The following is a 68,681-nucleotide window of genomic DNA, read 5'->3' as shown; positions in this document are numbered from 1 at the left end:
TGTGAACTACAATCCCGATGCTGTGTTTTAACGTTTAGAAACGTCAATAATCATCGCTTGTGATACGGCTTTCGAAACATATGGCCCTTATCTTTCATCAGCGAGAAAGAATCCTTTAAATAAAAAAAGATAGGCCTACACTTACTGTAGCAGTTTTGCATATAACTCAAGTTTTCCACAGGCAAAATGGCTGGAAAACATGTTTTGAGATGTGTGCCACTAGTAGATCATTAATCCAGTGTGATGACTATTTCATACCATAAAATGCCCATATTAAAGCATAACATGCCCATATTATGCCAGTTAAAACATTGGAAAAATACTTCATTACTGTGTATTAAAATGAACTTTTAGGGAACCTAATTTAATTTTAACACAATAAAAATGGATGGTTAACTTTTTGTCAGCGAGTGCCACTAGTACATCAATAATGTATTATCATTAACGTTGCAAAGCATAACATGCCCATATTATGCCAGCTCCAAGATGGGAAAAATACTTGTTTTGTCCTGTTACAGTTAACTTTGAGGGAACATAATTACATTTGAACACAGTAAAAATGGATGGTAAACATTTTGTAACGGGTGCCACTAGTACATCAACAATTTATTATCATTAACATTACAAAGCATAACATGCCCATATTATGCCAGCTACCAGATTGGGAAAAAAATCGTTTACTGTACAGTCATGGTCAAAAGTTTTGAGAATGACACAAATACTAATTTTCACAAAGTCTGCTGCCTCAGTTTTGATGATGGCAACTTGCATATACTCCAGAATGTCATGAAGAGTGATCAGATGAATTGTAATTAATTGCAAAGTCCCTCTTTGCCATGAAAATGAACTTAATCCCCCAAAAAACATTTCCACTGTATTTCAGCCCTGCCACAAAAGGACCAGCTGACATCATGTCAGTGATTCTCTCGTTAACACAGGTGAGAGTGTTGATGAGGACAAGGCTGGAGATCACTCTGTCATGCTGATTGAGTTAGAATAACAGACTGGAAGCTTTAAAAGGAGGGTGGTGTTTGAAATCATTGTTATTCCTCTGTTAACCATGGTTACCTGCAAGGAAACATGTGCAGTCATCATTTCTTTGCACAAAAAGGGCTTCCCAGGCAAGGATTTGCTGCTAGTAAGATTGCACCTAAATCAACCATTTATCGGATCATCAACAACTTCAAGGAGAGAGGTTCAATTGTTGTGAAGAAGGTGTCAGGGCCCCCAAGAAAGTCCAGCAAGCGCCAGGACCGTCTCCTAAAGTTGATTCAGCTGCAGGATCTGGGCACCACCAGTGCAGAGCTTGCTCAGGAATGGCAGCAGGCAGGTGTGAGTGCATCTGCACGCACAGTGAGGCGAATACTTTTGGAGGATGGCCTGGTGTCAAGAAGGGCAGCAAAGAAGCCACTTCTCTCCAGGAAAAACATCAGGGACAGACTGATATTATGCAAACGGTACAGGGATTGGACTGCTGAGGACTTGGGTAAAGTCATTTTCTCTGATGAATAACCTTTCCGATTGTTTGGGGCATCCGGAAAACACCTTGTCCGGAGAAGACAAGGTGAGTGCTACCATCAGTCCTGTGTCATGCCAAGAGTAAAGCATCCTGAGACCATTCATGTGTGGGGTTGCTTCTCAGCCAAGGGAGTGGGCTCACTCACAATTTTGCCTAAGAACACAGCCATGAATAAAGAATGGTACCAACACATCCTCCGAGAGCAACTTCTCCCAACCATCCAAGAACAGTTTGGTGACGACCAATGCCTTTTCCAGCATGATGGAGCACCTTGCCATAAGGCAAAAGTGATATCTAAGTGGCTCGGGGAACAAAACATCGACATTTTGGGTCCATGGCCAGGAAACTCCCCAGACCTTAATCCCATTGAGAACTTGTGGTCGATCCTCAAGATGCGGGTGGACAAACAAAAACCCACACATTAAGACAAACTCCAAGCATTATGCAAGAATGGGCTGTCATCAGTCAGGATGTGGCCCAGAAGTTAATTGACAGCATGCCAGGGCGGATTGCAGCGGTCTTGAAAAAGAAGGGTCAACACTGCAAATATTGACTCTTTGCATAAACGTAATGTAATTGTCAATAAAAGCCTTTGACACTTATGGAATGTTTGTAATTATACTTCAGTATACCATAGTAACATCTGACAAACATATCTCATAACACTGAAGCAGCGAACTTTGTGAAGACCAATACTTGTGTCATTCTCAAAACTTTTGACCACGACTGTATATTACAGTGAACTTTGAGGGATTCTAATTACATTTTAACACTGTAAAATTACGTAAAACACAGTAAAGATTTGAATTTTAACACAGTAAAAATGAATGGTAAACATTTTGTCAGATGTGTGCCACTAGTAGATCAATAGCTTTCTGGGAATGCTATAAAGTCGAAAAGTTATGGGTGGAGTTAGAAAGTTGGCTGTCAGACGTATTACGTTAATTTACTTTTAATTTGTCTGTCTGCATATTTCAAGTCATGGCATATGGGGTGTAGTGAGATACCCAATGGGCTGGACGATTCTCTTCTCATCACTCATCTTGAAAAACGTATACTAAAAACTTGGAAATCAATCAATCCGCGATCATTAACACAATGGAAAAATCGAATGATTTATTATTTAAATAGCATGGGCAACAGAGAAACGAATTGGTACAATAGAAGGCCATGTGGTAAACAATAATACAGCCAGTAGGGATGGGGGTGTGAGCATGCGGGTCTGGGCAGATGAGATGTAATCGTTGTTTGTGTGCGTCTGTAAGTTGTTGTTCGTATGTGTATGTTTGTATCTGGTGTGGGAAAATAAAATAAACATATTATAAGGAAGACATTTACATAAGTATTTGCCACATTTATCCTATTACAGACACCTTAATGCATACTTATAATTATATAATGTGAGCTAAACACACAAAATATACAGAACCAGTCAAAAGTTTGGACACACCTAATCATTTAAGGGTTTTTCTTTATATTTACTATTTTCTACATTGTAGACACTATGAAATGACACATATGAAATCATGTAGTAACCAAAAAAGTGTTTAAAAAATCAAAACATATTTTATATTTGTGATTCTTCAAATAGCCACCCTTTGCCTTTATGACAGCTTTGCACACTCTTGGCATTCTCTCAACCAGCTTCACCTGGAATGCTTTTCCAACAGTCTTGAAGGAGTTCCCACATATGCTGAGCGCTTGTTGGCTGCTTTTCCTTCACTCTGCCGTCTGACTCATCCCAAACACTCTGAATTGGGTTGAGGTCGGGGGATTGTGGAGGCCAGATCATCTGATGCAGCACTCCATCACTCTCCTTCTTGGTAAAATAGCCCTTACACAGCCTGGAGGTGTGTTGGGTCATTGTCCTGTTGAAAAACAAATGATAGTCCCACTAAGCCCAAACCAAATGGGATGGCGTATCGCTGCAGAATGATGAGGGTGGGAACTTTAATGAACTTATCCTCTGCAGCAGAGGTAACTCTGGGTCTTCCATTCCTGTGGTGGTCCTCATGAGAGCCAGTTTGATGCGCTTGATGATTTTTGAGACTGCACTTGAAATGTTCCGTATTGACTGACCTTCATGTCTTAATGATGAACTGTTGTTTCTCTTTGCTTATTTTAGCTGTTCTTGCCATAATATGGACTTAGTCTTTTACCAAATAGGGCTATCCACCCCCCCCCCCCCCCCCCCCCATAATTCCCCAAATTGACTTTTAACAAGGCACACCTGTTGTATATGGCCAATATATCACGGCTAACGGCTGTATACAGGCACACCGTGTTGTGTCGTGCATAAGAACAGCCCTTAGATGTGGTATATTGGCCATATACCACAAACCCAGAGGTGCCTTATTCAGCCAATCAACATTCAGGGCTCGAACCACCCAGTTTATCAATATACAATGGGGAGAACAAGTATTTGATACACTGCCGATTTTGCAGGTTTTCCTACTTACAAAGCATGTAGAGGTCTGTAATTTTGATCCAGAAAATCACATTGTATGATTTTTAAGTAATTAATTTGCATTTTATTGCATGACATAAGTATTTGATCACCTACCAACCAGTAAGAATTCCGGCTCTCACAGACCTGTTAGTTTTTCTTTAAGAAGCCCTCCTGTTCTCCACTCATTACCTGTATTAACTGCACCTGTTTGAACTCGTTACCTGTATAAAAGACACCTGTCCACACACTCAATCAAAAAGACTCCAACCTCTCCACAATGGCCAAGAACAGAGAGCTGTGTAAGGACATCAGGGATAAAATTGTAGACCTGCACAAGGCTGGGATGGGCTACAGGACAATAGACAAGCAGCTTGGTGAGAAGGCAACAACTGTTGGCGCAATTATTAGAAAATGGAAGAAGTTCAAGATGACGGTCAATCACCCTCGGTCTGAGGCTCCATGCAAGATCTCACCTTGTGGGGCATCAATGATCATGAGGAAGGTGAGGGATCAGCCCAGAACTACATGGCAGGACCTGGTCAATGACCTGAAGAGAGCTGGGATCACAGTCTCAAAGAAAACCATTAGTAACACACTACGCCGTCATGGATTAAAATCCTGCAGCGCACGCAAGGTCCCCCTGCTCAAGCCAGCGCATGTCCAGGCCCGTCTGAAGTTTGCCAATGACCATCTGGATGATCCAGAGGAGGAATGGGAGAAGGTCATGTGGTCTGATGAGACAAAAATAGAGCTTTTTGGTCTAAACTCCACTTGCCGTGTTTGGAGGAAGAAGAAGGATGAGTACAACCCCAAGAACACCATCCCAACCGTGAAGCGTGGAGGTGGAAACATCATTCTTTGGGGATGCCTTTCTGCAAAGGGGACAGGACGACTGCACCGTATTGAGGGGAGGATGGATGGGGCCATGTATCGTGAGATCTTGGCCAACAACCTCCTTCCCTCAGTAAGAGCATTGAAGATGGGTTGTGGCTGGGTCTTCCGGCATGACAACGACCCGAAACACACAGCCAGGGTAACTAAGAAGTGGCCCCGTAAGAAGCATCTCAAGGTCCTGGAGTGGCCTAGCCAGTCTCCAGACCTGAACCCAATAGAACATTTTTGGAGGGAGCTGAAAGTCCGTATTGCCCAGCGACAGCCCCGAAACCTGAAGGATCTGGAGAAGGTCTGTATGGAGGAGTGGGCCAAAATCCCTGCTGCAGTGTGTGCAAACCTGGTCAAGACCTACAGGAAACGTATGATCTCTGTAATTGCAAACAAAGGTTTCTGTACCAAATATTAAGTTCTGCTTTTCTGATGTATCAAATACTTATGTCATGCAATAAAAAGCAAATTAATTACTTAAAAATCATACAATGTGATTTTCTGGATTTTTGTTTTAGATCCCGTCTCTCACAGTTGAAGTGTACCTATGATAAAAATTACAGACCTCTACATGCTTTGTAAGTAGGAAAACCTGCAAAATCGGCAGTGTATCAAATACTTGTTCTCCCCACTGTATATATACAAAACATTTCCTTAAAGTATAATCTTTAGAAAGTTCATATGATACTGTCCCCACTACAACAACAAAATACTTAAATACATGTAATTTTGTCCTTGAAACATTTTATTTAAATAACTGTAGAATTCCATTCATTCCTATGAGGACTGCTCCTTCTGGGGAGTTCCAACATAGCCGACCGGTGGCTTCAAAGCCTCTTGTTGGCCAATACATCGCATCAGCAATCCAGGGTTTATACACAGTTGAAGTCGGAAGTTTACATGCTCTTAGGTTGGAGTCATTAAAACTCGTTTTTCAACCACTCCACAAATTTCTTGTTAACAAACTATAGTTTTGTCAAGTCGGTTAGGACATCTACTTTGTGCATGACACAAGTAATTTTTCCAACAATTGTTTACAGACAGATTATTTCACTTATAATTCACTGTATCACAATCAGAATGGGTCAGAAGTTTACATACACTATGTTAACTGTGCCTTTAAACAGCTTGGAAAATTCCAGAAAATGATGTCATGGCTTTAGAAGCTTCTAATAGGCTAATTGACATAATTTGAGTCAATTGGAGGTGTACCTGTGGATGTATTTCAAGGCCTACCTTCAAACTCAGTGTCTCTTTGCGTGACATCATGGGAAAATCAAAAGAAATCAGCCAAGACCTCAGAAAAAATTTTGTAGACCTCCACAAGTCTGTTTCATCCTTGGGAACAATTTCCAAACGCCTGAAGGTACCACATTCATCTGTGCAAACAATAGTACTGTCACGGTCGTTGAAGGACGGGTCAGACCAAGGCGCAGCGTGAAATGCATCCATGTTTATTAACCCGAATAAACATACAAAACAACAACAGGCAACGAAACGTGACGTCGGAAGGCTACACACGCGCGCCAAACTCACCGAGCACAAAACAAGATCCCACAACACAAGCAGGAAAACTGTCTGCCTAAGTATGATCCCCAATCAGAGACAACGAGCGACAGCTGCCTCTGATTGGGAATCACACCCGGCCAAACATAGAAATAGAAACATAGAATCCCCACATAGAAAACCCACACATATATTCACACCCTGACCAAACCAACTAGAGTCTATAGGTCAGGGCGTGACAAGTACGCAAGTATAAACACCATGGGACCACACAGCCGTCATACCGCTCAGGAAGGAGACGCATTCTGTCTCCTAGAGATGAACGTACTTTGATGCGAAAAGTGCAAATCAATCCCAGAACAACAATAAAGGACCTTGTGAAGATGCTGGAGGAAACAGGTACAAAAGTATCTATATCCACAGTAAAACGAGTCCTATATCGACATAACCTGAAAGGCCGCTCAGCAAGGAAGAAGCCACTGCTCCAAAACCTCCATAAAAAAGCCAGACTACGGTTGCAACTGCACATGGGGACAAAGATCGTACTCTTTGGAGAAATGTCCTCTGGTCTGATGAAACAAAAATAGAACTGTTTGGCCATAATGACCATCGTTATGTTTGGAGGAAAAAGGGGGTCCTTGCAAACCGAAGAACACCATCCTAACCATGAAGCACGGGGGTGGCAGTATCATGCTGTGGGGGTGCTTTGCTGCAGGAGGGACTGGTGCACTTCACAAAATAGATGGCATCATGAGGAAGGAATATGTGGATATATTGAAGCAACATCTCAAGACATCAGTCAGGAAGTTAAAGCTTGGTCGCAAATGGGTCTTCTAAATGGACAATGACACCAAGCATACTTCCAAAGTTGTGGCAAAATGGCTTAAGCACAACAAAGTCAAGGTATTGGAGTGGCCATCACAAAGCCTTGACCTCAATCCTATAGAACATTTGTGGGCAGAACTGAAAAAGCGGGTGCGAGTAAGGAGGCCTACAAACCTGACTCAGTTACACCAGCTCTGTCAGGACGAATGGGCCAAAATTCACCCAACTTATTGTGGGAAGCTTGTGGAAGGCTAACCGAAACGTTTGACCCAAGTTAAACAATTTAAAGCCAATGCTACCAAATACTAATTGAGTGTATGTAAACTCCTGACCCACTGGGAATGTGATGAAAGAAATAAAAGCTGAAATAAATCATTCTCTCTACTATTATTCTGACATTTCACATTCTTAAAATAAAGTGGTGATCCTAACTGACCTAAGACAGGGAATTTTTACTAGGATTAAATGTCAGGAATTGTGAAAAACTGAGTTTAAATGTATTTGGCTAAGGTGTATGTAAACTTCCGACTTCAACTGTAGTACATAATTGCTGTAAACACATCTTGCTTTCACAATTTACCATTTGGTAAACAGCACCCCAGGTAGGCTACTGCAGCCTATTGCTCTACTCGTGATATCAAAGTAATTTTTTGATAAGGCCCGAAAATGAAATAAATGATTTGTTCTAATTTTCATTGTGGAAGATTGAATAAGTGTGCTTCAAACTGTTTGCTTGGTATGATTTGTCTCTATCTGTGCATCCGACTCAGCTTTCCTAACAGAAAACTCGCGATACCGTAAAGTGTTGTGTATTCGCGAAGAAAAGTTCAGGAGGCGACTGAAGCGCGGATGGCTTGGCAGCGTTTTGCGGCGTCGGCTCATTTAACAGCAGTCTAACACCCGGATCAAACAAGAACGATTCCATGGGCTACTGAAGAATGCCATTCACGTAGAATCTGTTGATTTTAAATTCCAAGAACAACAACAGGCCTACCTGCACCATCATCAATGCTTAATGCAGCCTACGCTTGGAAGCATTCGTCTTCCGGCTACAAAGACTAGTGAGCACGCGCGTGGCCCGCAACAGCGAACTGGTGCTGATGCTGAGGAGAAGGCGCGCGCATCACATGAGCGCATCGCATTACATCACTTTGGTACGAGGTGATTGGCTGAAGGTCAAGGCGTACTTAGCTCGCGGATCACGTCCTAGCCAAGCCAAATATCCCGACTCAAGACATATTATCGGTATCAAAACAAATTTAGTTATAACCTTTTAATTGATTGTAAATATATTTTCGTTTGGCGCCCGTTTTGAGGATGGCAGAGAGCGAAGCAGACACGCCAAGCACCCCGATAGAGTTTGAGAGCAAATACTTCGAGTTTGATGGAGTGCGACTTCCACCCTTCTGCAGAGGAAAGATGGAGGAGATCGCGAACTTCTCCCTCAGAAGTAGCGACATATGGATTGTCACGTATCCCAAGTCAGGTAAACAATATTGGCATGTGTTGTCGCTATGCAATACGTTAGTGCAGTACCCTCAGTACCCTGAGATGCAGTATGCTGTAGGCTTGAGGATGCACGTTCTTAGGTGTAGGTCTATAGTTGCTTTACATTTATTTCGTCTTATCGTGTCGTGTGTAATAAACGCAAACGTCTCCAGTTGAGTCGTTATGAGTTTATCCTTGCATGGTGTTCAGAGTTGCATCTAAACATTGTGAGATGCACTGGCCTGTAGGGAAGGGCGTCAATGTTTACCTCTCTCCAAACATAGCCTGCAGCAGGCTAAATACTGGGTGTATCAGGAACATTCACAAATAGATAACAGTCTGATTTCGTGACAGTCATGGCAGCTCATTGAAGGACTTTTAATTCTGAGTTATGTGCTGCTGAAATTAATAACTTATCATATGGGAACCTTCGAGTTGCGTTAAACGCCTGCGCACTTCGCATCCATTCGCTGTTGACATTTGTTTTCAGCGGATACACAATGTATTGTATTTTCAGGCCTCTGGTTAATGTTTACATCCGTCCCTTTCGGTCAGAACCAGCTTGCTTTGCGCAGTGCTGTGCTGCTGCGGACCGGGCTGACGCGCCGTGCTTGCGCGTGACGCACTTGTGTGTTGACAACCTGTGCTGGAGCAGAACTCTCGGCACGGGTGGGTCCTCCTGGTCACGTGACTCGGTGGGCGTAAATAGCCATCTTCCCTCAAGTTCATTGTGGGAGTCAAATCTTTCAGATACATACTGTATATAGCAATTATTCCTTTAATGTCTCTTCCTCTCTGTCCACACAGGATTCCAGCAGTGCCTATATATGCATCTGCACGAGTAAAGTATGATTGCAGGAGTGAGATTGGGAGGAGAGAAGAGGAGAGGTGGGAGCAGTATGGGTTGTTGTGCTCTCTAAGCCTGGAAACAGGTGCAGGCTGGCAGTCAGTGATCAGTGCTGTTGTTCCCTACAATATTATTACTGTAAGGGAGTGAATGTTATTTATAATAAGGGTTTTATGGATAAAATCAGACCTCTCTGAAATGCAAATGATTGGCCCTCCCTTCAGCTAAATATATTACCTATACCCTCCCTGAATGCTTGAAAAAAAAACAGGTGACCCTCCCCTATACCCAAAATAAGAATTAAAACGAAGTGGATAGCAGAGAACATGTCTACCGTTTACCCTCACTTCTTGGACAGACCAGAGTCTTAGATATGCAGTTTTAGAAATTGTTCTTCTTCTTGTAAGCATTACATGGCAACACAGGAATTTTGATAGAGCACAGGGCTGCGGGCCAGAAGGTTTTTGTATGGACCTCGCTTTGTTCACGAGGGCCCTCTCCAAACTGTTGCCTCAAAGTTGGAAGCACAGAATCGTCTAGAATGTCATTGTATGCTGTGGCGTTAAGATTTCACATCACTGGAACTAAGGGGCCTAACCCGAACCATGAAAAACAGCCCCAGACCATTATTCCTTCTCCATCAAACTTTACAGTTGGCACTATGCATTGGGGCAGGTAACGTTCTCCTGGCATCCGCCAAACCCAGATTTGTCCGTTGGACTGCCAGATGGTGAAGCGTGATTCATCACTCCAGAGAACGCGTTTCCACTGCTCCAGAGTCCAATGGAGGCGAGCTTTACACCACTCCAGCTGACGCTTGGCATTGCGCATGGTGATCTTAGGCTTGTGTGCGGCTGCTCGGCCATCGAAACCCATTTCATGAAGCTCCCGATTAACAGTTATTGTGCTGACGTTGCTTCCAGAGGCAGTTTGAAACTCAGTAGTGAGTGTTGCAACCGAGGACAGACGATTTGTACGCGCTACGCGCTTCAGCACTTGGCGGTCCTGTTCTGTGAGCTTGTGTGGCCTACCACTTCGCGGCTGAGCCGTTGTTGCTCCTAGACGTTTCCACTTCAAATAACAGCACTTACAGTTGACAGGGGCAGCTCTAGCAGGGCAGAAATTTGACTGAACTGACTTGTTGGAAAGGTGGCATCGTATGACTGTGCCGCGTTGAAAGTCACTGAGCTCTTCAGTAAGGCCATTCTACTGCCAATGTTTGTCTATGGAGATTGCATGGTGGTGTGCTTGATTTTAATAATAATAATAATATGCCATTTAGCAGACGCTTTTATCCAAAGCGACTTACAGTCATGCGTGCATACATTTTTGTGTATGGGTGGTCCCGGGGATCGAACCCACTACCTTGGCGTTACAAGCGCCGTGCTCTACCAGCTGAGCTACAGAGGACCACATACAGCAACAGGTGTGGCTGAAATAGCCGAATCCACTAATTTGAAGGGGTGTCCACATACTTTTGTATATATAGTGTATCTTAGAAATATAACTTTGCTCTATGCTTCTCTGAGCATGCACTTTGTAGCCTATAGGCTATGGATCATTTGATTGAGACCACACAAAATAGCCTATAGGAGCACTTGATGTTACCCTCCCTGCGGAGAATCAGAGATGAAGGGCGGCATTGGGCACACATCGATATATAGCCTAATAAGCAACTAATTCTAAAACACAGAAGTATTGAAATTTCATCAATTACAAATTACATGACCGTACCCTGGACTAGATTTTAAAAATACTAAACCCTCCCCTTGACTGAAATTGAAAAAGCATGACCCTGCCCCATTTTCCTCCAGGTAACCATTATGTAAATGTTGATCCATCCCTAACACGCCATTTACAGGGTTTGTAGAGTGGAACGTCAACTATAGGAAAGTTAAGACTAGACAGAGGCAGCATACAGGAGCAATGTAAAACGTGTCTTTATTCTCCAGAAGCAACCACCATCTCAATCAGCTCATGTGACAGACAGGAATTTATAGACAGGTCAGGCATTACTAATCAATGATGAACATCCAATCCTATCCTTACATACGTCCCCTCCCACTAAGAAACGTCCTAGTTTCTCTAACATAAAATACACTGTATGTACAGTAAGGGGAAAAAAGTATTTGATCCCCTGCTGATTTTGTACATTTGCCCACTGACAAAGAAATGATCAGTCTATAATTTTAATGGTAGGTTTATTTGAACAGTGAGAGACAGAATAACAACAAAAAAATCCAGGAAAACGCATGTCAAAAATGTTATAAATTGATTAGCATTTTAATGAGGGAAATAAGTATTTGACCCCTCTGCAAAACATGACTAAGTACTTGGTGGCAAAACCCTTGTTGGCAATCACAGAGGTCAGAATAATAATAAAATAATAATATGCCATTTAGCAGACGCTTTTATCCAAAGCGACTTACAGTCATTCGTGCATACATTTTTTTGTGTATGGGTGGTCCCGGGGATCGAACCCACTACCTTGGCGTTATAAGCGCCGTGCTCTACCAGCTGAGCTACAGAGGACCACAGATGTTTCTTGTAGTTGGCCACCAGGTTTGCACACATCTCAGGAGGGATTTTGTCCCACTCCTCTTTGCAGATCTTCTCCAAGTCATTAAGGTTTCGAGCCTGACGTTTTGGCAACTCGAACCTTCAGCTCCCTCCACAGATTTTCTATGGGATTAAGGTCTGGAGACTGGCTAGGCCACTCCAGGACCTTAATGTGCTTCTTCTTGAGCCACTCCTATGTTGCCTTGGCCATGTGTTTTGGGTCATTGTCGTGCTGGAATACCCATCCACAACCCATTTTCAATGCCCTGGCTGAGGGAAGGAGGTTCTCACCCAAGATTTGACGGTACATGGCCCCGTCCATCGTCCCTTTGATGCTGTGAAGTTGTCCTGTCCCCTTAGCAGAAAAACACCCCGAAAGCATAATGTTTCCACCTCCATGTTTGATGGTGGGGATGGTGTTCTTGGGGTCATAGGCAGCATTCCTCCTCCAAACACGGCGAGTTGAGTTGATGCCAAAGAGCTCGATTTAGGTCTCATCTGACCACAACACTTTCACCCAGTTCTCCTCTGAATCATTCAGATGTTCATTGGCAAACTTTAGACGGCCTGGTATATATGCTTACTTGAGCAGGGGGACCTTGCGGGCGCTGCAGGATTTCAGTCCTTCACGGCGTAGTGTGTTACCAATTGTTTTCTTGGTGACTATGGTCCCAGCTGCCTTGAGATCATTGACAAGATCCTCCCGTGTAGTTCTGGGCTGATTCCTCACCTTTCTAATGATAATTGCAACTCCACGAGGTGAGATCTTGCATGGAGCCCCAGGCCGAGGGAGATTGACAGTTATTTTGTGTTTCTTCCATTTGCGAATAATCGCACCAACTGTTGTCACCTTCTCACCAAGCTGCTTGGCGATGGTCTTGTAGCCCATTCCAGCCTTGTGTAGGTCTACAATCTTGTCCCTGACATCCTTGGAGAGCTCTTTGGTCTTGGCCATGGTGGAGAGTTTGGAATCTGATTGATTGATTGCTTCTGTGGACAGGTGTCTTTTATACAGGTAACAAGCTGAGATTAGGAGCACTCCCTTTAAGAGTGTGCTCCTAATCTCAGCTCGTTACCTGTATAAAAGACACCTGGGAGACAGAAATCTTTCTGATTGAGAAGGGGTCAAATATACTTCTCATTAAAATGCAAATCAATTTATAACATTTTTGACATGCGTTTTTCTGGATTTTGTTGTTGTTATTCTGTCTCTCACTGTTCAAATAAACCTACCATTAAAATTATAGACTGATCATTTCTTTGTCAGTGGGCAAACGTACAAAATCAGCAGGGGATCAAATACTTTTTTCCCTCACTGTAGGTATGGGCCTACTTATTTTAGAATTCAATACTTGAATAGTAGAATTGCAGAGATACATTTTATGCAAAACAAAAATCCTGGACACAGCTAACGTTACCTGAGTCTATCAAATATGCACGTTTTTAGTTTCTTCCTAGAACAAAATGCCATTAACAGAACATTCCAATGCAAAAACATTTAAAAGCAACATTCAGTCCACCTTTTCACATACATTCATTATTTCTATTTTTATGTTAACTGTTTCTTCAAACCACGGAAGTCCAAGAGGATGTTCTCGCAGTACCATGTGCGGTCCGCATGCACACAGCAGTCCCACGGTCGCTGCTGTATCCCCAAGGCCTCCTTCTGTTCCACTTTCATAGGGTCAAAGTCACTCACACAAACAGTAGCTGGGAAAGCTCTGCCTCTTAGAGTAGGCATCTCCATCCCAATGTGGTAAACCAAGGAGAGCACAGTCCTTCCACGTGCAAGCGCACCTAGCCACGAATCCTCCTCAATCATGTCCATGTTGCAACAGGTTCGGGCCCATCAAAGAGAATGGCGGGAGATGTGCAATTCCCCGATGTCCTCAAAGCTTTTGTTGTCAGATACATTTTCCAAGTCCTGGTAAAATATGGACAGTAGGCTTAGACAGTATACCGTATATGCCATATACCGGGGTATTTGGAATTAGCCACTGGGTGGTTTTTCAATACCGTCAACACCATCTAAACTATTTCTTCGAAGTTTTTCAATAAATGTTTATTAGCTACTTTTTAAGTAAATACCTGCAGTCAACTTGTGCAATACATTAGGAGATAAAGCAGATTGCATTCTTCATTTCACCTGTCACATTATTTTACATTATGAAGCTTATCATAGTTCCCCAGAATGGTTGAGCCAGTCACGTGTTTTTTTTTAGTGTTTTTTTTTAGGGGGCTTTAATATTTCAGATTGATTGTAACTTCCATCAATGTAATTGTCTGCATCACTTCCAATACCCCATATGTTTTTTTCTCTCGCAAATATATATATATATATATATATATATATACAGTGAGGGAAAATAGTATTTGATCCCCTGCTGATTTTGTACGTTTCCTGCTGTGAAAAATGACCCCTAAATGTAACTTGCTAGTTATCTAAGTAAGTTACTGAATTAATAAGGTGATGGGGCATCATATTGTGTAAGCTTTCTGGCATTTTTAAGAAGTCAAAGCCCTTTGGATGAGTTATCTGTACAGCGGCCACTGCTATTTTGATTTCCTTCCATTTTTTCTCCTCTGTGTTTTTTCTCCTCTGTTCTCGGTGTCTGCTCCTCCCCCATCTTCTCTGAGCAGAGCAGGCAGGCCCGTTGCCCTAGCGATTCCAGACAGACACAGCCTGTACACATGCTCCTTCAGAGCAGACAAGCATGCATCAAAACTTTGTTCATTTGCACAATGTCTCTTGTTCACAATCACTTGTAAATGTCCAAACTCACCAAAAATTACATTAGGTATCTCCTACCTATATATGTATAACTTTATGAGCTGGATTCCCTGTCTTTGCAATTTGTTTATTTTTGTTTGTGCTCATTAGCATATTTAGCTAGCAGCCTCCATGGAAATTCGCTTTTACTTGTGCTAATTTTGTTAGAATTCTGGTAACAGATGCCCAATGGTATTTTTTTAAACGTTTTTTGGCGCCCCATTGTGTACTAAACTGGTAATACCTTAAATCCTGGAATGACAGAAGGACGGTATGATGATATGAAAAATCAGGAAACCGCCCACAATACTCACTGTTCGCATGTCTGACAGCCAATTGTCCGTCAATTACTAAGGAAAACTGAGCAATCAGAAGAGATCAGATGATATTGGCTATTTTTCAAATTATGTCATTGCTCATTAAGTTAAGAATCTCATTCTGTATCTTAGGGCTAGTGTAATCATGGTTGCGCCTCTTCAACCAGCTCTGAAGAACTGTGTCATCTTCTGCCTTGTCTTTTTTCCATGTTCTTCCTCATGGCCTCTTAAGGCCTCAGCCTGTCTTGCTAAGTACTTCACTGAACCTACAATCTTCAGTAGACAATGTCTTGCTTCCTCTTCTTGTCTGGCTATAGCAGTAGATAATTGTGAGTCCACAGGGTTTGATTGTTGTGCAGTCTTTTAGCATGAGCTGAAAACTTCCAATTTCTAAAGCCTGTGCTGACAAATTCAGGGTCTGAGTGACCTCTTATTGAGAAAAACTTTGGTGCCATGGAAGCATAAAACCCCCTTTCAAAGCCTTTTTGGCTTTGTGCTGGTGCTGATGTCGATAACTTCTATTTGTTCTGTGGCTCTGTCTCTGTCATCTGTGCTCAACTGGTCCCTGACTTGTGGCTCAGTCCCCTACAACAAACATGACAACAAACACTGTCTTACTTTCTATTGCCAAAATAGAAGGCCTTTCAATTACCTAAATATGATTAAACCAGAGGTGGAAAAAGTACCCAATTGTCATACTTGAGTAAAAGTAAAGATACTTTAATAGAAAATGACTCAAGTAAAAGTGAAAGTCGCCCAGTAAAATTCTACTTGAGTAAAAGTCTAAAAGTATTTGGTTTTAAATATACTTAAGTATCAAAAGTAAATGTAATTGCTAAAATATACTTACAGTGCCTTCGGAAAGTATTCAGACCCCTTGACTTTTTCCACATTTTGTTACGTTACAGCCTTATTCTAAAATTGATTAAATTAAAAACAATCCTCAGCAATCTACACACAATACCCCATAATGACAAAGCGAAAACAGGTTTATAGAAATGTTTGCACATTTATGAAATATAAAATACTCATGTAAACTATCATGGTCCAAACACACCAAGACAGTCGTGAAGAGGGCACGACAAAGCCTATTTCCCCTCAAGAAACTGAAAAGATTTGGCATGGGTCCTCAGATCCTCAAAAAGTTCTACAGCTGCACAATCGAGAGCATCCTGACTGGTTGCATCACTGCCTGGTTTGGCAACTGCTCGGCCTCTGACCACAAGGCACTACAGAGGGTAGTGCGTACGGCCCAGTACATCACTGGGGCCAAGATTCCTGCCATCCAGGACCTCTATATCAGGCAGTGTCAGAGGAAGGCCCTAAAAATTGTCACTCCAGCCACCCTAATCATAGACTGTTCTCTCTGCTACCGCACGGCAAGCGGTACCGGAGCGCCAAGTCCAGGTCCAAAAGGCTTCTTAACAGCTTCTACCCCCAAGCCATAAGACTCCTGAACAGCTAATCATGGCTACCCAGACTATTTGCATTGTCAATTTACAGATAGCCAGGGGCACGCGCCAACCCTCAGACATAATTTACAAACAAAGCATGTGTTTAGTGAGTCCGCCAGATCACAGGCAATAGGGATGACCAGGGATGTTCTCTTGGTAAGTGTGTGAATTAGACAATTTTCCTGTCCTGCTAAGCATTCAAAATGTAAAAAGTACTTTTGGGTGTCAGGGAAAATGTATGGAGTAAAAAGTACATAATTTTCTTTAGGAATGTAGTGAAGTAAAAGTATAAAGTAGTCAAAAATATAAATAGTAAAGTAAAGTACAGATACCCAAAAAACTACTTAAGTATACTTTCAAGTATTTTTACTTAAGTACTTTACATTACTGGAATAAACATAAACAATAATACATCTACAAGGCATGCCTTATAGGACTACATTTAAATATTCAAATGTGTGTGTTCATCATTGTTTCCTCACCAGTACATTCCAATTAATCACCTGATGACCTGTTCATCCTCTCCCTGCCTCAACATGGGCGGTGCTATCTCTTCCTCTCTCCACTAAATGTCTCTGACCCCTGCCATGACAACCATAGGAAATCAGAACTACACAACAACTGTTTTGTTATAGCACTTGGGCTTAGTCAGCAAAGATGAGGAGTTGAACTGATAATTCCAATCTGTGTGCGATGTAAATTGCTGTGCAAAGTGCTTTACCAGACTGCCTTATAACTCAAATTCCAAATTCTCACCTGATGACCTGTTGGTCCTCTCCCTGCCTCAACATGGGTGGTGCTCTCTCTCTCACTCTCTATTGACTGTCTTTGAACCGTGCCATAATCATATGACCAAATACCATTATCATATGACAAAAATGGCTGACCTGAACAATGATGGGTTTAGCTTATTAATATTAATTCGATTCTGCTTTTATTAGCTAAATTATCGATTTATATGTATAGCTAACTAGCTGAGTACATACTACCAGTCTTATGAATTGTACAGTGTAGTTAGCTAGCTAGCTATTTAGCCATTCATTCATTTACAGTTCTCTGCAAAACAAATCTTATGTCTTGCACTTTTCTCCTATTTGGCGTTGGTACCTCCATTAAGATTACTAGCTACTTTTTCACCAGGTTTAACCCTGACTCACTGAGTGCTACTCATCTGAAACTGCAGTTGACAAGGACAAGGGAAAGATCCAGATACTGTGCTAGCTTTGGTGCTAGCTTAGCTAGCTACGTAGCTAAGTTTAGCCTAGCTAAAATGGCCAAACTAGCATTGCAGCATTCGGTATAAAATTATACTGCACAGAAATATAAACGCAACATGTTAAGTGTTGGTCCCTTGTTTCATGAGCTGAAATAAAATATCTCAGACATTTTCATATGCACAAAAAGCTTATTTCTCTCATTTTGCGCACAAATGTACATCCCTGTTAGTGAGCATTTATCCTTTGGCAAGATAATCCATCCACCTGACAGGGGTGGCATATCAAGAAGCTGAGTAAACAGCATGATCATTACACAGGTGCACCTTGTGCTGGGGACAATAAAAGGTCACTCTAAAATGTGCAGTTCTGTCACACAACACAATGCCACAGATGTCTCCAGTTTTGAGGGAGCGTGCAATTGGCATGCTGACTGCAGGAATGTCCACCAGAGCTGTTGCCAGATAATTTAATGTTAATTTCTCTACCATAAGCTGCCTCCAACGTCGTTTTAGAGAATTTGGCAGTACATCAAACCGGCCTCACAACCACAATTCCTGGAAGCTGAAAATGTCCCAGTTCATCAATGGCCTGCGTACTCACCAGACATGTCACCCATTGAGCATGTTTGGGATGCTCTAGATCGACGTGTACGACAGCGTGTTCTAGTTCCCGCCAATATCCAGCAACTTCACACAGCCATTGAAGAGGAGTGGGACAACATTCCACAGGCCACAATCAACAGCCTGATCAACTCTATGTGAAGATGTGTTGCGCTGCATGAGGCAAATGATGGTCACACACCAGATACTGACTGGTTTTCTGATCCATGCCCCTACTTTTTTTTTAAAGGTATCTGTGAGCAACAGATGCATATCTGTATTCCCATTTGTGAAATCCATAGAGTAGGGTCTAATTTATTTATTTCAATTGACAGATTTCCTTATATGAACTGTAACTCACTAACTTTTTGTTCAGTGTAGATCATTTGGGGTGTGATGTTGGTAAATGTTTGCTAAACATAGCAGTATAATGGTGTAGTTTGGGCCTCATTGGTGTAATTTTACATTTTGACAAACAACTACCCATTTACCCTTTCCTCTTGATTCTCTCTTTCTGCTTTCTACCTTTCTCTCCCCCTCCTCTATCCCTCTCCCAGGTACCAGTCTCCTTCAGGAGGTGGTGTATCTGGTGAGTCAGGGGGCAGACCCAGATGAGATTGGTCTTATGAACATTGATGAGCAGCTTCCTGTTCTGGAGTACCCTCAGCCTGGTCTAGAGATCATACAGGTAGGACTACAGCACTGAGTATTACTACTGTTCTGGAGTACCCTCAGTCTGGCCTAGAGATCATACAGGTAGGCCTACAGCACTGAGTATTACTACTCTTCTGGAGTACCCTCAGTCTGGCCTGAGATCATACAGGTAGGCCTACAGCACTGAGTATTACTACTTCCTGAACCTGAATCACTTTCTTGTAAAACAGACAAGTACAGTTAACCAAAACACTCAGCCCACCACATGCAGCACCATATGGATTAGGTGTTTTTCTGCTTCTTGTTTTATACCGTCTCTGTTCCCAATGTTGTGATGACGTTTCCTCTATGTTTTCCCAGGAATTGACGTCTCCTCGTCTGATCAAAAGCCACCTGCCCTACCGCTTCCTGCCTACAGCCATGCATAATGGAGAGTCCAAGGTTAGAGTACACTTCAATTAGTTTGTATAATGTTTGTATAATGTTTCCATCTATTCAATCCTAATTGTCCATGTGGTTCTATGTGGTTCTCCTGTAGGTGATCTACATGGCGAGGAACCCTAAAGATCTTGTGGTGTCTTACTACCAGTTCCACCGCTCCCTCAGAACCATGAGCTACCGCGGAACCTTCCAGGAGTTCTGCAGACGCTTCATGAATGACAAGCGTGAGTGTCAGAGTTCAGGGTTCACCCGCCCCGGTGTGCAGGGGGTGTCACTATTCAACATGTGTCCTCTGTCAACACTGGACTACCTTTCTTAATTGGGACTATGAGGAATGGGTGGCTAACAGGGAGGCCTGGCAGTATTTAGTCAATAAGTAATTGGTCAGGCAAGGTTGCGTGAAGAGGGAAGAGAAAGCCTAGTCACCTGGGGAAACTCACTAAACTCTCTCCACCTCTCTCTCTCTCTCTCTCTCTCTCTCCCCTCCCTTTTCTCTCTGTCTCATAGTGGGATATGGTTCCTGGTTTGAGCATGTGCAGGAATTCTGGGAGCATCGCATGGACTCAAACGTCCTCTTCCTGAAATATGAAGACATGTACAAGGTAAAAAACTGCTTTCCCTCCCTTCCTCCCCCTCTCTCTCTCCCTCCATCACCCATCTATATATAATGTCTACCATAGATCTAACTAACACCAAACCTTACCAGAACCTCCACCCTCTATCCTAGAGGTGCCCAAAAATGTGGGTATGGTGCAGTGAGTAGTGAGCTGCAAAAACCCACCATTATACATAAGATAATTCTGGAAGCCTCTAGCAGGCCAAGTTTGGCCCTACTTTGGGTGGTCCTGCTCTATCCTATCCCAAACCAATGTCACTCTAACTTTACCCATACCACCTAACCCCTATGATAATCGTACCACCCTCAGAGCTACGTGGTAACCAGAGTTCCGGTCTATGGAACATAACTGTAACTGTACTCTCACTAGGGCAGAATGAAGGACAAATCAATAGTGTTGTTTGCTGTTCCAAAGGTCCCTTCAGGGCTGCATTGCACAGAAACACACACTCACACACACACACACACACACACACACACACACACACACACACACACACACACACACACACACACGCAAGCTCTCATGCTTGCATACACACACACACAACACACGAACAGACACACAGCGTGTTCTTATTAGGGATCATTTGAAAACATTAACATTTATACAGTATATACACTAGCAAGCCTTCCAAGACGTGATCTTATTCACTGTTGGGGGCAAGTAGCTCATGAAGCCTACCTTTCTTGGAAAGTAAACAGGTTACAGTTTTTCTCAATCGCGTACAAGCATTTGTTTTGGAACAATGTTGTCGATTTCCAAAATAAAGTTCAAAAGAGAGAGAACTCTGTGGCCTTTTGCAAAACAGTAAATGCATTTTTTTCAAAATGTAGTTGCCTTCTCAAAGCATAAATACATACATCAAAATGATATTATACTGTAAACATTTCAGATTGATCAAAAGAACACGACTGCCTGCAAAATGATTAACGCAACCATACATATCTATTGAGTCCAAGCAGACAAAACAGAAAGTTAGTCTGTCTATTAAAAATCCAAGTAGATCAATACATTTTCTTTGCAGTCAATAAATCATGATGAAATTGGAAGTACAACTATCCAAAGGTGCCAAATTATGGGCTATTACTCTCCTCTTATGCATAGTACACCAAACAATGTCATATAGAAATATTAAAATAAAAAATAAAAAATAAGCACAGTGTGCTTCTAACGAAAACAATGTGTTATATTCTACGAACAAAACACTTAACAGTGACTTTTGTATTCGCTGATGACAAAAGTTGGTCTAAGATATGCAAGTCAGGTACTAAGGCAAGAAAATGACCAGAAGTTCTGTAAATGTATTTGAGCATTTGATCATTGCTGTTCTGCTGTAGATACGTTTCAACAGAGATTCAAAAATGGCTTGTACACGATTGAGAAAAACTGTAACATGTATGTCAAGGGTATTTGCTGAGCAAGTGTCTTATATAAGTGACAGACAACATCTGTTTCTATAGAAAGAAAAAGGAACTGGTCAAAGTTTATCCCCTTCCACATAGGCAGACATCAATTCAGCCTCTTTATTGCAAGTCAATGAAACTCCAATGTATAAACGCTAGATAACGCATAGAAGGATCTGTACACGTGTCTTAGATGACATAATCAGATGTTCTGAATCAGAGTTCAACCCCCACTCTGTCTGAGATGTACGGGAGAGTGGAGTAAGTTGAGCCACTTTTTACATTCAGCATTCACTCCGTCAAGGGAAATATAGTATTCTTTCTAACAAAGATTTCTACATAGATTTCAGGATTTTGTGTATCCCTGGATATAATCAGAATACATGTAAACATTACAGTTTTGAAAACATAGCTTGTCCAAAAAAAGTAGTATCTTGGCTCAACTTACCTCATACCCGGACAAGTGGGAGAGGATATGTTAAGCCGCCTACAAATGTCTGTACTGAATGAAATATGACCACTACCTTTTTAAAAACATGTCTATCTTTATTTCCCAAACACAATTCAACACAATCGCTTTTAGTCTTTTAGTCATTTTAAGCATATTTTAACACAGGCTTAACACCTAACAAACACTTTGTACTTTTTTAACACTGTTACCTCATATCCCAGCAATAATGTCTTATATTTTTGTTATATTTTGGCTCAACTTACCCCACTCCCACCTATAAATACAGCCCGACTAACTTGTCAAAGTGGTGTGACTGGGTTGTGTATGGAATAGAACCCGCCCTAAACACTTTATTATTAAGGCATTATCAACTTCTAGCTCATATGTCATTTGGGAGTGATAAGAGATAATTTGGTAGTCACCTCATAAGGCACCCTTGATAAAGATGAGCAAAAAAGACTGTATAAAATAAATAATACAAGTACTGAGCTATATTGTATACTCCAAAAAATTTGAAATGTTTTATACAAATGTTTTATTATTTTATATTGCTCAGAGAAATAGATTTTGTTTAACAAGTAATAATATGTTTTCTCAAATAGATACGTAGGTGTCAAAATTATTGGCACCCCTAAAGTGTCATGCCCTGATCTAGAGAACTCTTGTTGGTTGGGTCAGGGTGTGAGTTTCTGTTGAGATCTATGTGATTGTATTTATATGTTGGAGATCTAGTATGTGTATGTCTGGGTTTGGCCGGGTGTGATTCCCAATCAGAGGCAGCTGTCGCTCGTTGTCTCTGATTGGGGATCATACTTAGGTAGCCTGGTTGCCTACCTTAGTTGTGAGATCTTGACTTGTGTTTCTGTTAGGCTTGTTGTGTGTATAGCCCATAGGACTTCACGTTTTCGTTGTTTTGTTAATTTTTCAAGTGTTTATTCGTCTTAATAAACATGTACGCATACCCCGTCTCTCAACGATCGTGACATAAAGATATATATTTTTATAAATCTGCATTAACATTCAACTTTTTAAATTTAGCCTCAGCTTAAAGCGCAATCAACAGTAGAAACAATAACAAAGCGGTTTCCCTGCCCCCTGGTTTTGGTAAAAAGCTGAGGGATGGGGCTGGAGAAATGGAACCACTCTCAAATTCATAGACAAAGCTATGGATGCAAGGACTGACCATCCATGATATCAAAATTATAGTTTTAATCATGTTTCGAAGCTATATAGTGTTTGTATACATTTTATTTGTTTACAAATGGAGTAAAACAAGTTTATATATTGGTTTCTGATGGGGTATGACAGTTGAACTAAGCTCATAAGGCATTTATAAGTTATATTCTTCAATAATCAATGGGTACATATTACGAATTCAGAAGTCCAAAAATGGATGTAGCAACTGCTGATTGCCCCTTTAAGGAACTGTATTGTGGCCTTCCATGGCTTCCTGTTTCACTGGGGTGTACAAATTTAGTAACGCATGTAAAATGGCAATCATTTTGGAGGTGACTAAATATAATTACTATTTTATTTGAATTTCTCTTGTGTCTTTGACTCATTTCCCTCTCCTCCTCTTTCTCTCTCTCTCCCTCTCCTCTCCTCTCCTCTCCTCTCCTCTCCTCTCCTCTCCTCTCCTCTCCTCTCCTCTCTCCTCTCCTGCTCCCCCCCGCTCTCTCTCCAGGACCTGGGGACGTTGGTGGGGCAGCTGGCGAGGTTCCTGGGTGTCTCGTGTGACAAGGTCCAGCTGGAGACCATGGTGGAGAGCTGCAACCAGCTCATAGAGCAGTGCGGCAACTCAGAGGCCCTCTCCATCTGCAGGGGTGAGGCCCTCTCCATCTGCAGGAGGAGGAGAGAGGGAGGGAGGGAGGGAAAAGGAAGGACAGAGGTAGAGAGAGAGGAAAAGAAAGAGAGGGATAGAGGAAAGGAAGATAAGGAGGAAGGGAGACAGAAGTGAGGGGTAGACAGACACTAAAGATAAGATAGCCAAGGAATGATAGTTATGGAGGAAGACAGAGATTTCTGAATATCTCCTGATGACAGAGTTGAATAAGTAAAGAGATCTGTAGGGTTACTGAAGCATTGATTGCTTTGTGCCATAAGTAAATGGAAGGGGTCAAGGCTGGGTGCGAAAAGGGACAGTAACCTAACGTATGTATTGTATGCCAACTCCAACCTTTACACACACACACACACACAAACACAAACACACAAACAAACAAACAAACCACACACTGTACTTGGTGTACTGTATTTGCTAATCTGATATGACCAGACTCCCACTAGCCCCATTCATGGCTTTGCTGCTTGTATCATATACATTGTTTAGGCTATTATTAGACACTCACAAGCCAAGACACAAGCATGCTTGCATGCTTGATATGGTATACACAGATAGAAGAGGGGGACAGAGAGGGAGCGAGAGAATGACAGAGAGAGCCAAAGAAAGAGGATACCAGAATGGAATGTGTGCTCCTCAGCCGTACACCAAAATACAGTAGGCTGGAATGTGTCCACTGGTGTATGCACACAGACGCACTCACACTCTTCAAAGCATATAGAATATGTTCATATGGCTTTATATCTCTGCTAACCCTGGGGGAGTGTATGTCTCGGCTGGCTGAGGATGAGTCAACTTAGACCAGATTTTTATGTAGGCTATGTAGAACAGTTACATAATATGTGTTTGTGTGTAGTGTATATCTTTAAGCAATGATCCAGGGCCAGTTTAGTTGTTTGGCTCATAATGGTGAACGTTAGCACTGGGTTGCGGAAGGCTGATCCTTGATCTGTTAGGGGCAGAGAGGAACTAGAGCTTTATTGTAGTGAATAGGCCTATTGACTGAGTGAGAGAGAAGTTATCCAGAAGCAGATGTTCATACCCCAGCAGAAACATAAACCTTCAAAGGAATAGGGAATATCTCACTCTGGACCATTGATTAAGGCTATTTCCATTCACTCCTATTTTTGCTCTGCAATGCCTCCCTGTGGTTAAACATAGTAAATACAGCTCAGTTATTTCTGGCACAAGGGGCTGCACCTTACTGTTTAGTTTAGAAATATGTTCACATTTGTACTTTTTCTTGCATTATGATTTAGGAATGTTGTTTAAATATCATTATGATTTCATTTTTCATGTTGATCATTGTAGATTTTTGTTATGTTGTTTTTTCTTATGATTTGTTGTCAGATTTGTCTTGTTTTCTCCATGTTCTGTTTCTTTTAGTGCATGGACCCTAGCCTCTGACCTGTGCTGGTCTAACACACAGCTACGAGCTAATAGGGCCATAAACACACATTCCTATACATTCCTATCCTACATACTGGAGGACAGGTGAGTCCATATCTCTAGACATAGGCATACGTACATAAACATTCAGTCAGGCCCAAAATTATTGGCACCCTTGATAGATAAGCAAAAAAGACTGTATAAAATAAATGATATATTGTATGCTTCAAAAATGGGGGAAATTATATTATGTTAATACAATTGCTCAGAGAAAGAGATTTTGTTTAACGTGTAATATATTTTTCTCTCAAAAAGATAGGGGTCAAAATTATTGTCACTCCTGTTTTCAATACCTTTCGATACCTCACCTTGCGAGGATAACGGCACTGAGACTTTTTCTAAAATGTTTTATGAGATTGGAGGACACGTTGGGAGTAATCTTAGACCATTCTTCCATACAGAATCTATCCAGATCCTTGATGTACTTCATCTGCGCTTATGGACTGCCCTCTTCAATTCAAACCACAGGTTTTCAATGGGGTTCAAATCCGGAGACTGAAAAATGATTTTGTGGTCAATGTGGATTTTGATGTGTCCTTGGTGTTATTGCCTTGCTGGAAGATCAACTTGCGGCCAAGTTTCAGCCTCCTGGCAGAGGCACCCAGCTTTTTGGCAGAAATGTCCTGGTACTGGTTAAAGTTCATGATGCCGTTGACCTTAACAAGGGCCCCAGGACCAGTGGAAGCAAAATATCCCCATAACATCAAAGATCGTTCCACCACATTTTACATCTAAGTATGGGGTTCCTTTCTGCTTTGCATCCTTATTTCGACGCCAAACCCACCACTGGTGTGTGTGGCTAAAGAGCTCTAGTTTCATGTTATCCAACAAATGTAAATTCCTGGAGTTTGCTAAAACGGCATTGGCACTTGGATTGGAACCGGTGCTATGGTCAGATGACATGAAAATAGAGCTCTTTGACCACACACACCAGTGGTGGGTTTGGCGCTGAAATAAGGATGCAAAGCAGAAAATAACCCCATACCTAGATGTATGAGATGGCGCTGCAGTGGATAGCGGCCGAAAACAGCTTCTGGACATCAGAACAGTGATCGCAAACCTCGATTTGGATGAAGATTTGTACTTCAACGAGTCTGCAACTCTAGATGTTCTGCTTACTCCGGACCAGGCCCTAATCCCCGGTACTCTGACCAAAACTCTATCCTCCTGATTCCTGCTTACAAACAAAAACTCCAACAGGAAGTACCAGTGGCACGCTCAATATGGAAGTGGTCCGATGAAGCGGATGCTAAGCTACAGGACTGTTTCGCTAGCACAGACCGGAATATGTTCCAGGATTCATCCGATAACATTGAGGAGTTTACCACATCAATGGCTTCATTAATACGTACATTGATGACGCCGCCCCCACAGTGACCGTACATACATATCCCAACCAGAAGCCATGGATTACAGGCAACATCCGCACAGAGCTAAAGGTTAGAGCTGCCGTTTTCAAGGAGCGGGACACTAATACGGACGCTTATAAGAAATCCCGCTATGACCTCCGACGAGCTATCAAACAGGAAAAGCGTCAATACAGGACTAAGATTGAATCCTATTACGCTGGCTCTGACTCTCCTCGGATGTGGCAGGGCTTGCAAACTATCACGATTACAAAGGGAAACCCAGCCACGAGCTGCCCAGTGATGCAAGCATATCAAACAAGCTAAATGCCTTCTGTGCTCACTTCAAAGCAAGCAACACTGAACCATGCATGAGAGCAACAGCTGTTCCAGATGACTGTGTGATGTTGCGCTCCGTTGCCGATGTGTGCGAGTAAGACCTTTAAACAGGTTAACATTCACAAGGCCGCGGGGCCAGGTGGATTACCAGGACACATACTCGGAGCATGCGCTGATCAGCTGGCAAGTGTCTTTAGACATTTTCAACCTCTCCCAGACCCTGTCTGTAATACCTATATGTTTCATGCAGACCACCATAGTCCTTGTGCCCAAGAACGCCAAGGTAACATATCTAAATGACTATCGCCCCGTAGCACTCACATCTGTAGCAATGAAATGCTGGTCATGGCTCACATCAACACGATCATCCCAGACACCCTGAACCCACTCCCATTCGCATAACGCCCCAACAGATCCACAGATGATGCAATCTCTGTTGCACTCCACACTGCTCTCTCCCACCTGGATAAGAGGAACACCTATGTGAGAATGTTGTTCATTGACTTCAGCTCAGAGTTCAACACCATAGTGCCCTCCAAGCTCATCACTAAGCTCAGGACACTGGGACTGAACACCTCCCTCTGCAACTGGATCCTTGACTGCCTGATGGGCTGCCCCCAGGTGGTGAGGGTAGGCAACAACACTTCTGCCATGCTGACCCTCAACATGGGAGCCCCTCAGGGGTGCACTCTCTGTTCACCCAAGCCGCGTACGTCTCCAACACCATCATTAAATGTAGTAATTACACGATGGTGGTAGGCCTGATCACCAATTACGATGAGACAGCCTATAGGGAGGAGGTCAGTGACCTGGCAGTGTGGTGCCACGATAACAACCTTTCCCTCAGTGCCAGCAAGACAAAGGAGCTGATAGTGGACTCCACAAAATGGAGGGACGAGCACGCCCCCATCCACATCAAAGGGGCTGTAGTGGAGCGGGTTCGAGAGGTTCAAGTTCCTTGGCGTCCACATCACTAAGGAATGAACAAGGTCCACACCACCAACACAGTCGTGACAAAGGCACGACAATGCCTCTTCGACCTCAGGAGGCTGAAAATATTTGGCATGGGCCCTCAGATCCTCCGCAAGGCACTACAGAGGGTAGTGCGTTATGGCCCAGTACATCACTGGGGCCGAGTGCCCTGCCATTCAGGAACTCTATACCAGGCGGTGTCATAGGAAGGCCCTAAAAATTGTCAAAGACTCCAGCCAATTACGTCTTACCCCTGCACATCGACCCGATACTGGTACCCTGTGTATATATCAAAGTTATCGTTATTCATTGTGTATTTATTCCTTGTGTTATTATCTTTCTACTATGTTTCTATTTTCTCTCTTTATTGTTGGGAAGGGCCGGTAAGTAAGCATTTCACTGTTAGTATACACCTGTTGTTTACAAAGCATGTGACACATTTTTTAAATTTATTTGCTTACCTACTGTAAAACATCTTTGATGTTATGGGGCTATTTTGCTAAATATTACTTGTTAAACAGAATGTCTTTCTCTGAGCAATTGTAATAATATAACTTCCCAATTTCCCAATTTTTTTGAGCATATAATATAGCTCAGTATTTGTATTATTTATTTTATACAGTCTTTTTTGCTCAATTTTATCAAGGGTGTCAATAATTATGGACCTGACTGTACATGGTTGGGAGTCATAAGGAAGCATGATAGCGTATGAGTTGATCAATATGCAATAAAGAAGGTTTCAAAATAATAACATTCATATTGACTACTGACAATCCCTCTTGGCCATTCATCTCATTCATGACTAAAACATAAGTGATATATGATCATGTAAATCTTTCTTCTGTCAGGTCGCGTGGGACTGTGGAAGGACATCTTCACTGTGTCAATGAATGACAAGTTTGACACTGTGTATAGACAGAAGATGGGCAAGTCTGACCTGACCTTTGACTTCGGCCTGTGAGGACCGGACCGACTAACCACAACGACACGAACACGGACTACACTCCTCCTCCTGCTGCTCAAACACTGTACACTCCTCTGCCTCTCTTCATCACTCAATCAATTCATCAATTAATCAATCAAACACTTATTGGATATACTGTATATATCAATCGCTCCACCAGCAAATACTATAGCTGTCAATCAACCAACCAATCAATCACCCACCCAATAAATGAGTCAATCAACACACCAATCAATCAGTATAAAGAGTGCATCCTTCAAAAGCTCACCAATCAATTGATCTATTTATCAAACAATCGGTCAGTTTCTCAGGCAATCAAGCCAGATCCTGTTTTAGCCTAATGTGGCACAAATCCCATCCCCCACCCCCATCTATGTCCCCCCTCTCTGCCGTTCATCCCATTCCTCTTCAGTATGTACCGCTGTGTATGTATGTATATACCAATGCTCTATAGCAAGTTGTGTATGTGGCAGTGGTCCCAAGCCTGAGGGAAACACATGGAAGTTTGTGGCACCGTCGCCAAACCCGTACAGAGCAAGCTCACACGTCTCGTTCAACACTTAACGTTGAGACAGTGTTGTTATAATGTTTCAGAAACTCTGTATGAATGCTATGGTGGGGAATCATAAGTCCAGCCCAGATTCGAGCATAGAGACCATCCATGACTGCCCTTTGATACAGAGCAGGTGTTCAGTTTTGCCTGTATCCAGGTCAGTTCCTTCCTTTTAGCACACGTTTTCCACTTTCAGTACATTACATAGCTTGTTTGTTACAAAAAGTATTTCAATGGGCATTAGCTTAATCAGCACTAGACTTTTGTATCAGCCTTTCTTGCTGAAGTAAATGGGGGATGTATGTGTGTACATGCTTGTGTGTGAGCAAAATCACACAAATGACACATAACAACTGCCTTTTATATCAGTTCTGTTTGTTCATGCTGCTAAAGTGATGCCTTTCTCTGTCCTCAGACCCATCGCCACCTATAGAGTTAATGTACTACACCTGAAACAACAGAGTATCCCTCCATGTTACCAGCATTCTCTGTGTGCTATCCCCCAAGTACATGTACCTTCAGACTGTATCCAAAGTTGGATGGATGGATGTATGCATCCCTCCCCAAAGGTTAGGTTTCAAAACATCATTGCCCTCTGTTTGTCATCAGAGCCCCTTTTATATTCTATTGTTACATCTCTTTCTCTTCTCCTCCTCCTCCTCCTCCTCCCTGCTGTAAATGCCCCCAGACATACCAGTAGACCCCCCAACCCCCCCTCTAACCCCTCTGCTCTGCTGGACACTTGTGAATGTCTTTATTGATGTGGATGTAACAACCTTAACAGACAGGCTCAGTGCTCTGCTTTAGGACTTCCCTCTTTCACTCTCTCTCTCTCTCTCTCTCTCTCTCTCTCTGTTTCTCTCACTCTGTCTGTATCTCTATCAATTCAATTGGCTTTATAAACGTGTTTACATTGCCAAAGCAAGTGGAATAGACAATAAACAAAAAGGGAAATAAACTCTTGTCAGTTTTTTCTCTCATTCTCTCTTTTTACCATCGTTGGCAATCCTGCTGCAGCCAACCTCTACAAGTGTAATGTGGTGTACGGTTTGTTTGGTTTTTATATGCCTGTAGGGTTGTCCTAACCTGGGCGTTATGCATCGTACATTACATGCTACTTGCTTGCTTGCTGGTTTATTAATAAAGTTATGTCTTCAGGATAATTGAGTTGTGTGTCTTCAATGCACTTGCATTATTTACTAGCAATTTTGAGTCAAAGTATAAATATTGGTACTTCCGTTGACCACCTCCCTCTGCTCAAGCCATGTGGTTCCCTCTCAACCGTTGTTCCGTAGGAGGCTTGAAACACTCAAAACGCTAAACTGGCTGAAAATCGTGGTCCAGACCTGCTCTTGTCATATACTGTAGCTGTTTTATTCTTGATTGTTTAGCTTTTTCAAGCGCTTTGAGATTATTTTGTTAATGAAAAGTGCTATAGAAGTTGAATACGTTATTATTATTATTATTATTATTATTATTATTATTATTACTTCAGTAGGCTATAAGTTAACACTAAGTACGACAAACCTAGACATCTACAGTATCACTAAAGTCCTTATCACTAACCACTCGATGGGGAGTGTTCACTGTTGAGTGAGGGTGTAGTACTACTCTGGATGAATAATATTTAGCTTGAAGTGGAGGCAAAGGCATGAAGGGAATTCCTGACATAACTTCCATCCAATCATAAACAATTGCGGGAGGAGTCAGAGGAACAATAGAACAGGCCAATCCATCTCTATGACAACCACAACGCGTTCTCTGTATGTTGCGCTTTTACGCAACTAAAGAAACCGAGGGAAACGCAGGTCAGTCTCAGAGAGCGACAATTTCTGACATATATCCAGAGCTACATGACATAAAGAAAGAGGGTAACTATAACATTCAATCAGCAACCAAATTAGTTGTCCTAATGCTACACGATAGAATGAAAAGGACAAATAACATTGGAACAATTCGCAATGATCTAAACTTGAGCAGTAACTTCAGAGGAATAGTTTAAATTTAATTGTAGTATGCTACATTTCTTCCTGCCCTTTTTTTCATGGGTGTTTTTTTAATTGCGGCTTTAAATTAATCAGAGCAAAGTCAAAGAAAATATTTATAAGAAACATGCATTTCAATTGGAGAGATCACAGAAACTAATTCCGATATTTCTAAATTACAAATTCCGATATTTCTAAATTACTTTCCATTCTAGTGCGAATTCATGAATTAATTTGTGACACAATTTGCATAAAACAACAGGAACGTTTTAATAAACAATTGCCCTTTTGATAATCTAAGCAGGAGGCAAATATGTAAATGTTGTGATTAACCTTGGGGCAACTTCAAAGTTGATGTTAATTATGAAAAGGTTAATTTGAAGTAAAATAATGGTTGCCTTTTATGTTTAAATTCTGCTCTCGTCCCGATGTAAAATGTTTCCTATTGCTGTTGCTTTGATTGACTGAGACAAGTTGGCAACCATCTCCTCTACAGGGGGCGTGCCTGACCTGATAGCTAAACACACAATTCAAATCTAATATTAGCATAGAGTTGATTTATGATGTGTTTGCATTGGGAAGAATAAGACACTGTAAACAATCCTCTTGTGACACAGGAACAGAACACCCTGCTCTCATTAATTATTTCACCTGGGTTTCACCTGTCACACACACACGCATATCAAAAACTCTCCAATGAGTACTGTATGCATCACACCTTCGATTTAATACCCTTCTCTCTCGGCCGTCCTGACAGCTCCAACGGAGGCAGAAGGTATGAGACAGACCCCCCCTTTGGTGCCCCTCAACCTGGGCCTGGGGGACCTGACCCTCATGCCCCGAGGATTGGTCATCGCCCCGTGCCCCTGGACTGCCCCACGTATCAGCATCACACACACACCTGGCCCTGCACACTCATATACACACACACCTCCATACACACCTGTGGAGGGACAGGCAGCAGGGGAACCCAGAAAGACAGCACTGCAGTCAGACTCAGGTGGGTTCATTCATATCTCATTCTCAACTCATAGCTTACTCATAACTTAACATGAGAATGTACAGTAAGGGCAAAACCCTGAAATAAATCTAAACCAAACACACTAAACAGTGTCCCCCATACAGACTCCTAATCACTTCCATGTCCTTCCCCAGTCTCATCGGTACAGTCAGCCCCAGCTGAGCATCTGTCCCTGGGGGAGATCAAGGCCCTGCTCCCCCGGAGGCTGGGGGAGAGGCTGGAGGATGTGAGGGCAGCGTTCAAGGCCCTGGACCCTAAGGGGAGCGGCTCAGTGACCCGGGGGGAGTTCAGACGGGTGGTGGAGGCCTTCCTCTTCCCCCTCACGCAGACCCAGCTCAACGCCATGTTGGCCAAGGTCAGTGAGGGCAGGTGTGAGTCTCTTATAGACTGGTTTGGGATCTGTTTGTGCTGTCTTGCCAACTCCAATGAGATCTCAGACCTGTGGGGTATACTACAAACCAGGTTCAATGAGTTAGCCAGCTAACTTGCCTAAATATTCTGAAATTACTTTATTTAAAGCTGATAGGCATGAAATTGGCATTGTCTAATTGACTCAACAACCAAAAAAACATATCTAAGTTTGGCTTTCTTAATGAACCAGAAAATCCATGATTATTTCTGGTTGTTTATCAACGTTAGCAGGCTAACTAATTGAACCTGCTTTGTAGTATACTCCACAGGTGTAGTACGTTCTGCTCTTGCATAGTCTGACAAAGTAATGCTGATGCTCTAACTCCGGGCTCCACATCGTGACCACTGCCTTGTCATTGACTATATTGGTCACTAGATGGCAGTATAAGACATGAGGTTAGTCTTGGTAATGACAGGTGATGTGCTCCTCTATCACATACTGTAGAATAAGGGTTTTATGGTTCATGGAGAGGGGACACGTTCCTATATATGAAATTATTAAAAATTTTCCCACTAAGCCTTACTACATATCCTTGGAGGTCTCTCAGTTTCTTTATAACTTTTTATGGCAAGTGCTGTGCACAGATTGACTTGCCTAGTTAAATAAAAAATAAAAACATGTTTGGTGTGGGTGTCACTGCCTTTTTCTGTGTGCAAAACTACACTGAACAAAAATAAAAATGCAGCATGTAAAGTGTTGGTCCCATGTTTCATGAGCTGAAATAAAATATCCCAGAAATGTTCCATACGCACAAAAAGCGATTTTTTCTCAAATGTTGGGCACAAATTTGTTTACATCCCTGTTAGTGAACATTTCTCCTTTGCCAAGATAATCCATCCACCTGACAGGTGTGGCATATCAAGAAGCTGATTAAACAGCATGACCATTACACAGGTGAACTTTGTGCAGGGGACAATAAAAGGCCACTGTAAAATGTGCAGTTTTGTCACACAACACATTCCCACAGATGTATGCACTCACTAACTGTAAGTCGCTCTGGATAAGAGCATCTGCTAAATGACAAAAATAAATAAAAATAAAATGTCTCAAGTTTTGAGGGAGCGTGCAATTGGAATGCTGACTGCAGGTATGTCCACCAGAGCTTTTGCCAGATAATTGAATGTTAATTTCTCAACCATAAGCCGCCACCAATATCGTTTTAGAGAATTTGGCAGTACGTCCAACCGGCCTCACAACCGCAGACCACGTGTAAGGCATTGTGTGGGCGAGCGGTTTGCTAATGTCAACGTTGTGAACAGAGTGCCCCATGGTGGCGGTGGGGTTATGGTATGGGCAGGCATAAGCTACGGACAACGAACATAATTGCATTTTATCGATGGCAATTTCAATGCACAAAAATACCGTGATGAGATCCTGAGGTCCATTGTGAGGCCCATTTAAAAAAAAAGGTATCTGTGACCAACAGATGAATATCTGTATTCCCAGTCATGTGAAATCCATAGATTAGGGCCTAATGAATGTATTTCAATTGACTGATTTCCTCATATAAACTGTAACTCAGTAAAATCAATGAAATTGTTGCATGTTGCGCTTACACTTAGGGACATTTGACTTGTCTTGATGCATCACTGATAGTAATAGTACCATTGGCCACATCGCTCATTGATGAAATTGATCATTCCCTTGCATCGTTTATGAAAGCAGTGGGGACATTGATCAATGTTTAGTGACATAGTGTAGCTGTTCATGCATCTACGTTTTTAGTATTCATATATCTCCCCCATTTGTTCTTTATCCACACCTTTTTATCATTGATCAGTACCAGAGTAGTGTAATGGGGAGTGATATACACCTACAGTTGTTTATCATGTATAAGGTGTATCCCTTCTCCCTCCATCCGTGGTGTGTTGCTGTGCGATGCCTCTCGTCACTCCACAGCGCCAATGTAATTGTCTCCACTGTTCCTCTTTGTTCCGTCTCAGCGCTCACGCCTGACAGTTTGACTGCCTGTCTTTCCCCACACAGATTTCCACCCATAATATCAGCACTTTGTGTTTCTCCCTCTTTCCCTCCCTCCCTCTTCCTCCTCCTCCCCTTCTTTCAGTCTTTCTGTTCCTTATTCATTAAAAAGGATGGTGTTTTTTTTCGAGGGGAGTTGTTGAAAGTTTACTTTAAAGGACTATATTGCAATAGCAGCAGCTGTTGTGCTGGTGACATTTTGATGTGGAAGTCGCTTTGTGCTTGAGGGAGCGAGATGCCACAAGCGGCTTTTTTTCTCTGTCTCCCTCCTCTCTCTCTTTCCTTTTCTTTTTTCTCTCACTCATCTGTTTCTCAAACACTTTCAGAGAAGAGATTGAGAACTTGGTGCGTTTTCTTTTAATTTTTTATCGTGATCAATTATTTAGCAGGCGGTGGTTGCCTTACATGTTAAAGAACACTTACTCCAATAACTACAGGGAAGTCCTAGAGCGGAGTTAGAGAGGGAGAATAGTGAGAGAAAGAGAAATAAGACTGACAGACAGACAGACAAACAAGAGATGGACAGAGGGGGAGAGGAGGGAAAGATAGAGAGGTGTATGATGGACAGAGACAGACAGAAAGAGAGAGAGAGAAGGAAGGAAACAGAGTGAGCCTGTCATGTCTGAAAGGTGAAGGTGCCACCCACTACTCAATAATCCCAACCTCTACTCCACTGCACATTCACTATAACATAATGACCTGGGTCTCACCTTCACACTAGAACACTATACCTACAAAGCAGTCTTCCCAGCCCCATTCCTAGATATATAGAGCATGCAGAGCGGTGCAGTACTCCTGTGGTTCTAGCTATGCGTTCCGCTCGGTGCATGCTGATAGCAGTGATAATTAGACAGTGTGGGATCTATAATAAGACTCAATGCCATAGAGCTCTGTAGGGAGCAGAAGCACTGGATTACACTGTGGTAGGATGTAGGGCAGGGCGTCAGAGACTAGACTTTGATTATGAGCCACCAAAATAGGTGTGTGTGTATATATCTACCTATCCGTGTGTGCGTGTGCTTGCGTGCGTATCTACCTTTCCATCTGTATCCATGTACAGTACAAGTCAAAAGTTTGGACACACCTACTCATTCAAGGGTTTTTCTTTATTTTTACTATTTTCTACATTGTAAAATAATAGTGAAGACATCAAAACTATGAAATAACACATATGGAATCATGTAGTAACCAAAAAGTGTTAAACAAACCAAAATATATTTTATATTTGAGATTCTTCAAATAGCCACCCTTTGCCTTGATGACAGCTTTGCACACTCTTGGCATTCTCTCAACCAGCTTCACCTGGAATGCTTTTCCAACAGTCTTGAAGGAGTTTCCACATATGCTGAGCACTTGTTGGCTGCTTTTCCTTCACTCTGCGGTCCGACTCATCCCAAACCATCTCAATTGGGTTGAGGTCGGGGGATTGTGGAGGCCAAGTCATCTGATGCAGCACTCCATCACTCTCCTTCTTGGTCAAATAGCCCTTACACAGCCTGGAGGTGTGTTGGGTCATTGTCCTGTTGAAAAACAAATGATAGTCCCACTAAGCCCAAACCAGATAGAATGGCGTATCGCTGCAGAATGCTGTGGTAGCCATGCTGGTTAAGTGTGCCTTGAATTCTAAATAAATCGCAGACAGTGTCACCAGCAAAGCACCCCCACACCATAACTCCTCATCCTCCATGCTTTACGTTGGGAAATACACATGCAGAGATCATCCGTTCACAAAGACACGGCAGTTGGAACCAAAAATCTCACATTTGGACTCCAGACAAAATTACAAATTTCCACTGGTCTAATGTCCATTGCTCGTGTTTCTTGGCCCAAGCAGGTCTCTTCTTCTTATTGGTGTCCTTTAGTAGTGGTTTCTTTGCAGCAATTCAACCATGAAGGCCTGATTCACACAGTCCCCTCTGAACAGTTGATGTTGAGATGTGTCTGTTACTTGAACTCTGTGAAGCATTTATTTGGGCTGCATTTTCTGAGGCTGGTAACTCTAATGAACTTATCCTCTGCAGCAGAGGTAACTCTGGGTCTTCCATTCCTGTGGCGGTCCTCATGAGAGCCAGTTTCATCATAGCGCTCGATGGTTTTTGCGACTGCACTTGAAGAAACTTTCAAAGTTCTTGAAATGTTCCGTATTGACTGACCTTCATGTCTTAAAGTAATGATGGACTGTCATTTCTCTTTGCTTATTTGATCTGTTCTTGCCATAATATGGACTTGGTTTATTACCAAATAGGGCTATCTTCTGTATACCCCCCTACCTTGTCACAACACAACTGATTGGCTCAAACGCATTAAAAAGGAAAGAAATTCCACAAATTAACTTTTAACAAGGCACACCTGTTAATTGAAATGCATTCCAGGTGACTACCTCATGAAGCTGGTTGAGAGAATGCCAAGAGTATGCAAAGCTGTCATCAAGGCAAAGGGTGGCTATTTGAAGAATCTCAAATGTAACATATATTTTGATTTGTTTAACACTTTTTTGGTTACTACATGATTCCATATGTGTTATTTCATAGTTTTGATGTCTTCACTATTATTCTACAATGTAAAACATTTTTTTAAATAAAGAAAAACCATTGAATGAGTAGGTTTGTCCAAACCTTTGACTGGTAGTGTATGTGTGTATATACAGTTGAAGTCGGAAGTTTACATACACTTAGGTTGGAGTCATTAAAACTCGTTTTTCAACCACTCCACACATTTCTTGTTAACAAACTATAGTTTTGGCAAGTCGGTTAGGACATCTACTTTGTGCAAGTAATTTTTCCAACAATTGTTTACAGACAGATTATTTCACCTATAATTCACTGTATCACAATTCCAGTGGGTCAGAAGTTTACATAAACTAAGTTGACCGTGCCTTTAAGAGGCTTGGAAAATTCCAGAAAATGATGTCATGGCTTTAGAAGCTTCTGATAGGCTAATTGATTTTGAGTCAATTGGAGGTGTACCTGTGGGTGTATTTCAAGGGCTACCTTCAAACTCAGTGCCTCTTTGCTTGACATCATGGGAAAATCAAAATAAATCAGTCAAGACCTCAGAAAAATAATTGTAGACCTCCACAAGTCTGGTTCATCCTTGGGATTTCCAAAAACCTGAAGGTACCACGTTCATCTGTACAAACAATAGCACGCAAGTATAAACACCGCAGCCATCATACCGCTCAGGAAGGAGAAGCGTTCTGTCTCCTAGAGATGAACGTACTTTTGTGCGAAAAGTGCAAATCAATCCTAGAACAACAGCAAAGGACCTTGTGAAGATACTGGAGGAAACGGGTACAAAAGTATCTATATCCACAGTAAAACGAGTCCTATATTGACATAACCTGAAAGGCCGCTCAGCAAGGAAGAAGCCACTGCTCCAAAACTGCCATAAAAAAGCCAGACTACGGTTTGCAACTGCACATGGGGACAAAGATCTTACTTTTAGGAGAAATGTCCTCTGGTTTGATGAAACAAAAATGGAACTGTTTGGCCATAATGACCATCGTTATGTTTGGAGGAAAAAGGGGAACGCTTGCAAGCCGAAGAACACCATCCCAACCGTGAAGCACGGGGGTGGCAGCATCATGCTCTGGGGGTGCTTTGCTGCAGGACGGACTGGTGCACTTCACAAAATAGATGGCACCATGAGGAAGGAAAATTATGTGGATATATTGAAGCAACATCTCAAGACATCAGTCAGGAATTTAAAGCTTGGTCGCAAATGGGTCTTACAAATGGACAATGACCCCAAGCATATTTCCAAAGTTGTGGCAAAATGGCTTAAGGACAACAAAGTCAAGGTATTGGAGTGGCCATCACAAAGCCCTGACCTCAATCCTATAGACAATTCTGTGGGCAGAACTGAAAAAGCGTGTGCGAGCAAGGAGGCCTACAAACCTTACTCAGTTACATCAGCTTTGTCAGGAGGAATGGGCCAAAATTCACCCAACTTATTGTGGGAAGCTTGTGGAAGGCTACCCGAAACGTTTAACCCAAATTAAACAATTTAAAGGCAATGCTACCAAATCCTAATTGACTGTATGTAAACTTCTGACCCACTGGGAATGTGATGAAAGAATTAAAAGCTGAAATAAATAATTCTCTCTACTATCATTCTGACATTTACATTTCTTAAAATAAAGTGGTGATCCTAACTGACCTAAGACAGGGAATTTTTACTAGGATTAAATGTCAGGAATAGTGAAAATCTGAGTTTAAATGTATTTGGCTAAGGTGCATGTAAACATCCGACTTCAACTGTATGTGTGTGTGTGGCTTACTTAAGAAAGATACTGTTCCACTGTTGGAGTCAGGATAAAAGTAGTGGGTTGATTCCCCAGGTGTGACCTTTTTTAAACATCTCTTATTCCCAGACCTCCCAGACCCAGAATTACAGCTCAACCCACCTGACGCTACACAGGCAGAACACTACTCTTACCGTCTGACACCATGGAGACTTGATTACTCTTCACTTTGGTTGTTGTGGGCAAAAGTCTGGAGTTGCTCCTAAGTTTTAGAAAAATATATATACTTTTTTCTTTCTGTTCGTATTTAAATGTCAGCATTACTATCATGATAGTGGTCCTCTGTAGCTTAGCTGGTAGAGCACCGCGCTTGTAACGCCAAGGTAGTGGGTTCGATCCCCGGGACCACCCATACAAAAAAATATATATATATGTATGCACGCATGACTGTAAGTCGCTTTGGATAAAAGCGTCTGCTAAATGGCATATTATTATTATGATTATGATGAACGTGATCATGATCATCCTCCTTATCACCATCACCATCCTTGTCCATTCTCTACCAGTGATCCATATACGCTGAGTAAACAGTCTGACTTTGTTGGTCTCCTGTAGGTGTCTAAGAGAGACAGTGTAACGGTGGACTACATGGACTTCCTGAGGAGGTACAGCAGGGTGACTGCAGCACAGAGACCCTACAGCTCTACACCCTCCTCTACAGCACAGAGACCAGACAGCTCTACACCCTCCTCTACAGCACAGAGACCCTACAGCTCTACACCCTCCTCTACAGCACAGAGACCAGACAGCAACACCAGGTGGGTACATCACCATTACACTGTAACCTGCATAGGTGAAAAGACTATCTGTGTTACATGATCCTATGGCTGGTTTGGTTCAGCAGGTTGACCCATCTCTCTCTCTCTCTCTCTCTCTCTGTGTGTCTCTGTGTGTCTCTGTGTCTGTCTGTCTGTCACTCAGGTGTGTCTCTGGATCAGACCAGAGAGGTATGACCCTGACTGAGATACAGCAACGCCTCAAACACAAGGTTTGGGTCACACACACACACACACACTAATGCACACCTTGTTGTTTCAACACAAGGCTGGAGAAGATAGACACCGTTCTATATAAAAGGGAGGTGACAAACATGACCAAATGACATGTGTATGTGGGCGGTGAAGTGATTCATCTGTGAAATTGAGATCTAGATGTTTTTGTGGGGCAGTCATGTCAATTTAATAATGTTCCTATGTATCCAGAATAATTTACAGCACATGTAGGAGGCATACTACACTGAACAAAAATATAAAAGCAACATGTAAAGTGTCAGTCCCATGTTTCATGAGATGAAATAAAAGATCCCCGAAATTTTCCATACACACAAAAAGCTTATTTCTTTCAAATTTTGTGCACAAATTTGTTTACATCCCTGGTAGTGAGCATTTATCCTTTGCCAAGATAATCCATCCACTTGACAGGTGTGGCATATCAAGAAGCTGATTAAACAGCATGATCATTACACAGGTGCACCTTGTGCTGGGGCCAATAAAAGGCCACTCTAAAATGTGCAGTTTTGTCACATAACACAATGCCACAGATGTCTCATGTTTTGAGGGAGCATGCAATTGGCATGCTGACTGCAGGAATATCCACCAGAGCTGTTGCCAGAAAATTGAATGTTAATTTCTCGAACATAAGCCGCCTCCAACGTCGTTTTAGAAATGTTGGCAGTACGTCCAACCGGCCTCACAACCGCAGACCATGTGTATGGCATTGTGTGGGCGAGCAGTTTGCTGATGTCAACGTTGTGAACAAAGTGCCCCATGATGACGGTGGGGTTATGGTATGGGCAGGCATAAGCTATGAACAACAAACACATTTTATCGATGGCAATTTGAATGCACAGAGATACCGTTACGAGATCCTGAGGCCAATTGTTGTGCCATTCATCCGCAGCCATCACCTCATGTTGCAGCATGATATTGCACAGCCCCATGTCGCAAGGATCTGTATACAATTCCTGGAAGCTGAAAATGTCCCAGTTCTTCCATGGCCTGCATACTCACCAGACATGTCACCCATTGAGCATGTTTGGGATGCTCTAGAGCGACGTGTACGACAACGTGTTCCAGTTCTCGCTAATATCCAGCAACTTCACATAGCCATTGAAGAGGAGTGGGACAACATTCCACAGGCCACAATCAACAGCCTGATCAACTATATGTGAAGGAGATGTGTCGCACTGCATGAGGAAAATGGTGGTCACACCAGATCCTGACTGGTTTTCTGATCCACGCCTTTTTTTTAAAGGTATATGACCAGACGCATTCCCAGGCATGTGAAATCCATAGATTAGGGCCTAATTAATTTATTTCAATTGACTGATTTTCTTATATGAACTGTAACTCAGTAGAATATTTGTTTTCAGTGTATAATGAAACCATCTGTATTTGCATGTTGCAGTGCATATGTTGCAGATATTAACTAGGTTGTTTATTGTGATGTGAAATAGAGGATGGTACTAAATGGAATCAGTGGTTAAATGAAGCCCTCTGTGGTTGGGGCTGTCACAGTTCTGTTCTGTTGGGTTGTACAACAGGCTGCTGTGCAGTGGGTAATGTAGTAATGTGTTCTATTCACACACATGCAGCCCAGCCACACACGGCCCAAAGGCACTGATCTACACATTCATTTACACATTTATCCCGCACTCTCTTTCTGTCTCTCTTTCTTTCTCTCTCATGCCATTCTGTTGTCTTTCTATGACATTGATCTTCTGGCTTTATGACTCTCACTCCATCTCCATCTATCACACTTTCATTAAGTCTTCCTGATCATCTTTATATCCTGTCATCACTCCACCTCTCTACAGATGTAGGATCCTAATTTGATCACTCTTTTGTTGCTGTTTCCACTTTAAAATGTCATACTTGATTTGCCCTAATGAAAAATGTTTTAACCCCTACAAAAAAATCAATTAATTATAATCAAAATAATTCAAATTTCCTGTTGCTGCATGATTCTTTTCCTGCTGTAGTAAACTGGCTCAAATTAAGATCCTACACCTGCATCTCTCCATCACCCCTCCATCTCCCACCTATACAACACAGTACACTCTTAGAAAATAGGGTTCCAAAAAGGTTATTCGGCTGTCTCCATAGGAGAACCCTTTTTGGTTCAAGGTAGAACCATTTTGGGTTCCAAGTAGAACCCTCTGTGGAAAAGGTTCTACATTGAACCCAAAACAGTTCTACTTGGAATCAAAAGGGTTCTACCTGGAACCAAAAAGGGTTCTTCAAGGGACAGCCGAAGAACCCTTTTAGGTTCTAGAGAGCACTTTTTTTTTCTAAGAGTGTACATCAAAGCTCAGGTCAGTCACACGTGTGTGTGTGAGTGTATGAGTGTGTGTGTGTGTGTGTGTGTGCATGCGTGTGCGTGCATGTATGAGTGTGTATATGCCTGTGGGTGTTTGTGTGTGTGTGTGTCTCTGGTCACTCTCTGATGAGTCGTCTCTGCAGAGCTTGGTGAGTCTCAGAGGAACAGCTGTGGCTGGTAATGAGTGATGCACACACACATATGATGAAGTACCAGTCACAGCTGTTTACCCTGCACACGCGCCTCACTTATCAATATTCAATTAAGACCGCAGTCCCCCTCTTACCTCCCTCCTCTGATACCTCCCATCTCCACCTCCCTGGAGCAGTGCAGAGTGAGAACATTAGCTCACCTCTGGAGTAACCATCCAAGGACCTTTGAATGAGGAACACTCTCTGTCTTTCTGCTCTCGTCTCACTCTCTGTTTCTCTCGCTGTGTTTATCTCGCTGTCTATCTGAGTGGGCTCTCTATGTCTTTCGCTGTTCCAGAACTTCTCATTCATTCCATTCCTCTCATTCAATCAATAATACTTTTGTAAGTCCAACTTTCCTCATGCTTAACTTCAAATGCATCTAAAATAGTTTTAGCTATGTCACCTTGAATAGAGGCGTATGCTTTGAGTCTCAGTTTCTCTACTTCCCCAAATCCCCCTCTATCCCCCTCTGTACCCCCACCTCTACTGATATGCTCTAACCAGAAGAATTACCCCCCTAACTGACAGACACAAGTAAAGGCAGCAGCACTCTTCTCTCTGATCTACTCTCTCTCTTTTCTTCTCTTTCATTTCCTTCTCTCGCCCTCTCTCTCCTCTTTCATCCCTCTCTCCCTCTCTCTGTGTCACTGTGATTTTTCCTCTTAACTTCTATTTGTGATCCATTTCCCTTCATTTCCCTCTCTCTCCCTCGCTCTCCCTCTCTCTCCTCTTTCATCCCTCTCTTCAGAGAGCCACCCGTGTCCCTCTGCTTGTCTCCTACCCATAATTCATAGTGACAGGAAAGGTTAGATTGCGCATGGAGGAGTTCTGGTTGACAGAAAGAGGAGAGAGAACACTATTTAGGCCTTTCATTACACACTGTTTACAAGACATGTTCAGAGTCAGACCTATACTCACACTCACACATCACCATACAATTGACCCTACTCAACGACACTGTAAATAATGACAAGTTACTGTGGCTTCACTGGCTTGTCAGTTGTTTGAGATAGAGAAATATACATTTACATAAGTCATTTGTCAGACACTCTTATCCAGAGCGACTTCCAGTAGTGAGTGAATACATGTTCATACTTTTTATGTATAAAATATAGACTATAACCAGAGGAAGGCAATGTTTGAAACAGGGAATTGAGAGAGAGAGAGAGAGAGAGAGAGAGAGAGAGAGAGAGAGAGAGAGAGAGAGAGAGAGAGAGAGAGAGAGAGAGAGAGAGAGAGAGAGAGAGAGAGAGAGAGAGAGAGAGAGAGAGAGAGAGAGAGAGAGAGAGAGAGAGAGAGAGAGAGAGAGAGAGAGAGAGAGAGAGAGAGAGAGAGAGAGAGAGAAAAAAAGTGGTGAGAGAGAGAGAGGAAAAAGTGGTGAGAGAGAGAGAGAGAGGAAAAAGTGGTGAGAGAGAGAGAGAGAGGAAAAAGTGGTGAGAGAGAGAGAGAGAGAGAGGAAAAAGTGGTGAGAGAGAGAGAGAGGAAAAAGTGGTGAGAGAGAGAGAGAGAGAGGAAAAAGTGGTGAGAGAGAGAGAGAGAGAGGAAAAAGTGGTGAGAGAGAGAGAGAGAGAGGAAAAAGTGGTGAGAGAGAGAGGAAAAAGTGGTGAGAGAGAGAGAGGAAAAAGTGGTGAGAGAGAGAGAGGAAAAAGTGGTGAGAGAGAGAGAGGAAAAAGTGGAGAGAGAGAGAGAGAGGAAAAAGTGGAGAGAGAGAGAGAGAGAGAGGAAAAAGTGGTGAGAGAGCATCCTGAGGACTGAAACCAATTAAAGCCATGTTAAATGAACCTGTCACACAGAATCCTCTAGAGCCACATCACTAAAAGTTGGGTGATGTTTCTGGAGTGGATTTGACTGCAGGGCCCAAAGTTTTAAACGTCAATTAGCTCTCTCTCAATGAAAAGACAAAGGACTGACCACAAAGTTAGCATTAGTTATCATGTCCTATCCAAAAGATTACTTCTGACCGTAGGGAGTACTGGAAATAGTTGGATCCGTCATCCATGATGGGTGTGTGTATGCTTGTATGTATTGGACCCTCTCTCCCACCTCTGGTAGTCTCTCTGTGTTAAGGGGAAGCAGTAGTTCTCCAGTATCCTGCGCAGCTCGTGTAGCCAGGAGTCACAGTCAGTAACCCATCCCCAAACGCCCCTTTGAGGGACTAGATCTGTGGCTGTGTTATCCATCTCATTCTAACCAGCTCACAAGGACACATACACACAAAGATATCCTGGTGGATTAACATATAACAGGCCAGTAAACAAAAACAACAGAGATTTCATTAATTAACGAGCGCAGGGCCGGCCGGGCGGATGGCGAGGGGCGCTAAGACACTCTCACTGTGGCACCATGCCAGGCCCCCAGACATGCCAACCTGAACACAGCTGCCTAATGGAGAACTGGCACTGGCTGGGACAGGGATGGGGGACAGGGATGGGAGACAGGGAGGAAGGGATGGGAGAGGGGGAAGGGACGGAGGGAGAGTTAGACAGAGGAGCGATATGGAGATAGAGGGATGGGAGAGAGAGGGCAAGAAAAGGATGGAGGCAAGGGAGGGGAGAAAGAGAGAGAGAGGAAGGGAGACACAGAGAGACAGAGAAAAGCAGACAGAAAGAGAAAGAAAAAAGTTAGCAAGAGCGAGTAAGCAAGCGAGAGGGAGAATAGAGAAGGAAGAAACAAAGATAGATAAAAGGAGAGAGGAGAGGGGGAGTAGCCATAGCCCATGTGTGCAGATAGAGGAGGAGATAGAGAGATAGTGCTGGAGATTGGATGATGATATCCCTGTGTCTCTGCTCATTAATAGTGTAAGTTCTCCTCTCTCTTTCTCCTTTGTGATTTTAACACGTTTCTAATTAGCTTTTGGGGGGAGGGATGGAGAGATGGAGGAATCATATTTATATCGGTCTTTAATAAATTCCCTTTCATTTGATCTTTTTTTAAACACGACACAACGGTATAGCTAGCGTTTCCATTCCCCTGACTCCAGCAGAAGAGAATGAAAGCTGGTCCTAATGCAAGGGGTAATTGGTATGCTTGTCGGAAAGCTTTCTTAGTTGTCGAAGTTGTTAGATTCTACAAACAGTGGGAGATTTTTCAGAAGTTAACAACAGAGAATCAAAACGACTCAAACGACTTTGGAATCGATTCTTGAATCAGTATTGTTCATTATGATGCACAAAATGAGGAGACACTAAAGGGTACTATATAATGCTATCATTTTAGGTCCGTTAATGTGACTTGGGTGGTGTTCGTTAGGGAAGTGTTTTCTATTGTTTCAGGTAGTCACTCCCTATTTCTGTCCATTTTCTTCTGTTTGGTGCCTAATGAATACAACCCTGAGGGTGTTCTATCAGCTTGTTTTCTGTCAGTTTAACCTTCTCCATTTGGAGGGACAGTATTATGTGCGACACACTGCCGTTTAGACAATGTCCGTGTGATAGCCCAGTGGGGAGAGGGAGGTTCCCCTGCTTGTCTTTCAGGGAGACGTTTGGCAGTGCTGCTAATCAGAGTGCAATTAGACAGAGAACTCTTTGGGCGACAGAAAACTCTGATTACCCAAGAGTCAACGGGGTATATTTAGTATCTATCTGTTTCTGTTCCTCCATGGTTGCCATGGCGCCCCGGAGCTACGAGCTGAAGTGTGGAGGAGAACGAGGAAAGCTGGATCACACAGTGGCTCTAAAGGACACTCCCTATAACTAACCCAACACCATTTACTTTATGGCTTGTCAACCTATAGATCTACAGTATACTGTACTTATCACCTGCATAACTACCCACAAATGTTACCACTTACCACCTGTAACCTACAACCACCTACAAACATAAATGTACCCCCTCAACCCCTCTAGAAGTACCCCAAACACAAACCCAGCTATCTGCCCTAACCCCTCATGAAACCATTTACCCAAAAATCGCACTCCAACTACCCCCCATTACAATCACAAAATAAGTCTGACTTAAATCAGTCTGTATCTAGCCTCCAAACCCAAACCTAGTTTAATCTCTCTGACTCAGCCCTCTAACATCCCTCTCCTTCCCCTCTGCTCTGTCTCTGTCTCTCAGAAGTCTGCAGTACTTGTTTTTACACCCTCCCCTCTCACCCCAACACATTGCTTTGGGGATCAGAACACATTCTGCTCCGCTCTGCATCAACAGATCAAGGCTTCAGAATCAGAGGCGTCAATACCACTGCTTGTGCAGATTAATGTCAGAGAGCTGCAGACAGAGTTTAGGAGTTCACACACACACACTTCTGAGTTGTTTTTATGGTTTTGAAACTCTGCAGATTGGGAGCAACCTGAAGAATATAATCCGGGCCTTTCGTGTGTTCGACTACAACCGAGACGGACAGATCCAGCAACACGAGCTGCGCAGGATACTGGAGAACTACTGCTTCCCCTTAACACAGAGAGACTACCAGAGGTGGGAGAGAGGGTCCAATACATACAAGCATACACACACCCATCATGGATGACGGATCCAACTATTTCCAGTACTCCCTACGGTCAGAAGTAATCTTTTGGATAGGACATGATAACTAATGCTAACTTTGTGGTCAGTCCTTTGTCTTTTCATTGAGAGAGAGCTAATTGACGTTTAAAACTTTGGGCCCTGCAGTCAAATCCACTCCAGAAACATCACCCAACTTTTAGTGATGTGGCTCTAGAGGATTCTGTGTGACAGGTTCATTTAACATGGCTTTAATTGGTTTCAGTCCTCAGGATGCTCTCTCACCACTTTTTCCTCTCTCTCTCTCTCTCTCCACTTTTTCCTCTCTCTCTCTCTCTCACCACTTTTTCCTCTCTCTCTCTCTCTCTCTCTCTCTCTCTCTCTCTCCCTCCTCTCTCTCTCTCTTCTGATCTTTGGTTTACTTACCCAATAAAACGGACTATGATTTGATCCCTTAACCCAGTCTCCTCTCCACTGCAGACTGTGGACCCACTACAGCCCTAACAACATGGCAACCATGTCCTACAAAGTGTTCCTGGAGAAGCTGGGCCTGGACTCTAACAAGTACAGGAAGTTTGTCCCAGAGCTTCCAAAGCTAGGTAACGTAGGAGTCTTATTGTATGATAGGAGGGCATAACAACTCAAATGACTACAATCAGTTCATAAGGCACTCAAATAGCTGTTTAGAGACACACAGACCTGCAGACAAATATACACAAAGAGTTTCAACCATTAAGCTACAGCTGAACACGTCAATCTGTCTTGGACATGACTGATGACATTGTGTGTTTTATAGCGTTGGGCTGGCAAGGAATTAGTCCTACAGACAAGACAAAACAGAGGAACAGAGCAGCGTCCCAGAATGCAACAGGAGATACACAGGAGCTCCAAGGACTGACTCAAGACAAGATGCAGACGCTCTTCCTGAAAAAGGTAGAATTGTCAACTTTGATGGCACCATGATAATGTATTGTGGCTGTTATGATGTTAGGGCATAGTATTGTGAGGACCGAGGTAGAGTTACGAAATAATTGGTTTGGGGCCATGAAGTCTACATTCCTTATGTTAAAGGAGATTACTGATGTTTATGGTAGTATGATTGATGGACAGGATATAATGACCTGGGGCAAAGGGTAATAACAACAGTGAAAGGGTGACTAGGATGGTTGCCAGATGTATGTGAAAGGAAGGATAACCAAGAGTATAAAAGCTGTGAGATTTGTGTGTGTGGGAAGTTCAATTGACAAAGGGCAGAGCTATGTCCGTTTGTTAGATGAACCCACGAGTATAAAATCTCCAAGTAAATTCTTGCATCTTGAACTTCTCAATACCAGAAACTCATCATAACAGTGGCCAACTCAGTGGAATTGCCCAACAAACAGAGATTATCCACTAGCTAAACATTTGGCCAACTGCAAAAATACTTTATCAAGGTCACTGTTGAAAAGTGAAAGCATCACACGGTATAATTGGGAGGATACCATCTATCCAGATTGTTTTAAGCTAAGACAGTGTGTGTGTTTGTGTGCGTGTGCGTGCATGCATGTGTTTGTATACTCCTGCTTGTCTATGTGTGCGTAGTTGTGTGTGTTTTATTAATTCTGTTTGTATGTCACCATCTGGCCCTGTTCCGTGTGTTATCCTCTTAGATGAGACAGAGAGGGGAAATTGGCTCTAAGTGGCGCGCTAGTATGCGTCGCGACAGAGGGAACACTTCTCATTAAAATGTTTGCCCAGAAAAATCTGCTCCTGAGTTAGTGTGTTAATCATGACTAATTTGTGGGAAGGCAGCAGCAGTGTAGTACTGCACATCATATAGGGGTGATCCCCATAGCAACCACAGCGTTGAGTCACTTCCTGTCATTAGTGTTGTGTGTCTACTCCCCAACGTAAAGTGTGTGTGTCTCTGTTAGTTGTGTGTGAGCTGTACCCTAGTATGGCGAGCACTGCAGGCGTTTGATGTCACCCACTCTGGACTGGTGTCACAGGAAGACCTGAGGGCCATCCTCAGCAGCTTCCTGTTTCCCATGAGCCTCAGCACCTTCCAGAGCCTGACCTGCCGGTATGAAAGTGAACATAGTGACACGGTTAACTTAATTACTATGCTCTCTTTCTGTTACCAATTCCCTGCTGGTGACTCTTATCAGCACCACACAACACTTTCAAATGTTATCTAGGATAACCCAGAACTAAAATCTTGCATTATTTGGTCAGATGCTCGACTGTGTTTACGTAGTCTGTCCACGAGAGATTATTTCAAATTCACACTCCACTCCCCATCCCCCAGGAGCGGTGCCTGAGAGTCTAGCACTTCCCCTTCCATTTGACCAATCCTTCACTGCTTTCTGACATTTCTGGATCCAGAGTCTCAATGTTAACAAGATGAATGTGTGTTGACATTTGTCGTGTGTTTGTTTGTGTGGTGTGTGTGTGTGTGTGTATGCTGTAGTTTTGGGGTGAGAGCAACAGGGCCTGTGCTATGGAAACAGTTCCTGGGTCAGTTTCAGGGTCCAGTCACAGAGGAGGACCACACCACTCCTCAAACAGACAGGTCAGTTAACTCTAACTACTGCCCCCAGATCTGCTATACAAGGAACACATTCCATACTACATTACTATATGCTATTACTCTCCTCTCTACTTTATGACCTCTCGTTCTGGACTTCCAATACACCTTTCAATCACTATCGACCGTCCTCTCTCTCCATCTTTCCCAATCTCTCGCTCCTCCTCTTCTCTCCTAGGGTTCCTGAGCTACCTGATGCAGAGGAGGGCCCTCGGAGTCTGACGGCGTTCTACCCTATATTGAAGAGAGCCTTCAAACAGTTGGACAAGGTAAGAGACAAGTCCTCACTAAGGAGTGGAACAGGGAACAGGAGATAAAACTATAAGAACTTGCACAGTGTAAAAGATTTTGATAAACACATTACATCAGCAGATTACAGATAGGCAGACCATTAGATGCAGCTATTGATGTCCAAAAACTCAGTTACATATGGACACTAGTTACTCACTCAGTCAGTAACCATATGTTCACTTGACAACCATGTCCAACATCAACATCATCGTGCCTCAAGTTCTATCTCAAGATTTTCAAATTAGTCCACATCAGCCATATGAAACTTGATAGTTACACAAAACTTTAGTGGAAAATATATCTTAGATTAATTCACAGCGATATTTGATGTTGATAGACTACAGCTACACAAAACAATCATGGTTTCCAAGTTTGAGCGTGTCTGAAGCCTATCCCAGATATGAAATCAAAACATATCTGCCAGAAACTCCTCCTTTTATGGCACAAAATAAATAAAAAAATCCCGCCATCAACTGTTTTAATAATCAATTCTGTGGGTACTAGATCAAACACGGCGTCCACACACCGCCCGCCAATAATGATCTTTTCCAGACAGGCAGGTTTGTGTTTTCGACAGACTCTGGGGAGAAGTTAGGCTGGGATGACATACGCTGATTCACAATGTGTCTCTGTGATTCACCAAACAAAATAAAGCTACTACTGTTAAAAACGACACAAGGGCAACAGACGGCTGGCTAATGGTAAAGAAACACTTTTACACAAGCCTATGGATGCTAATGTAAGAAGATCACTTTTCAACACCAACACATAGCAACTAATGTTATCTAACTATTTTACACAAAAACACTTCACTATTCAAAACTGGGGCTTCAAGCACAAATTATCCATTATCCTAGAATAGGAAGAGAGCTCAAATAGGGTGTGTCATGTCTCTCTACAGGGTAGGATAGGGAGGATCACCAGGGCAGACCTTCGTCAGGCTTTGGAGGTCCCCCAGTATAACCTGAGGGGTCCCCAAGGCTCCTGGTCCAGCTGCAGGGAGCCCCACACCCCCAGGCCCCGTCTGAGCCCAGACCAGGTCAGAGAGCTCTTTATCCTGCTGGACCCAGAGCACACTGGGCTCATCACCCAGCCCAGCCTGGAGCTCCTCAACCCCAGGAGGGTGCACTCTGCCCCGGGAAGGGAGACACTACACACCCCTACTGGAGGGTGGAAGGAGGAGGTCATGGAGGAGGCGGCTCAGGTACAGGAAGTTCAGCGTGTGTATGTGTGTGTTGATGTGTTGGCATATGTTCATGTGTGTGTCTGTTGACTAAGGAGGAGAAGAGGGAGTTGAATGAGACTCAGTCTCCACAGTGGATTGAAAAGGCACCCACGAAAGCAGACACATGGACTACCGTAAATAAACTACAAAACACAACATAGCACAGATTTTTTTTTAAATATATTGAGTAATGAAACAGACAGTTCCTCTCTGTTGTGTTGTGTATATTGAGGTGTGTATTGCTGTGTGTATTTTGGTGTGTGTGTGTGTCTGCAGGTGAAGGGCTTGCTGTGTGATAAGCTGAGTGATCAGATAGGTCCCATGTTGGGGGCTTTAGGAGACTGTGACCCTCGACAGACAGGATCTGTTCGCCATGAAGACCTGAGAAGGATCATACAATGTTACGGCCTGCCCCTCTCACACACACACTTCAACAAGTGAGAAACCAATCCCTCTTGTGGCCACATACTTCAACAAGACTTAATGTCCTCCAAAAATGATGAACACATAAAAACTACTGATTACAATTTGAACTCTATAGGTTTATTTATTTAAATTCCATACATTTTGAAGGATACAAATTAAAATGTGTTACAAAAATCTATACATCCTTCTTAAAAATGTTAACACAATTCATTACCTTCTTATTCTTCCAGAGCATAGCCAGCTTAGAGGTGATATGTTGTGTTTGTGTCCTGTGTACTGTAGGCTGTGTGAGGCCGGTTTAGACCCAGACCCAGGGTCATGCAGGGTCAGGTATAGACAGGTCCTGAGGGCCCTGGGCCTGCCTACAGGAGAGACACAGACAAGCACTATTCACTACCGCCACAAGGGCTCTGACAGGTACGGAGAACAGAGGTAGAGAGAGATAGAAGGGAGAACGTGAGAGATGAAGAGAGAAAGAGGGAGAGAAAGGTGTTCAGACAGAGACAGGGGGTCCATAATAACAAAGGGTCAAGTTAAGTAATAGAGGCGTTAGAGAGGAAGGAAGTGTTTTTTGTTCTAATGCAACATGTACTACATTTCTGTCACCAACAGACTGAACTCCCAATCCCAGAATGCCTTGGTGAACAACAGGCCAGTGCGTTCCCTCAGCGCCACTGTGGGGGGTCCAAGGGTTCGCACAGTGGAGAACATCATGTTCAGGAAGCTCAAAGAGAGGCTGGACCACAGACACGTTACCCTTGATGACCATATCCGGGCAACGGTCAGAAGCTCAGGCGGAATGCTGTCGTTGAGAGATCTAAAGAAGGTCAGAAGTTCGAGACAGTCGTGTATACTTGACCTCTACTTGACCCCTGCTGTACTTGAGCTCTGCTTGGAATTAAATAATAAGTAGAACACTTTCAAGCTCTCAGGGCCTTGACATGAGTGGTCCTTTATGTGAGCCACAGTTTCTTTTTATGACAGTTATATCACTATCACAAGTATCTTATCTGACATCTTTGTATAGGACATGCACCTTATCCTAATGTAGTCCCAACCTATTTCCTTGTTATCACAACATTCCCAGATACTGGATGACAGCAGGATTACCTTGGATGAGAAGCAGTTCCACAAGCTCAACGTATCGCTTGGTTTCAAAGATGGAAAAATGTCTTGTTCGGCTTTCCTGGCTAAGTATGATGGTACGAGTCGAGTTTAACTCTTAACTTGCCATGGTCAAGAGACTCAGACTGATCTCTAAATTAGTGTCCTAGGAAGGAGAGTTAAAGAGAGGGTGATTGCCACTTGAAAACCCCTCAAAAATTCTCCTCCCCAACCAGCACCCCACCCACGGCGATCAAAGGCTATCCCCCTGCCTCCTGTAAAATGATGTCTCTGTTACCACATGAGTCATTGGAGAGCTCATTGGGATTATAAATAGATCTCTCATTAGTACATAGGATAGGAGGGAGAAGCAGAATCCCTCTTATTGCTGACTGTTTGGGGTAATTATGAGTTTTGGAAGGAGAATGGAAGCAGCAGGGCACCACTCTAATTCGTATCCTCGATTTGTTTAAAAAAAAATTACATTCAACAGAATCAGGACTTAAACCTAGCCATGTTTGCAAAGTGCAACATTTACACCCGTGCGTCAATCTAAGTAATATAATAAAGAAATCGCAATCAAAATCCGTAGATTTAAGCTAGAGATATATATTTTTGCATGGGCTGTGTCTCAATCCACCATATCCGCCTATGTCAGCCTTCTGCATCTGCGGTTGAAGGTGGCCAAGCTACAGCGGTGTTTGTCAGACCATGAGACATCCCGAAAATCGGTCTTCTCACGAAAACGTCTGTAGCATACAAACGGTTTGGCCTAGAAACTATTATTACAACTTTATGGAAAGGGGCTCTCTTTCACGAACACAAAGGTGTTCTCCGTTTTGACTCGTCTGAAGGTAACCCATACAAACGAATGGAAGTATGGAGGTAGTTTTGTGCCAACAAAAATAAGGGGTTAAATATGTGTCCAAGAATGTCCTGACCTTTCTTATATCTCCTAGATATAGGACAGACACTTCAAAACCTTATTCCTTATGATTTATTCTTTGACTATCTTTTTTGCCATTTATGTGTTATTCAATGCGTTTCTATGGGCTATAAAGGCCAAATTCCATATTTTATCAAATAATTTTGTAATATATTTTTTTATACCTAAAGTTCCAAATCAAATAGCTAAATAATCCATGGTATGACCATATTAAAACAATTCCATATGTTAGCTTTCTCCTTTGCCAAGATAATCCATCCACCTGACAGGTGTGGCATATCAAGAAGCTGATTAAAGAGCATGGTCATTACACAGGTAAACCTTGTGCTGGGGACAATAAAAGGCCACTTTCAATGTGCAGTTTTGTCACACAGAAATCTCAAGTTTTGAGGGAGGGTGCATTTGGCATGTTGACTGCAGGAATGTCCACCAGAACTGTTGCCAGAGATTTGAATGTTAATTTCTCTACCATAAGCCAATGTATTTTGAGAGAATTTGGCAGTACGTCCAAATGGCCTCACAACCGCAGACCATGTGTAACCACGCCAGCCCAGGACCTTCACATCCGGCTTCGTCTGAGACCAGCCACCCAGACAGCTGATGAAACTGTGGGTTTTCACAACCAAATAATTTCTGCACAAACTGTCAGAAACCATCTCAGGGAAGCTCATCTGCGTGCTCGTCATCCTCACCAGGGTCTTGACCTGATTCAGTGGGCAAATGCTCACCTTCGATGGCCACTTGCACGCTGGAGAAGTGTACTCTTCATGGATGAATCCCTGTTTCAACTGTACCGGGCAGATGGCGTTGTGTGGGCGAGCGGTTTGCTGATGTCAACGTTGTGAACAGAGTGCCCCATGGTGGCGGCGGGGTTATGGTATGGGTAAGCATAAGCCACGGACAACGAACACAATTGCATTTTATCGATGGCAATTTGAATGCACAGAGATACTGTGACGAGATCATGAGGCCCATTGTCGTGCCATTCATCCGTCGCCATCACCTGATGTTTCAGCATGATAATGCACGGACCCATGTCGAAAGGACCTGTACAACAATTCCTGGAAGCTGAAAATGTCCCAGTTCTTCCATGGCCTGCATACTCACCAGACATTTCACCCATTGAGCATGTTTGGGATGCTCTGGATCGACGTGTACGACAGCATGTTCCAGTTCCCGCCAATATTCAGCAACTTTGCACAGCCATTGAAGAGGAGTGGGACATGCCACAATCAACAGCCTGATCAACTCTTTGCGAAGGAGATGTGTCGCGCTGCATGAAGCAAATGGTGGTCACACCAGATACTGACGCCCCTTTTTAAAGGTGTCTGTGAAATCCATAGATTAGGGCCTAATGAATTTATTTCAATTGACGGAGTTCCTTATATTGAACTGTAACTCAGTAAAATCTTTGAAATTGTTGCATGTTGCGCTTATATTTTTGTTCAGTGTAGTTTCTTAGCAAAGAGCAATTTCTCAAGCAAAAATGAGGACTGTCTGGGAGTGGTTTGCTATGGGGAGGGGAAAACTGAAAACAAGCTGTTATTGGCAGAGAGGTTTGGAACTCTCCTTCTTATTGGCCTTAACTAGTTTACTGCCTGGTGATGTCACCAGGCAGGCCAAAACTCCATCCCACCAAAACAGGCCCTTACACTAAACAGCTCTTACACTAAAGGTCAATATCATAATTTCACAGTTTGACAGTATTATTCCAACTTCATAGCGTGTAAATATATATAAATCACAGGCAAATCACATTTTTTCCAACACTGGGCCTTTAAAATCCAACCCTTTCATCCAATCAAATCACAGTTTAATCTCTTGTGCTATTTAATAGAGAACCAGGCCAGAGAGCGGGACCAGGCCTCCGGGGGTAACCGTGGTAACCTGCGGGCTAAGCCACGCCTCCTGACAGCGGAGGACTGCCTGAGTGTGATCAAAGACAGGATCGAGAACATCCACGGGGTGAGAGAGAGGAACCGTCCACGCCCACTACACAACTCCACCCTCCATTACCTCTGGGATCAATTGTTTTGATCAATATACACATTCTATACTGTATACACAAACACCTAGTGCTGACAGGATAAGACGACAAGGGGTTGGGCTACTAACCCTCTCAGATTATTTTCCTTTCTATGTTATATCTGCAACGCTCTGTAAAGTAAGTTGAAAAATAATGCATAATACAATGCCAAAGCCCAAATCCAAGCCAAGCGCTAAAATGACAAGAAGAAAACATGTAGCAAAATAATACATGTTCCATACATATTCACAACCAATCAACCAATCAATCTACACAACCAATCACTATACACAACCAATCACCATGCCATCATCATCCTCTCTGTCCAATCAGGACATCCTGTCAGCGTTCCGTGTAATGGATAAGAACTGTGACAGCGTGGTGGACAGATATGACTTCAGAGAGCTGTATGACAGTCTGGGCCTGGTCACCAAGGAGAGGGAGTACCAGCGCCTGCTGCAGCTTCTGGGCCTGCAGCCTGGAGCCAACCTCAACTACCCAGAGTTCTTCACCCTCGTCCAATCCAGCGGCAAGACCCGCGGGCAGAAGTTCAAGCCAGCCAATGGGTGAGTAGGGTCTTGTGGAAGTGTGTGTGTGAGGTTAGACTGGATTTGTATGTAAATGTAGCTGAGCTGTTTCTGTGTGTGTTCTTGATGCTGTTCAAACAGGCCAGACCAACTCCATGACCACCTGGTGTCCAACGCACGCCACAGATGGACCGCTATGTCAAAGGTCAGTTTGGTTTAACTCATACCTCTACCCTGAAGCTCAAGTCTCAAAGAGGATAATGTGTATGTTAACATGTGAGAGGAACCCCATTATAAGTTATCTTACCTCCTCCAGGTTATTTGTCGCTTTGATGATGATGGTCAGGGTCTGGTCTTTAAGAAGGACCTCAGGAGTCTCCTCTATACCTATGACCTCCCCATCAGTCCTGATGAGTTTGAGGAACTGTGGGCCAGGTAAGAGATACAGTGAGGGAAAAAAGTATTTGATCCCCTGCTGATTTTGTACATTTCCCCTCTGACAAAGACATGATCAGTCTATAATTTTAATGGTGGGTTAATTTGAACAGTGAGAGACAGAATAAATCATTTTTTTTCCTGAAAAACGCACGTCAAAAATGTTATAAATGGATTTGCATTTTAATTAGGGAAATAAGTATTTGACCCCTCTGCAAAACATGACTTAGTACTTGGTGGCAAAACCCTTGTTGGCAATCAGAGGTCAGACGTTTCTTGTAGTTGGCCACCAGGTTTGCACACATCTCAGGAGGGATTTTGTCCCACTCCTCTTTGCAGATCTTCTCCAAGTCATTAAGGTTTCGAGGCTGACATTTGGCAACTCGAACCTTCAGCTCCCTCCACAGATTTTCTATGGAATTAAGGTCTGGAGACTGGCTAGGCCACTCAAGGACCTTAATGTGCTTCTTCTTGAGCCACTCCTTTGTTGCCTTGGCCGTGTGTTTTGGGTCATTGTTATGCTGGAATACCCATCCACGACCCATTTTCAATGCCCTGGCTGAGGGAAGGAGGTTCTCACCCAAGATTTGACGGTACATGGCCCCGTCCATCGTCCCTTTGATGCGGTGAAGTTGTCCTGTCCCCTTAGCAGAAAAACACCCCCAAAGCATAATGTTTCCACCTCCATGTTTGACGGTGGGGATGGTGTTCTTGGGGTCATAGGCAGCATTCCTCCTTTTCCAAACACCACAAGTTGAGTTGCCAAAGAGCTCGATTTTGGTCTCATCTGACCACAACACTTTCACCCAGTTCTCCTCTGAATCATTCAGATGTTCATTGGCAAACTTCAGACAGGCCTGTATATGTGCTTTCTTGAGCAGGGGGACCTTGCGGGCGTTGCAGGTTTTCAGTCCTTCACGGCGTAGTGTGTTACCAATTGTTTTCTTGGTGACTATGGTCCCAGCTGCCTTGAGATCATTGACAAGATCCTCCCATGTAGTTCTGGGCTGATTCCTCACCGTTCTCATGATCATTGCAACTCCATGAGGTGAGATCTTGCATGGAGCCCCAGGCCGAGGGAGATTGACAGTTATTTTGTGTTTCTTCCATTTGCGAATAATCGCACCAACTGTTGTCACCTACTCACCAAGTTGCTTGGCGATGGTCTTGTAGCACATTCCAGCCTTGTGTAGGTCTACAATCTTGTCCCTGACATCCTTGGAGAGCTCTTTGGTCTTGGCCATGGTGGAGAGTTTGGAATCTGATTGATTGCTTCTGTGGACAGGTGTCTTTTATACAGGTAACAAGCTGAGATTAGGAGCACTCCCTTTAAGAGTGTGCTCCTAATCTCAGCTCGTTACCTGTATAAAAGACACCTGGAAGCCAGAAATCTTTCTGATTGAGAGGGGGTCAAATACTTATTTCCCTCATTAAAATGCAAATCAATTTATAACATTTTTTACATGCGTTTTTCTGGATCTTTTTGTTGTTATTCTGTCTCTCACTGTTCAAATAAACCTACCATTAAAATTATAGACTGATCATTTCTTTGTCAGTGGGCAAACATACAAAATCAGCAGGGGATCAAATACTTTTTCCCCCTCACTGTATTAGATGGCAGTAGAACACCACAACCCAATCCTAACTTGAGATCTGTGTTGTGTAAATCATTCAACGATATCAATGCGGAGCCGTGATTTGTCCTAACACTGTTCCTCTGGCAGGTATGATGGAGAGGGGCGTGGCTACCTCACCTGTGCTGCGTTCCTAGAGAAGCTGGGCGTGGATCCACAGGAGGTGGGACATGCAAGGAAGGATGCAGACACCACCCCCACAGATGGTCTCCCTGCAGGGGCTACACTACAGGACGTTGAGTGAGTGGAGAGTGATTAACTAAATTAATTAGTGCAGTTACTAATTAAATTTGATCGAATACGCTTCTAGAGTTAAGCATCCATCTGATCAATAATAACTCTATGCGTGTGTTGTATATTTGACCATCCAGGCGCGTGGTGCAGGGTAACTGTAAGGGGTTGAGCAGTGCTCTGACCCGCTTGGATAAGAAGAGAGAGGGTCTAGTCACGGTGGAGGACCTACAGAGTCTCCTCCAGAGATACAACTGTCCCCTACACAGACACCAGCTCACCCACCTCCTACACACGTAAATAACTTACTCATTATAAAGACCTGTCCATTCCTTCATATAGCTAACACACCTTAATAATGATCAAACTATTGGGTTATAATAAATCTATCTTCGTCGTCGTCCTGGAAAAACCTTGTATCTCATTTTTTGGCAATGTTATTTAAAAAAAGAAAAATACACAAATTGAAAGTAGTCAATACTCATTATGTTCTGTGAACGTTTCATGACTCTAGGACTAATAAAAGGAATGCCTTGTGAACTAGATCTGAAAATAAACCCTTTTTCATTCCCTGAAATGTTTAGTTTTTTTTCCAGGAAGCAGACGCATTTACTGATGTTGAATACTGTTGAAGAGATGTTGAACTGATGTTGAGTACTGTTGAACTGATGTTGAACAGATGTTGAACGGATGTTGAGTACTGTTGAACTGATGATGAGAACTGTTGAACTGATGTTTAGTACTGTTGAACTGATGTTGAACTGATCTTGAACTGATGTTGAGTACTGTTGAACTGATGTTGAGTACTATTGAACTGATGTTGAACAGATGTTGAACGGAAGTTGAGTACTGTTGAACTGATGTTGAACTGATGTTAGTAACTTCTGAATACTTACGACACTTCTGTCTCCTCTATATTTTAGACTCAAGGTTCCAATGGATAGTGAGAACAGAAAGTTGTCATACGTGGACTTCCTGAAGGCGTTTGACCACGGGACAGGGAAGGGTTGTGAGCACCCCCCTAGGCCTTGTGGATCCCCTGACCCAGCAGAGAGTCTGGAGTGGCTCAGTCCTGAGAGAGCTGCTGGTAGGATACGGGAACTGGTCACTGCATCGATGGATATGCTCCACAAGGTTAGGCCTCTCCCGACACTCTATCCCTCTTCTTCCCTGGCTCTCATTGTGAAGGCCTCTTGCACTGTAAAACACCAACAACATATACAGTTAACGTCAATTTCTTTTAGCTACTTACCGTAATAAACTATTTAAATTGTAACAAATGAACTGTGCTTTTTAATTTGCATTAAGACTGAGGGAGGTCCTTTCTACTTGCATAAGCTCAGACATGCTCTCATCTGGTCAGCCACACCTACTCTTACTCACTTGTCTCTCCGTCTGGTCTCTCAGGCCTTCTCTGCCTTCGACAGGAGTGGGAACGGGACGGTCACCCCTCTGGAGTTCCGGCGGGTGTTGGACCATTTCTGTGCCCGCCTCTCGGATACCCAGTTCAGATTCCTGCTCGACAGACTGAAGCTAAACTGGGAGAACCACACAGTGTACTGGAGAGACTTCCTCAACCAGTTCAACCTATGCAACCTGGAGGTGTGTGTGTTTGTTTGGGTCTGTGTGTGTGTATGTGGGGGGGGCTATACAAATGCATTATGCATCTGTTTTTATTTGTGCGTGTGTGCATCTGTGTGTATAGACCCCTGAGGGTTGGTCGGACAGAGTGGGTAAGGCAGGTTTCCCTGCCCAGCCCCAGCCTCTGCCAATCAGTGAGGAAGTTGTCTCCGACTGTCTGTACACCATCACCAAGGAGATGGTGGACTTAGACCACACCCATAACGACACCATCTCCAAAGAGGACTTCAGAATGCGTGACCGTCAATTCATGAGGCTCACCTGTAACCAGGTAAACAGCAAAGGTTTGGTTTCAATAGGCTCATACAGTATAGCTTCTTACAAACATTGTTTCTTTAAGCTCTTACAAAAAAAAACTAGGCACAATTCAATTCTACTCTATCAATGGATTGTCATGCAGAAACAACCGGAATAGGCATTTACAGTGGGGAAAAAAGTATTTAGTCAGCCACCAATTGTGCAAGTTCTCCCACTTAAAAAGACGAGAGGCCTGTAATTTTCATCATAGGTACACGTCAACTATGACAGACAAATTGAGCATTTTTTTCTCCAGAATATCACATTGTAGGATTTTTAATGAATTTATTTGCAAATTATGGTGGAAAATAAGTATTTGGTCACCTACAAACAAGCAAGATTTCTGGCTCTCACTGACCTGTAACTTCTTCTTTAAGAGGCTCCTCTGTCCTCCACTCGTTACCTGTATTAATGGCACCTGTTTGAACTTGTTATCAGTATAAAAGACACCTGTCCACAACCTCAAACAGTCACACTCCAAACTCCACTATGGCCAAGACCAAAGAGCTGTCAAAGGACACCAGTAACAAAATTGTAGACCTGCACCAGGCTGGGAAGCCTGAATCTGCAATAGGTAAGCAGCTTGGTTTGAAGAAATCAACTGTGGGAGCAATTATTAGGAAATGGAAGACATACAAGACCACTGATAATCTCCCTCGATCTGGGGCTCCACGCAAGATCTCACCCCGTGGGGTCAAAATGATCACAAGAACGGTGAGCAAAAATCCCAGAACCACACGGGGGGACCTAGTGAATGACCTGCAGAGAGCTGGGACCAAAGTAACAAAGCCTACCATCAGTAACACACTACGCCGCCAGGGACTCAAATCCTGCAGTGCCAGACATGTCCCCCTGCTTAAGCCAGTACATGTCCAGGCCCGTCTGAAGTTTGCTAGAGTGCATTTGGATGATCCAGAAGAGGATTGGGAGAATGTCATATGGTCAGATGAAACCAAAATAGAACTTTTTGGTAAAAACTCAACTCGTCGTGTTTGGAGGACAAAGAATGCTGAGTTGCATCCAAAGAACACCATACCTACTGTGAAGCATGGGGGTGGAAACATCATGCTTTGGGGCTGTTTTTCTGCAAAGGGACCAGGACGACTGATCCGTGTAAAGGAAAGAATGAATGGGGCCATGTATCGTGAGATTTTGAGTGAAAACCTCCTTCCATCAGCAAGGGCATTGAAGATGAAACGTGGCTGGGTCTTTCAGCATGACAATGATCCCAAACACACCGCCCGGGCAACGAAGGAGTGGCTTCGTAAGAAGCATTTCAAGGTCCTGGAGTGGCCTAGCCAGTCTCCAGATCTCAACCCCATAGAAAATCTTTGGAGGGAGTTGAAAGTCTGTGTTGCGCAGCGACAGCCCCAAAACATCACTGCTCTAGAGGAGATCTGCATGGAGGAATGGGCCAAAATACCAGCAACAGTGTGTGAAAACCTTGTGAAGACTTACAGAAAACGTTTGACCTGTGTCATTGCCAACAAAGGGTATATAACAAAGTATTGAGAAACTTTTGTTATTGACCAAATACTTATTTTCCACCATAATTTGCAAATAAATTCATTAAAAATCCTACAATGTGATTTTCTGGATTTTTTTTTCTCATTTTGTCTGTCATAGTTGACGTGTACCTATGATGAAAATTACAGGCCTCTCTCATCTTTTTAAGTGGGAGAACTTGCACAATTGGTGGCTGACTAAATACTTTTTTCCCCACTGTACGTGCATGTGTTTAAATGAGCTTCACAGAAATTAAATGTCATTTTTTGGTGCATTTGCCAGCCAAGTTCTCCTTCGTTTTTAATTATTGCAATCAAAAACAAATTTGTATGTGTTGATAATAATAATAATAATAATAATAATAATATGCCATTTAGCAGACACTTTTATCCAAAGCGACTTACAGTCAAGCGTGCATACATTTTTGTGTATGGGTGGTCCTGGGGATCGAACCCACTACCTTGGCGTTACAAGCGCCGTGCTCTACCAGCTGAGCTACAGACAACCACATTATTGATTACTGACTACTTATTGAGAATGTTAGTAATCCGTGAAGTTCATTAAGCTTGTGTGTAAATGTGAGTGTGTGTATGTGTGAATATCAGTTAAAAAATGTGGGATATGATGTGTGTGTCTCTTTGTGTGTGTACTAAACGTGTCATTCCTCTCTCTCCTCAGTTTGAGAGGGTGTGGGAGAAGCTGCCAGTCAATGTGTTGGGGGATCTGGAGTACAGGGACTTCCTGAAGCATGTCAGTGGAGCTGGAGGGATAAGGGACAAGACCACAGACCCAGAGGACATCAGTCCCATGAAATCCGCATCACCACCATCCCCTGGGCCCATAGATATGATGTCACCATCACCACCATCCCCTGGGCCCATAGATATGATGTCATCATCCCCACCAGCTCTAAAGAGGCCAAAGACTACAGGCAGCAACCTCCAACGCTCAAAAGTACAGGATCTCTCTATACATGATGCTTATCAGTCAACTTATCTATCTCCATCTTTGTATTTGATAGTCCACAGTCATAATTAGCTTTATAGAAGCCGTCCCAGTTAGGGTTAGTTCTGTAAGCTCCTGGGAGAGACCAGAAGTGATATCCAAACCTAACTAGGATGGCATCCAAATCATAATACACATACCTTCTCTCTTCTAATCTAAGACTGAAAGTAACACACATTATCTATCCCCCTGACCTTGTCCCCTCCCCCAGTCGGAGGTGGATGTGTCCAGCAGGGCCAGGCGTCCATCCACAGTGGGGAGAGAGAGGGAGAGCCCCCTGGTGGACTGTGAGAAGGTGGAGAGGAGGCTGAAGGGGGAGGTGCAACGCTGCTGGAGGGACATCCAGAGGAGGTGCAGGGAGGAGGACAGAGACAGCGACGGAGAGATAAGCACACACTGCTTCCTGGGTAAACAACCAATCACAGAGTGACATATGTACAGCACAGTGCCTGATTCGCTATTCCCAGTCAATCATTATTTTATGTAACTTAAATTCACAATCCACTTCAAAAAAACGATTTGATTGATCAAAATCACTTACATACCTGGCTGTGTGTGTATGTATGTGTCACAGACATCCTCCAAGGCCTCAACGTCAGTGTGACCCAGAAGGAGCTTGATCGGCTGGCCGTAAAGTTCGACATGAGGGATAGTGGGCGCGTGCCATATCCTGACTTCCTACGTCACTTCCTCCTCAACTTCGAACCGCCAGCGGTCAGACAGCCCTTTGAGCGGCCCAAACTACCTCTCCCCACTACTCCGGTATTGTACACCCCTGTTTAACTTACTGTCAATATGGGATAGAGTGCAATATGAACATAAATGTTTTTACTACAGAAACTGTGGTAAATTAGTATTTGGGGAGAGAGAGAAAACAGATATTTTAACTTCCTCTTTTCTCATACTACTCTTTTTTCCTCTCCTTCGCTCTCTCTCTGGTCCATTGTTGGCTCATTAACTGTAACTTTTAATGGGGAGGGGGTCTGGGGAGTGGGTATGTAAAGTAAAACGATGGGGCGGTGCTGGTGGGTTGCCAGATTGTGTATAGTCAGCGGGGACCTCTCCCAACCTCGGGCTCTCTGCTGTCTCTTCCTTGACAACCATATTCGTCAAGTTTGGTGATTTGTGTGCTTTTGGCACAGTAAGGTATGTTAATAAAAGCTTAGAAAAATGACACACGGGTGGCCAGGTTGGAGAATATCCCCCCACTGGGCTTCTAAACATTAGCATTAAGCAGGGCCCCAAGCCTCACCAGAGTGAGTGGGTGAGAGCTTGTCTGGCAACCTGCGAGCTGCAAACCATCCAAACCCCCTCTCGTACTGGCTTTGGTTCACAATTATAACCCTCATTATCTACTAACCAAACCAACCATCTGTGTGACTCACACTAAATGATTCTGCTGCTGCTCTGTTGTCCACCACATACTTTAGTCTGAGACTGCCATCATTGAAGTCATTTGTGGTGACGAGGGCCATTGTACAAAATATAGTAATCAGCGATTGGATCGTCTCTAACCAATCAGAGTATCAAAGCCAATGACGGATTTTCAAACAACCGCTGTACCCATGTGTGTTCCGGCTCTGACCCAACCCATCGGTTTCTGGACCAATCAGACAGCCCCGAATGTGTTCGCATTCGGTGAAGGGTCGGGGAGGTACTCAGATCCAGATTCATTGCGCAGAGGAAACTAACGTCTGTGGGCGTGGCGTAGCGTTTGGCCGGAGCAAGGAGTCTGGGTAGCCAGGCAACCAGAGACCCCCTGTGTGCTTAATGCTGGAACGGTCTTTCAAAACAAGTTCATAGAACATATGACCGCTACTTTACTGAGTTAAACTCATAATTTAATGTGTACAAAATAGCAACATTATTGGAATGATTACATCCATGCAATGGTCTTTAGGTGTTTGTTAACTCTGCTTGGTCCTCTCTGGTCTTCTCCGGTCCTGATGCGGTCTGGTTGTGGTTCCCTTGCGGTCCAGATGAGTGGGGGTGTTCTCAGTAGACAGTGTGTGGAAACCATGCTGAAGCTCTATGACCCGGTCCAGCAGTTCTGGCGCTCCATGAGGCAAAACTTTGTTACCTTCGACCACAACCGCAGTGGCAAAATCTCCATCAAGGAATTCAGAAAGGTACAATCCAACAATCTACTGTTTGACCATTATTTAAAAAGCTGTTGACTAATAACAACACGTCACACACGTAACACAATCACACACACACACACACACACACACAGCAGCTAATCCTGATTGTTTATTTCTACAGGTGCTAAGACAGTTCAGAGTGAACCTATCCGAGGAGGAATTCTTCCACCTCACCTCTTTCTTTGACAAGAACACTACAGGGAAGATCTCCTACAATGACTTCCTACGGGGCTTCCTACCTGGTCTCTAACCTCTGACCTCTGACTATGGCCCTACTGTAGGCTCCTGTGAAGGTTTAGCTAGTTATCACTGATAAATCAGTCCATATTGATCGCTATAATTTTACTGCACCACTGAGTGAAGGGGGGTAACACAGAATTATTACAAAATCATATCATATAAATAAATAAATATAAATGTGAAGTATTATTTAAAAAATATATATTTTTGTGGGTTCTCTCCCAATATCTTCCCCTGGCATACTTACAGTGTTTTCTCCCACTAGCATACCGATGTATCTCTCTGCTGTATGACTTTATGATACTGATTGCTTTCCAAACCAAACCCAACCAAACAAAGTGCTTTTGGATGATGTACGGATTCTGCTACACGCAGGGGGCTGTCTTTGTTCCCATCTGACGGGAAACTAAATGGATGACAAGGAGAAGGAGAGGGCGTTTGTCATTCATGAGATAGACGGCATCACCGTTGCAAGACAGAACCCAGAGAGAGAGAAATCATTATCTAAATAATCTACAGAATGATGGAGCGAGAGAGAGCGAGAAATGGAAGGGGGCGATTGAGATGGAGTGCGAGACCATGGAAAGATAGACAAAGAGAGAGCGAGAGGGAGGGAGGGATAGAAGGAGGGAAAATAAAGAGAGAGAGAGGAGATGGGAGTCTATATGAAAGGTACTGTATTAATAGTGTAAAGCAAAAAGCCATCCGCAAATAAATTACCCCATCTCCTCCGGGATTACTAATGTAATTATTTGAACGAGAGTTCTCATTAGAATGTGCAGAGGTGTGGAAGAACCAAGCTATCAAATGAGAGATGAGGAACCCAGGTTTAGACACTGGAAATTAACTCTGGTCCCGGCTCACATAATTGATATAAGACACAGATACGTTTGATTGGTGCAAAAGAGCCAAGCTGAGATTTTTTTTGTATCACCACACTTTTTTTTAAAAGACAGAACAAAAGAAAAGAAAGAGGAAAACTTACACAAAGAAAGAGTGTGGAGAAGAAAAGGAAGGATGATCCATTGGTCACAGATAAGGTTTAATTAAATTTGTGTAGATAATCTCTCAGAAAACCAGAAGCAGGTAGTTTTAAGAAAGGTATTTTACATTTACAGAGTTGTCTCCAGGGGCAACACATTATACAATACCATTCTAAAATGGTTGGATGTATTTTTTTCCACATAAAAAAAATATTGGACATCATTAAAGCAAAAAATGAATCCCAATAGTTAGTATATGCCTAACAATGATATACAATACAAGCAGATTGTCATCAAAAGTTATTAGATTCAGAACAGCATGCCCCAAGGAACGAACTAGAAATACAACAGCAAAACTTTAGAGTTTTCAAAGAAAACAGGAAATACAGAATACAGCTATTGAGGCACAGTGCATAAAAAGTGAGACATTTCAAAGTTAGGGTTGAAAGAGAATAGTAAGAACTGCCCAAAAACAAACAGACATTTTCCCCTGCAGAAATCTTTAAAAGAAAGTAAGATGATACAGTCACTGACTTTTCCTATTTTGGTCTTCATCAGTCAATATTCCCCCCCTCTCTTAAGCATGTTCTCAGAATGCTTACCCCCTGGCTCTACCCACACACACACACACACACACACACACAATCGCACACAGGTATACACACACACACACATCCACATACAATATTCATACGCACTTATCTGTAAACATTCTATCCTAGTCTCTGTATTCCTACAACAGGCCACTAATCTGCTCCATGAAGACATAGCCCAGCTAGCACAATGTGCAGAACAGCAGTGAAACACCAGTGACCCTGGGAATAAAACAGAGTTAGAGGGGATGTTAATATATAATGTCTGAGAGCAGAGAGATCAAAGAGGGATGTAGTCTTGTTATGCTAACCACACTTTGAGCTCAGCCAGCCAACCAAAGACTTTGGCTTCCAGAGGAGCAGAGGAGGGATGCTCATTCACAAGTGCTTTAGAAATAAAAAATGAACCCTTTTTACGCAGACAACTGCTTGACAACATGAAAGAGTTAATAATAGCTACACGGGGTGTGCGTAACCCCGTACACTCTAAAACATTATGGGCTAAAAACTTCCCAATTTAGCGCTGGTTAAATAGTGGACAGAACACATGTTGGGTTACTTTGACCCAGCCAGTTGGGTTGCATGAATAACCCAACATGTTGGATTGTTGGGATTACCCAAACATGGGTTAATTTAACCATCAGTTGTTGTTTTTTTACTCTCATGCTGGGTTGACCTAGCAGCTTGGTCTTTTTTAACGTAATCCTTAGGTTATTTTCAGGAAGCATGGTTTATTAGGGGCGTGGCTTTCAGCTAGATCTTATTGGCCACCCGTGAGAGTAAATGTCATTCCTGTTCATCATCTTAAATGTACATACTGCAAATAAAAATTTAATTAAGCTACAAAATGTAAATATTCTACCTTAATATGTGATAACTATGCAACAGAACAGATGAACAGGAATGACATTTACTCTCATGGGTGGTTAAAAATAACTATCTGAAAGCCACGCCCCTACTAAACTACACCTCCAGTCTTCTGATCTGACCTGCTGGGTCATATCTCAATAACCCAGCACCAATAACCCAGCATCAATAACCCTGCAGTTTTTAAAGATAATAACCCAACTAAGTGACCCAATACCTGCAACTCAGCAGTTGGGTCAACCAAAACAACCCAGCATTTTTTAGAGTGTAACATAGTGCAGATAATATTATACAGTAATAAGCATTTACTAGCCTATATAATAACTTCAAATTAAAACATTGTTTCTGCACTGCCTCTTCTTTAACAACACACAAATATTTAACAACTTTTAAATGCATGGCAACATTTTAAGTAAACCTTGATTGCAATTTTTTTTTTTACAATGACAGGTGACGTAGATTTACAGTTCCAACTTCTTGACCAGTTATGGTACATTTAGGCCTACAGCTCATCTTCATCCATTGGTCCACTAAGAGTTCAAAGTTCATTCCCATGATACATCTCTCCCAGAAAGGGCACCATAGAGCAGCGAGAACATTCCAGACACCGCTGCTCCTGTACAGGGTCAGGAGAAAACACATTTCCCAATCCGCTTTGTTGGGTATTATGAATTCCCAGTATTCCGTACTCGGAATCAAAATCTTGCAGACTTCCCGGCCAGTGACCTCAGAATAAACTTGCCAGGATCACGGCACACGAGGCAGGGAGGAGTGGGTGAGCTGATTACACATGCAACGAGGGATGGAGGAGGGAAGAAGGAGAGAGGGGGAAAAAAGAGAAGAAGGGAAGAGATGAAGAGAAGCGATCCCC

The 68,681-nt window shown here is 43.0% G+C and overlaps 2 protein-coding genes across 2 annotated transcripts; both read left to right on the top strand.

The window, feature by feature from the left end:
• Positions 1 to 8,498: 8,498 nt before the first annotated feature.
• On the top strand, positions 8,499 to 29,261 carry LOC311129367 (sulfotransferase 4A1-like; the record flags this gene model as incomplete). Its single annotated transcript, XM_084161633.1, has 7 exons — positions 8,499 to 8,667; positions 18,990 to 19,120; positions 19,447 to 19,527; positions 19,625 to 19,751; positions 20,035 to 20,129; positions 23,686 to 23,824; positions 28,796 to 29,261. 7 exons carry the CDS (start codon positions 8,499 to 8,501, stop codon positions 28,906 to 28,908), a joined length of 855 nt encoding a protein of 284 aa, XP_084017759.1. The 3' UTR covers positions 28,909 to 29,261.
• Positions 29,262 to 32,226: 2,965 nt separating this feature from the next.
• On the top strand, positions 32,227 to 65,377 carry LOC311129252 (EF-hand calcium-binding domain-containing protein 6-like; the record flags this gene model as incomplete). The annotated part of the gene is made up of 29 exons (XM_084161546.1): positions 32,227 to 32,329; positions 32,605 to 32,825; positions 39,721 to 39,923; positions 40,087 to 40,153; positions 46,960 to 47,096; positions 47,604 to 47,722; positions 47,920 to 48,056; positions 49,037 to 49,185; positions 49,573 to 49,674; positions 49,868 to 49,958; positions 50,882 to 51,184; positions 51,482 to 51,642; positions 51,914 to 52,048; positions 52,244 to 52,457; positions 52,719 to 52,833; positions 55,519 to 55,646; positions 56,041 to 56,273; positions 56,376 to 56,439; positions 56,551 to 56,669; positions 58,394 to 58,543; positions 58,675 to 58,830; positions 59,458 to 59,668; positions 59,942 to 60,136; positions 60,240 to 60,446; positions 62,657 to 62,932; positions 63,195 to 63,390; positions 63,558 to 63,745; positions 64,963 to 65,112; positions 65,249 to 65,377. The coding sequence occupies 29 exons, from the start codon at positions 32,227 to 32,229 to the stop codon at positions 65,375 to 65,377; spliced, it is 4,659 nt and encodes a 1,552-aa protein (XP_084017672.1).
• Between the last annotated feature and the right edge of the window lie 3,304 nt (positions 65,378 to 68,681).

Source organism: Coregonus lavaretus (genome assembly GCF_964263955.1).
Source record: "Coregonus lavaretus genome assembly, chromosome: 5".
NCBI lineage: Eukaryota > Metazoa > Chordata > Actinopteri > Salmoniformes > Salmonidae > Coregonus > Coregonus lavaretus.
The sequence above is the reverse complement of the archived record's forward strand: the minus strand, read 5'-3'. Positions and strand labels throughout refer to the sequence as shown.